This window comes from Erithacus rubecula, assembly GCF_903797595.1.
Source record: "Erithacus rubecula genome assembly, chromosome: 3".
In the NCBI taxonomy this organism is placed as follows: Eukaryota; Metazoa; Chordata; class Aves; order Passeriformes; family Muscicapidae; genus Erithacus; species Erithacus rubecula.
Genome location: NC_136689.1, coordinates 139,014,485 through 139,086,573, shown reverse-complemented (window position 1 = coordinate 139,086,573; position 72,089 = coordinate 139,014,485). Strand labels below are relative to the sequence as shown.

Genomic DNA, 72,089 nt, shown 5'->3' with positions numbered 1-72,089 from the left:
GTGATTTAAAAGATTGGCCTCTCACTGCAAATCATCTTGATGTACAAAGGCTCATCCCTGATAAGTGTCAGACAAGGCTTTGGAGCCATTGTAAGAATTAGTAAAAAAAAAAAAGGAAATGGAAAATGGATCACACATTTCAGCACAGATAGTTAAAGAGTCCTTGTCCTCAATATTTAATTATCTTCATTAAATAAAGCAGCTGATTTCCCTGAGATTAGATCTGTGATCAGAATATTTTGTCTATTTTCCACAAAACATCTCATTGTGTTAGTGGAGGAAATGGGAATTCATGTGCGTGGTGGATAAAAAAATAGTGCTGGAGAGGGGTCAAAAACTATGATAGGAGTAGGACACAAGTCAATACAAATGTTCCTCTGTTAAGCTGAAGATTTATTTGATATTTCTACTTTTTTTTTTGAAGCCTTGGAATTAAAAAAAAAAACCAAAAAACAACAAAAAAAAAGTTGCCAATAAAAGATTTGGATGCAAAACTTTGAAGGACGTTGTCAGTGCAGGGAAGGATTGAGACATCATCCAAGGAGAAGCAGATTCCTGGTGAGAGCAGGGAGTGGAACAGAGCAGCATTCCATAGAACCATGGAGCTGCTGCTGCAGCCTGGGAGGCTCAACAGATGGGAGGGACAAGGGAGAGAGGCTTGGATGCATCCAGGGCAATTCCCAACCATGGAAAAATAAAATGTCAAGCTTGGGATGTTCCAGGAAAGGCCTTTCCAGGAGCAGCAAAGGAGAGGAGATGATATTTTGCAAGAACATAATGAAATTTGTTTGGAATACTGAGTGTGTCCAGGAACTGAAAGAACCTGGGGTTACCTAAAGTCCTGATGTCTGTTTGATGGTGAGACCAGCACAACCATGGACAGAGAAGAGAGATTCCAGCTGGGAAGGAATATTTGGAACTGAGACCCCATGGTCAGGTTTAGAGAGTCTGGGCTCCTTTAGTAATTTTAAAGCACATCAAGAGGTTGATGGCTGAATCCTTTAACCTGAAGGATGCTGATGGTGAAAGAGCCACTGATTATAAAGATAGAAATGAAAAAAATCAAGATTGTGAGTTAGGATTGATTTCCAACTGGAAGTGTGGTAATCCTGACCTGAGGGAGAGCTGGGGAGACAAAAACTGGAGAAAATCTGGAGAATTTGTTGGTTCAACAAAAGGATGGTAGAGACAGTCACACTCAGTGAGCTGGTGGTGTTGCTCCTGTCCCAGATCCATGTTCCCAAGTCTGGAAATCAGTGAGGAGGGACCATGTATTCCCAGCAGGAATATGCAGACATGGACAAGCACCCCATCAACACACACAGCACTCTCACATGGACAGCATGGGTGGCTCCATTCTCTTCTTCACAGCCAGAATTGAAACAATAGAATATTCACACCCAAAATGTGTCTCTGCAGCAGCTGGGATTGGTCTATCCAGCCCCCAATTTGGCATCAGAGCCCTTGAGCTCCTGAGGCTGGTGGCCCCAGATCTCTCTCCCTGCTCCCAGCTGCCTGATTTGCAGCAGACTGCATTAACACAGGCTCAAGATAGAAATAATAATGCAAATCAGCATTGAGAATCATTAGGAATGACTTCCCATAAAGGGACAGGACACTGTGGGATCAGGGCATGGCAACCCTGACCTGCAGCCTGGGAGATGTGAATGTCTTTTGGTATTGGTATCCATTGCTGTTGATGCAGGATTTATTAAAGTTTCTGTGTTCAAGAGAGGAAAATTCATCCAAAAAACATCTTTAAAACCAGTGGGTCCAGCCTAGACTCAGCAGTGTGTTTCTCCTGTCTGTAGCTCATACTGGGGAATCCTTTGAGTGCCATAAACCACAAAAGCTGGCAGCAAGAAAGAATCCTGGGCAAAAATTTATGGAAATAAAATCTTCCCCAGAGATGGGGCTGCCTTTAAAGGTGGAAGTTCATGACTGCTCTGTAACTTCCCCTTTTTTGGTATTGATTGTTGAGGGCTGGTGTTAATTACTCCAAATAACAACCTGTGCATACCAAACTGAGCTGTTTTCACTGGCCTGTGGAAAGCCAGTGATTGTCAATGGTTTTTTGGCAAGGGAGGAACTTTCTGTTCAAATCACTGAGCCTGTGTGTCCTCTGCAGAAAATCCAGAGGAGAAGACCCAAATTCATGTTCCTTTCTGCTTATCTGAATTCATAATCCTGGGCCAGCACTGTGTAGTGAAAACTTCCAATTTCAGTCCCCAGGTTGGAACTATCACTCTGCCACTCAGAAACCACATCTTCCACCTGAATTTTTTATAATCGAGGACTTTTACACCATCAGCATCCTCCAGGTTATGAATTCTTGTTTTCTTTTGCTGTTCCCTCCCTCCCTTCAAAATCTGTCACTGGGAACAGAAGAGATCAAAATAACTTATTTTAACCTGGAAGTGAATTAAGCACAATTCTAATTCTGCTGTGAAAACAGACTTATTGCTCTTTTAAAGCTTTCAGAGATATCTTTCCTTTGGGAGATCAGGATTTTTTTTAATTTTATTTGGTCCCTCAGGAGTCTTTCAATAGGGAATAACCCAGCACCTTCATCATTCCATTTGACTCCCATCCTGGATTTGAGCACACTCGTAGCAGACATGCCCTGTTCAGGTACTCACAGACTCTTCCAAAAGGGAAAATAGGATGTAAGTGGTGCCATGTCCTTGTCTTTCTAAGAAGAGCTCTGAAGAAGGAAATCAGGGAACTCCAGAGAGGAAAAGAAAGAGGGAACTTTCTTTTTTCTCTCCCAGGCTTGACTAAATATAAAACTTCTTAGAAAGGCTCCTACTGAGCAGGTGAGGGGCTGAACTGAAACAACAACTTAATCCATGGGGATGAACTCCATCGATGATCCAATTATTTAGGATTTTATGTCTTTTGTGCCTCCGAGTCGGGCAATTCCCAGCCCTGTGGAGATGGACAGCATTTCGCACCAGTGAATTCGGGGTGGGGGGAGGCACTGCCCAAGCCTGCCTTGATTTACAAACGAGATCCATTAGCATATAAATTGGTGCTGGAGGTTTCTGCAGCCTCCCCAGCTCGGGTGAAGCAGCGGGGCTGAGACTGTGGGCAGGAGGAAAATTAAAATCTGCTCCTACGGCTCACTTTGGAGTGTCAGCAAGAGAAAATGAAAGTCGTTTTTTTGTGTCGGCTTTATTTATCTTTGATTATTTTTCGCTTGCTGCTGCTTTAATTTCTCCCTCCTTCTCTCTTTTTCCATCCCCCTTTCTCTCCCTTGCTCTCAGATGGGTTTTTGCACATCCAGCCAGCACTGCAGATCTTGGCAATTTCTCATTTAGCAAAACCAATCCACATCCTTCTTTTTTCCTGGATGTTTTCTCTTTGTGTCTCCTTTTATCCTTTTTTTCTTGACCCTTATTCTTTTCCACCATGTCTTTTATTTGTTTTCCCTCTGCACTCTCACTTCTTCTTTCTTTCCTCTTTCTCATCAGAAAACAAGAAAACCTCCAGTAACAAGCAACAGGTTGTTGGTTGTCCTGTGCTGTTCCAGTCACATTCTTCTGTCTGTGCTTGGAATTTCTCTAAAAACACACATCCCATGCTAAATCTCCCCTGAAACAAACTATTCTAATGGTGTTTCCTTGATTCTGCAGAGTAGGATGAGAAAAATCCTCCTCAGCAGCAATTTTTTGAGCAGAAAAACAGATTCCTGAATAAGGGGAAGACTAGCCAAACCTACCTGCCTTTTTGCCATTGCACACCTCTGTCCCACTTTATCTCCATCATCTCCAGGATTCTGTGCAGCAGATCTCTCTCTCTGTTTTCCAGATATTTGGGCCCAAATGTGGGAAGAGGATCATTTTCTCAGCTGTTTTCATCCTTCCAGGGGTCTTTATCTCAGCCTCCCCTAAGTACTTCCCACCCTAATGTCCAGTTCCCTGAATTAACTGCTGATACCACCATCCTCTGCAACACCTGATTTAAACCCACCCTTTCCACACTGGCAATACTGTTGGCAAAGATACTTTTCCCTTGCTTTATCAAATGGGTCCAACTCCCTATATCTAGTCCTGGATTCACACAAGTGTTGCCTGCTTGGGTTTTATGAACAAAAGGATCAGTCCCTTTTTTTTTTTTTTTTTTTTTTAGGAACCAGATTAACAGAGAAAGCACAAAGAAGCTGTGACCCAAAATCTACTAAAAATCTCTTTTTTAATTCACTAAAGGGTACAGACAATAAAAATATCTCAGGCCTTGCTCAAATCTCTGGTCTGGTTCAATCAAAAGGATGTAATTTAGATTGTCCTTTAAGAATTCCAGATACAGAGGTTAAAAACCAGGCAGGCTTGGTTTTTCCAAGAGGACTTTGGCTGTTGCCCTCCATCCACTGCTCTGGAAGCTGTGCCTGGCTCCAGGAGTTTTATTTCCCTGCACACTGATCTAAGATTAATTTTCACACATTTATATTTGGTCACTGTGGGCAACAGAGCAGGGAAGGTGTCTCCAAGCTGGCTCATGGGCCATGAGAACATCTTCCTTCTCTCCCCATTCCCTTTGGAGGATTTAAAAAGAAAAATGGTTTTAATAAAGAGCTGGGTGATATCTCAGCCCTGGGGTAGTGTACGTTTGTCTGCACACATTATGGGTTTAATTTGATCCATCCAAAACCCAGAGGAAAAAAATTTTAAAAGTTGTAGAATGGTTTGGGTTGGAAGGGACCTTAAAGAGCTTCTTACTCCAGCACCTTCCACTAGACTAGATTGCTCCAAGCGCTGTCCAACCTGACCTTGTATTCTTCCAGGGATGAGATTTTGGATGAGAATGGGTGAATTAAAGAGGGTGGAATGGGAAGGTGCTGCAGGGAACCAAGGAATAAAATTGCCCCTACAATGCTCAATTACAGCTGCCCTTAGTGAAGGTATCACCTTCCCAACAGCTTTAAACAGGTTTTTTGCCTTATCAGGCAGAGTTTCTTTCTGTATTTTCACGTGTAGATTCGACAAATGAATCAGTTTCTCCTTTCATTAATTTTTCATGTATGAAGTCCCTGATATAATTACTCATGCTGCAATAAACCACTCCACCCCCATCAGCCAAGCTGGAAACACTGATGTGACAGGAAAACAGACAGAAACATTTCCTTTGAGCATTGCAAGGCAAGTGAGTTGTAAATACAAATAACATTCTCCAGAGCAAGGGAAAACCTCTTGCATGATTTTATTTAAAGTCCAGGTGGTGGGACAGGATTTTGGGCTGGCACAAAGATTGGTTGAACAGGACTTTAGGAAAACTTTCACTTTTGTGATGGTTCTGTAATCTCAGACTCAAGATTTTAAGCAGAACAATTTATTGGATTGGACACATACATCTCAGCTGGTGACTCCAAACTCCTGTGGTAGTTTGGAGTCCATGGAGAGCAAGAAAACCTCAGCAATGGAGTTTGGAACATCTTAACACAGACACCCAAAATAAATAATTTGAATAATTTAATCCTATGCTCCATTTTCTCTTTATGCACTCAACAAGGGGTGGCCAGGTTGTAGGAAGACAAACTGCAATTCCATAAATTTGAATTAATTTAGTCCAATCGTCCTTTCTAATTTCCTTCTGATCAGCTCTCTTCGTGGTTTTCATTAAGTGGGTATTGATCAGATTGATTCAGAAGACTGCAAATCATTGAAGAATCACAGAATGGGTTGAGTTGGGTTGGGTTGGGTTGGGTTGGGTTGGGGTGAGTTGGGTTGGGTTGGGTTGAGTTGGGTTGGGTTGGGTTGGGTTGGGTTGAGTTGGGTTGGGTTGGGTTAGGTTGGGTTGGGTTGGGCTGGGCTGGGCTGGGCTGGGCTGGGCTGGGCTGGGTTGAGTTGGGTTGGGTTGGGTTGGATTGGCTGGGTTGGGTTGGGTTGGGTTGGGTTGGGTTGGGTTGGGTTGGGTTGGGTTGGGTTGGGTTGGGTTGGGTTGGGTTGGGCTGTGTTGGGTTGGGTTGGGTTGGGTTGGGTCGGGATGGGCTGGGTTGGGTTGGGAGGGACCTTAAAGATCATCACATTCCCAATTCCTCCCAAGGGACACCTCCCACTAGACCAGATTGCTCAAGGCCCCTAAATATGTTCCTTAACATTCCATAATTCTATGAAACACATATTTTCCAGGGATTCTTTCCAGCAAAACAAGGTCATTTCAGCTGGCTCTGACACTTCCAGAGGAATCAGCCAGGACTGTGCATTCCCACTTAAAACTGATGCCAGGGAGCAATCCACTGATGAGGTTCTGGTATTTCTGTAGTAAAAAGTGTGACCTGTGCTTGGTTTGGTCTCCCCTTTGGTAGATCCAAGCTCTGGATTTTTGGATGTGTAATTCCAGGCTGCCCTGGGTGGAGTTCCAGAAAAATGATGGAGTCACCATCCCTGGAAGTGCTGGAAAAGCAAGTATTTGTGGCACTTTGTGATATGGGTTAGTGGGTAGGGGAATATTCAAGCAAAGACTGGACTTGATGTACCTGGGGCTCTTTCCAACCTAAATGTTCCTAAGATTCCATGTTTCTGTTGCAGATGTGTTGCTCCATATCTTTTCCATGATACTTGTGGAAATCTAACTGGGAATTTCGTCTTTCAGGTCACAAACACAAAACATATACAAAAGTGTTGCATTTTATACCATGTTCTGGGACAAATGGTACCTTAAATCAGCAGAAATTTATTCTGTCAGCTCTTGATCCCCATTTCAAGGCATGAAGATGTGTCCTTCCAGCACTGCAGGTTAAGGTTAGGTCAGGCAAAAGGAATAAGTTGTTTATTCATCCTGCAGGTCCCACTCCAGTGCACCAGGATAGGATTTCTTCCTGAGCTGTGCTTTGAAATCATGTTGAGCCCCATGTGGCATTGGAGTGAATCTTCTGGATGAGGAGACATGAAGAAATGTTTCAGCTGCCAGTACAGATGGTGGTTAAACATCATCTCCTCCTGTTCCCTGTCAATTGTCACCTTAGCAAAATGCTCCTTTGGCTTCCCTGTAACTTAGCACTCCCTTGCTGATCCCCTTTTCCCAGCTGCCCATCATCCCCAGAAGAAATTACAGTAGTGTGGTAGCACATCAAGATTCAGGAAAAAATATACTCATTTTCTAAATTCCAGTGTAGGCATTCTTAATAAAAATCCATCTGACAAAATATTTTAGTCTTTTTCTCCCTCTTATTCTCTTTTTTTTTTTTTGTTAGTTTTGTTTATAGGGTTTTTTCATCTCTTTGTTCTACAAGGCCATGTCTTTTTTCTGGATGCATTAAGATTTATCAGCTTATTCTCCAGCATTTTGTTGCAGGGTTACACAAGGGAGAAGATTATTTTAATGTGTGCTTACCAGCAAAGAGCTCTGCAAGAAAGAGCATTAAAAGAAGCTCCCTTAAATACAGAAAAAGTTTAATGAATGTATAATTTAAATAAAAATGTTGTTTAAAATATATTGTATAGTGTAAGGGGGGAGAGCATAAAATACAACAAGCTCTGGTGGGTTTTATGTTGCAAAAACTGATTTTATTATCTGTTTTGGGTTGGGTTTTGTTGGTTGTTTTTTTGTTTTGTTTTGTTTTGTTTTTTCTTTGTTTGGCTGTTTTGGTTTGGGGTTTTTCTTGTGGGTTTTTGGTGGATTTTTAAATCAAAAACATTTTCATGCAGGATTCCTGGTGATTCATGGATTCATGGTGATTCCTGGCAAGAGTAGGAAGGAAGTTCATACACCTAAGGAGAAGATCAAATGAGTATTTTTCCTTTTTTATCAAACCTTTTGCCTCATCAAGCTAAAACTTAATTTGGTGCTGTGTAAGAGATCCATAAGATTTACAAATGACCAATGTTAGTGGGTTTAAAAATGTTTTGAGGGTGGTCTGGAGAGTCTGGATTATTTTTACTGAGGCTTTCTTTGGCCAATAAAAGATGACCAGGCAGTCTTAGCTTTCAACATACCAAGAAATTCTTCCAGGATATATCTGAATGGACTTATAGTGTTTTTTGGTTTGGGGTTGTTTGGTGATTTGTTTGGTTGGGCTTTTTCCTATTTATATAATTTTTTAAAAAAGGGGAGGTAGAAGAGAGAAGAGAGAGAAGAGAGAAGAGAAGAGAAGAGAAGAGAAGAGAAGAGAAGAGAAGAGAAGAGAAGAGAAGAGAAGAGAAGAGAAGAGAAGAGAAGAGAAGAGAAGAGAAGAGAAGAGAAGAGAAGAGAAGAGAAGAGAAGAGAAGAGAAGAGAAGAGGAAGAGAAGAGAAGAGAAGAGAAGAGAAGAGAAGAGAAGAGAAGAGAAGAGAAGAGAAGAGAAGAGAAGAGAGGAGATGAACTTCCAAAAGCATCAAAATTATCCTTTTTCTATTTCAAAAAAATTTACCATTTTTTAATTGTGTTCAGTTGGTCATTCCCTTCAATCAGTAAATACATTAAGTTCCGCCCTCTTTGGTATTAATTTTCTATTGAAACATTTTAAAAATAACTGATAAATCCTGTGGAAGAAAAACGCTTTGACTTCAAAAAATAGAAGGCATTCTGTTTCCAGCCTCTAGCTGGAAAAGACTTTTCTGAAATTCTTTAATAACCTGAAAGTGAAGCAAAACATTCAATTACAAGTGAAGAAAACACAAAAGTAAATCCCCAAACTGAATCACCTTGACTTTCAGTTTTGTACCCATTAAGTTGAAGTCCACCCACTTATTTTTCTCTTTTTGAATTCAGACACTGACTGTGCATAATTCCAAGTTTCTGCTTCCTAGAAAACTGACCACTGGGAGACAGTGGATGTTTGGTAAACATCAGCATTGAGGCACATCCATTTAGGATCTATATTTAGGAATCTTGGATTGCAACAATCTTGAAAGTGCCCTGGGTGCAGCAGAAAAGGGTCTGACACAAACACCTGAGGCACAAGTCTGTGAAAACCTTGGCCCCTGGATAACTCCCAGAAAAATAAAGTCTTGTTCAGACTCAGTGTTTGGACAGTGCTTTATCATGAATTGTGGCAAGAAGGGGCACTTCAGATTTTAATGACCACCACAAGGGACACCTTCCACCAGACCAGGTTGATTCAAGCCCCATCCAACCTGGCCTTGGACACTTCCAGGGATGAGGCAGCCACACCTTCTCTGGGCACCCTGTGCCAGTTCCTCCCCACCCTCCCAGGGAAGAATTTCTTCCCAATACCCAACCTATCCTGCTGGCATTTTAAAGTCATTTCCCCTTGTCCTGCCATTAAATGTCCTTGTGATTGAGTCAGAGTTCCCTCTCCAGCACCTTTGGAGACCCTTTAAGCACTGGAAGGGCTCTGAGCTCTCCCTGGGACTTTCTCTTCTCCAGGCTGGACATTCTCAGCTCTCCCAGCCTGGCTCCAGATCAGAGGTTCTCCATCTCTTGGAGCATTTTCTTGGACGCCCCTGGACTAATTCCACAAGTTTTTCTTTGTTCTGCCCAGGGAAGCCTACTTTTCAATCATGAAATCATGGAATTCTAGGTTGTAAGGAGTCTCAAGGATCTGGTCCAACCTATTTTGGACAAGACATGGTCCAGGACCTTGTCCAGCTGAATACTAAAATTGTCCAACACTGGGGAATCCACCATTTCCTTGGGGAGACCCTTCCATGCCTCATTTTTTTCTCATGGTGAACAACTTTCCTCCTGTGTCCCATCAGAATCTCCCCTGGAGTAACTTCTACCCAATTCCCTTTTTCTTTTCCATGCAACTGCTCAAAAAAAAAAAAAAAAGGGAATCACCACCATCCTTTCAGCCACCCTTTAAATAATGGAATGGACTTGTAAGGTTTCCCCTGAGCCTTCTTTTCTCCATGATGAACAAGCACAGTTTGTTTATCTCAGTCTTTCCTCATGTCAGGTTTTCCAGACTTTTGATCTTTTTTTTTTTGATCCCCTCCTGTTTCTCCACAACTTTTTGTATGTCAGGGACTAAAACTGGACAAGGTATTCCAGGTATGGCCTTGCAGTCTCTGAGTTGAGTGGGATAATGACATTTATCTCTGCTAGTAATGACTTTGTTGATGCCACCCAGCATCCTGTTGGCTTTTTTTTGTCCATGGCAGGACTCTGCTCATTCACATTGAGATCAATATCCACCAGCATCTGCAGGTCCCTTTTCACAGAGCTGATGCCCAGCTGGGTAGATCCCAGCTCATGCTTCATTCTTGGTTTATGTTTTCCCATGTGCAAGACCTTCTAAATTCCCATTCCCAAAGCCAGTTTGGATGAGTCTTGGAGCACCTGGTCTGGAGGAAAGTGTCCCTTCCCATGGCAGGGAGGTTGGAATGAGATTGTCTTTAATGTCCCTTCCAACACAAACCATTCCATTATTCAGTGATTTTATGATTGGTAACAATTGCAAGCCACACAAATCAAGCTAAACTCATAAAAATCTGCCCAGCTGATCTCACCATAAGCAACATTTCAGTGTTCAGTGTTGCTACTTTTTTGTATTGAGCCGAGCAATTAAGATGCAGCTCAGGTATTGACTTGACTTGTCTATTCTTATCCTTCCTCCATTATTTACAACTCTGTAGCATTTGCAGAAAATTCTGCTCCATTAAGATTCCCATCCCGTCAGAATGGCAGGTTTTTCACCCCATCCTTTGTAAATCAGGCTCGGTGTGAAATGTATTATATATCACACTCATTAACACAGCCCAGGAACACATGGCTGCAAAGATAAGACTCTTCAAGAAGAGGGAAAATGCTGATCTCAGCCTGCCTTCCCTGCAAAGGAAATGTCAGGAAAACTCAAGCACAATGGGATTCTTCAATCATCTTCCCAAATAACCCATTCCCCTCTCTAACTACCCCTCCAAGTCTTTCTCCTGCTCACTTTGTGTTTGGCATTTTGAAAAGCAGCAGCAAATTATAAATTCAGGTTATTTATAATGGAGGTTATTGAGCCATTCAGCATTCAGGAGACCTGGAAAATTTTCTTTTATTCATCTTGTGTTAAGTATGATCTCTACAAACATCACCAACAGGGCAAGACTCTGAATTCACAAATCAGGGAATTATTCCATCTCCTTCACCACACAATGTCTCCAAGTTTTTGGAAGAGGGAATACTGAAATCCTTCATACAAAAATTAATGCTGGCATTTCTTCCACAGGTTCAGAAATCTTAAAAAGTTGCACTTTTCATTTTAGCAAAGTGATAAGACCTTTATCTTCTGCCAGGGCATTTCAGGCACAAACCCAGAAGTTCTGACTTTTCAGATTTGTGCTGCATCCACATCCTTTGAGCTGATTGATTATTTTTTTTTCTGCCTGCAATTTCCTGGCACACGTTGTGCTGCATCTTTATAACTAATATTTGTTGCTGAATGCTTGTTATCACTGGGAGCTGAGCTACTGGAGCAGAGTTTAATGTGCCACTTATCATTTTCCAAGTGCCATTATTGCCTTTCTATCAGTGCCTTCACACGAGACTGCAGGATCAGGATGACAGAGGTACTTTGCAGTAGTCAGCACTAATTCCCAGAGAATTTGTGTTTCCATCCCATGCCAGCTTGGGCAGCTTCCAAATAATTTTGACTAAATCTCCTGTGTCAGGTTGGTGATGCCCCAGTGATATTGGTGAATGAGAACAGTCCATGGGTAGATGAGAACAGATTCTGTGCTACTGATCCTGAGTTTTCAAATATCCTTGTGTTTTCTTGACAAGTTTCCTTCTTAACCTAGTGACAATTTCCTGGGGTTTATAAAAGAACAAAGAGTCTGGAGGGCATTTAGGTTTCAGTGCTGGGGAATAGTGGAGGGAACTGAAAACACAGGATAATAATTCTCTCATTTCCCCCTGTATGAAACACAGATATTTAGTATTTGAAGCAGACTCTCATTTCAAAATTGTCTTCATTTTACACAAAGGAAAAAAGCTCAATTGAAACATTTCCCCAGTTCAAAGAACTGAGTGACTTGAAACATTTCCTTTGGATCTGTCAGTTTTTTGGTTTCTTTCCAAACAGCAACAAAATCATTCCTTTCAAGAAAGCATCAGAGAAGCCACAGACAATTTTTCCTGCTGTGGGGTAGCAGCCACATGCTCACACTGCCTCCCAGCTGTGTCCCTGCTGAGACAGTCCCTTCTCACTTGCAATAAAACCCATCTCAACACCAAAGAGACACCTCTCACCCTTCAGGTCTCTCCAGATGGGATTTGTTCCCTCCAGGAGTTACCTGTTCTTTAGGGGAAGGTGTTGAACATGTCCAGAGCAGCAAAATCCTGAATTTGGAGTATTTTGCACACTGCAGTGTCCATTCATTCGTTGGCAAAGGGGAAAATGCATGGTCAGTCCCTCTCTCAGAGCACAGAATTTTCATCCCCAGGTTCCTGCCCCACTCTGTGAGTGAAACCCAAAATATCAGAGCATCTCCTGTACCTCTGTTCATCCCTGCCCTGATCTGAGCAGGCAGCAGAGATCAGCAGGTGAGCACAGGTTTGGAATTGTGAAAACAGTGGACTCTTTTAAAATCAACAAATCATTAGGAATGGAAAAGATCTCCAAGACATCTGGTCCATCCATTAACCCAATATTCCCATGCCCACTAAACCATATCACCAAGAGCCACATCCACTCATTTTTGAGCACTTCCAGGGATGGTAACTCCATCCCTTCCCTGGGCAGCCTGTTCTGGTGTTTAACCACTCTTCCAGTGAAGAAATTTCTCCTAACATCTCCTAATATCCTCCCCCACAGTGCAGCTTGAGCCATTTCCCCCTGTCCTGTCCATTTGAGTGGGAAGAAGGAAGTTTTCTGATCACAACCCAAAGTTGTGTGTGCAAACTCAGGGGGAAACTAGCAGCACAATCCCTGCTGATGTCAGGGGGTCAGCTTTCCCCACTACAATCTGTCCTCAGCTCTGGAATGGTTTAGGATGAAATGCCAAATGTATTGGTCAGAGATTCTTCACCTCTTTCTTTTCACCTTCCTTTTGCAGCTGGAAATGAAAATTGTTCTCTCTTATTGTCCTAACGTGACAACCTGTCCCTGAGTATCTTCTATAAGGGAAGGGAAAAAAGAAAAAAGTGAGAGAGTTAATCAGCAGTTTGGCTAAAAGGTGCTACAGATTTGCATTAAATTATCCTTTAAAATGTGTAATCTTTACATATCACACCCAGACACAAACAGCACTCCTGAAAATGAGAGGGAATGTGGATGCCCCATCCCTGGAAGCATTCAAGACCAGGTTGGGTGAGTCTTGGAGAAACATGGGATAGTGGAAGGTGTTCCTGCCTGAGTCAGGGAGTGGAACTGGATCTTTAAAGTCCCTTCCAACCCAAACCATCTCATGATTCTCATTGTGGATTAATTGATTAGCTCAGACATCAATACAGGGAAAGCTGACTAGTTTTTACATTTTATGGACAACATTTCCCACTCCTTATGGATGAGGAACATATTTAGTCAAGTAATTTCATGAACACTTCCTATTAAATATGGGATATGTGGAGTTCCCTCATCCATCACTGACTCTAAGATCTCCTGTGCTCATGTGAGTTATCTCAGCAACTCTTCAGGAGTGAAAAGGAGGATTCATAAGGAAAATGTCAGAGCCTGAACATCTCCTTGGATGGCCAGGTGAGCTCTGTAGGAGCAAAGGGCATCACCATGTGACTGTAGATAAGGAAAGAAAGCAAGAAAGCTCATTTTCTTCTCCAAGAATGACCCCAGGGAATGTTTGCCTTGGCCAAAATCCCTTTTTGGGTCAAGAAAAGACTTCAAGTTTGCCTGGAGCAGCTTCTCCACTTTCCAAGCAAAGAGAAGGAGTTTGTTTCTTCTCACTCAAAAGCAACGAAATGCACAGAAATCACTGGAAAGGACAGGAAGATTTGGAGTCAGGCTATTGATGTGCTTCACACCATGGACAAAAACATTTTTAATTCAATAGTAATTGAGAGTTACTCTTAAGTAATTTTGCTCCTCGACATCCATGTGCTTTTACAGCAGCCACCTCCAGGCTAAAATGAACACAAAACTGTGGAAAAATAACAGGAATTGGGAGCTGCAGGACAAAAACAACCAACAACAACAAAAAAGGCAAACTGTGGCTGCACCCTTGGTCTTATATTTCCACGAAAACACAGCAAAATGTGATTTCATTGTGACTGAACAAGGGAGGGGCTCTGCCTCTAAATCATCTTTACTACAAAACCCTTTGGGAGGAAATTGTACATGGAAATACAAACTGCTTCTCTGACAAACAATGAGCAGACTTTAGTGCACCCAGTTATGGCTAAAATTTCAACAGATGAGCTGTTGCATTGCATTTATTTTCCTCCTGCAGTGCTCAAAACTGTTTATTCCTCAGCTCTGCCTCTCACAGTTGTGATGATACAGCACAGTGAGAAAGCTGGAGCAGAAATGAAAAGAAAGATTTTGGGGGCACAGGGGAAAGGGAAGTAATCTCCAAAGGCATTATAATAATGTAAATAATAAATGTCATTTAAAACATCCTATTGGGCTGAGTCATTTGCACAAAGAGAAGCTGGGTCATGCAAGAAGCTGTTGGAATAATCCTCTGGGAACTATGAATTGGAGTCAGTGGCATTGCTGCCACCATTCTTGGCTCTAATTCCTGCTATTTATGGATGGCTGTTCCCATGTCCCTCCATTATTTTGCTGACTGCTGAAACAGGGTGAGAAGAGAAAGCTGTCAGTGGCCTTTTTACCTGCAGGACAGGAGCAGCTTAAAAAGCAGAGGAAATTTTGGATTCAATTGGCCTCTAAATTAAATTCTTCCCTACAAGCTGCATCTGTCACCCACCCCAATTCTCACACAGTCTTTTAGTTTTTACATAGAACTTAAGACAGGAGAGATTTCTTAATGTATTAAATCCCATTACAAAGGCAAAGATAATTCCATTTTCCCTCCAGCTCTGCAGCATGAAACAACATTGGGATTCTTGGGATGTAGCTGCTCCAGGTCTCACAGTTCACACCTCACACACAGTTCACAGCCTGGTTCAGTGAACTCCTGTCCATAAAGAAAGTGATTTTCTCCCTCTCCATCATAGCAGAGGATGCTGTGCATCCACAGATATCTCTGTCTGCCTCCAAAAACCTTACATAGTTAATTTTTCTCCCAGAAAAAGCTCTGTGAAGACCTTAGAGGCCCTTCCAGTGCCTAAAGAGGCTCCAAGAGAGCAGGAGAGGAACTTTGGACAAGGACATGGAGTGACAGGACAAGGGGGAATGGTTTTAAGCTTAAGACCTGATTTAGATTGAATATTTGGAATAAATTCTTCCCTGTGAGAGTGGGGAGGCCCTGGCACAGGTTTTCCAGAGAAGCTGTGGCTGCTCCATCATCCCTGGAAGTGTCCAAGGCCAGGCTGGATGGGGCTCAGAGTAACCTGGGATAGTGGGAGGTGTCCTTGCCCATAGCAGAAGGGTGGGATGAGATAGTTTTTAAGGTTCCTTCCAACCCAAACCACTCCATGATTCTGTGATTTTTGGTTCTGTATCCTCTGCTCCTGGATCTCCGCAATTCCAGGCTTCAGCAATGAGTTTAATGAGCTCAGCAACTCCTCATTTAAAGAGCTCCAGGTTTTGGACCTGTAGCATTGACTTTGATGTTTATAATTGAAATTTTAGATGCAGTTTCAAAGACAGGTTTGCAATATCCAGGACAGGAATTCTCCTCCCCCTCCCTTCATTCCTTAAGATCCTACAATGCTTTGGGTTGGGTTGGAAAGGATCTTAAAGCACATCTATTTCCTATTTCCAACACCACCTAGCTCAGGTTTCCATCCAACCTAGCCTGGAACAGGGCATCCTCTCCACCCTTTTCTACAGGGGAAAAAAGAAGAGGAGGCTCCAGCCCTGTGAGATGTGGCTCAGCCACGGCCTCCATCTGCAGCTCTTGGCTGTAAAGAAGAAAAGAGCTTTAAAATGAGGTGGTGGAGGGATGATGAGGTTGCTTTAGTGAAGATTTGCAATGGGACAGTTAATCCTGAGCTCTGCTTGGAAATGTGATTTGAGAACACCAAGAGTTTGGGTTGGAATTTTTTTCTCAACATGAGAAGTGACACATTTCCCATTTTATCTTTGTTCTGTTGTTTGATTTATCTCCTCCAACAGGCAGAGCAAACAGCTCCATGCCAATGTTTTTCCTGGTGTCTGTTTGTCTGGAAAACAAGTTGTTCTCCATGGCCACATTTCCTTACAAATGTTTTCCTCAGCCTTTCCAGAGGGCTCAGGCTGCAGCCAGAGAAGTTTGTTGAATATCTTCATGATTCCCTTTGGTGTCTTCATGATTTCCCTTATTTTATATAAGATAAATGTGGTTATAAGATATGTTCTAGAGAGTTTCTAGGTCAAGGAAATGTCTGAGACCTTCAGGAATGTCATTTCAGCTTCCTGTAGTCAACAGCTTTAAATGGGAAATGGGGAACTTCTGTGTTCCATCAACTCTTTGACACCCCTAATGAGAAATATCAAATTATTTGTCTATGATGAAGCCTGAATTTAAACCTGGCCTAAGTCAGCTGCAAGCCATGACCACACACATTTGGGCCAGGCTGTAGATGAGGATATATCAGCAATAACTGCTGGTGGAACAGACTGTAAAACATTTCTGGATTTTAAAGTTCCTGCTGCATGAACCAGACTTTGACTGCTGAAAAGGATCCTGTTCTGTACCTCCAACAGCTCCAGTTTCACACTCCCAATTTCTGGGCCTCGTAGAAACTCTTTAAAGGGTTGAGGTTTGGATGACAGACAGGTCTGGATTTTGGGGTAGACTCACAGCTTTAATTTGCATCCTCTCTGTAAAACTCCTGCTGCTTCTGTGAATCTTCTGTGAAGATTTAATTCTCAGCCTTAGCAAGGAATTGCTCCCAGATCTTTAAGTCTGCCCTAATTATAGCTCTTCCCATATGGATAATTCTGCTGTCCCTCACCTCCTTGTGGTGCTGAGCTTGGTCTGTTATCACAGAAATGTCATCTTTTTAGGAACCCCAAAAACTGAGACACTTCTCTTGCACTGGAGAACTTCCAACAGCCAAAAGGCTGAGGCAGAATATTCTCCCTGGGCATAAAGTTTTATTACTCCTTGTGTCTTTAAAGGACAAAATCCCAAGGGATCACAATTATTATTCACAGCTAAATGGGGACAAAGAGAGAGGTCAATGACAGCAGCTCATTTATTTGATTACTTACCTTAGGTGTGATTATATGAAACACAGTTATGATTTTTTTTTTTATGTTTGCAGGTTGGATGGACAGGTGAAAGTGCAGATACTGCTATAGCCTGAGCTCTGGAGCTTTATTGAGGAAGAGAGATGTCAGAATTACAGGGGGGAAAAAGAGGAATAAAAACTGTAAACACCATTTCTGAAAGTTAAGACCAGCAATCTGTTATAATCCTTGTATCACTAGAGCAGGATCAAAACTCTGGAGCTGGTCTGGGGAAGGAGCCAGTGGAGGTGTTTTCCTGACACATTTCTGATTTGCACTGGCAGGGTCTGTGTTATTTAACCTAAATATTTATTTTTGTGAAAATTTGTTATTTATTTCTTGAAACTTTGTCTACACTCACATATACGCATACACACATTTCATTTTATTTAACTGCTTGTTCAAATATTTATTTAGTCCATGTTATCTTTTTTATTTTATTTGATTAGATATGATTATTAAAAAAACAAAACACAGCTGTATACTAAGGATTGATCCTTACACTTAAATCCAACTCTGACTCTATCTTTTCATGTTGCCAGGCCCACCCTCGTGTGCTTGAGTTGCTACAAAAGGTCAGAGCTGTCAGGAACCAGCACTGGGAGGACGGGTTGAAAAGGGTAAAATGACAGACAGGTATGGGAAGAATGATAATTAAAAATGCTCTCTCTTAGCAGGACAGAAAATCAAATTGTTTCCTATATAAGCCTGCATTTCTTGTCATCTCCATGCTGCTGTCCAGGGCATCTTCATGAGCTGCTTGCTGAGATATTCTTCACCACAGGGATTTAGAACGTGGGCTCTTTATTCCTCACTCTTGATTCAAAACATTTTTTATTTTTCAGTCCTAGACCTAAAAGGAATCTCTTACCTTTGCACCACCAACAAACCTTCCTTGGGTATTTTAGCCCTGATTGTGCTATAAACCCACAGTACCTTTTGTGTTGGATAAAGATCATGTAGAGTTTGAATATTTGGACCCTGGTTTCTTGCAGAAAAAAAAAAATAAAATATAATAATAATTTAATATTATATATATATATATCTATATATATATAATATGCTCTCTTCTGCAGGCAAAGAGGATGCCAAGAGGATGGTGCCAAACTCTTGTCAGCAGAAGCCTGAGACAGGACAAGGAGCCATAAACTAAAGCACAAGTTCCACCTCAATCTGAAAAACCTCTTTCCAAGCAGGGTGGCAGAGCCCTGGAACAGCTGCACAGGGAGGGTGTGGATTCTCCCTCTCTGGAAACACTCCAAACCCGCCTGGATGTGTTCCTGTGTCACCTGCTCCAGGTGACCCTGCCTTGGGCAGCTGGGTTGGACTGGATTATCTCCAGAGGCCTTTTCCAACCCTAATTCTGTGATTCTCTAAAAAATGTAAGAGGAACTGGCCTCGTTATAACAGGGGAGGTTTAGATTGGATATTAGGAAAAATTTCTTCGTGGAGGGAGGTGTCAAGCTGCCCAGGGAGGTGGGGGAGTCACCACCCCTGGAAGTGTGGATGTGGCACTTGAGGACAAGGTCTAGTGGTCAAAGCAGTGTGCTGGGTTGACAGCTGGGCTTGATGAACTCAGAGGACTTTTCTGACCTTAAGAACTCTGTGATTCCATTATTCCATGATTCTGTTGAACTGAAAGCTTTCATTCTGCTGGAGCAATCTTTCTAGGCTGTTCCATAGAAGAATGAGAACAGAGTGAGTGCCTTTTGGAAAAGGCACCTTTTGTTTTCCATCACCTGCCCTGCCCTCTCTGCAGCACTCCACGCCTGTGACTGCCACTTGCCCAGTCCCTGCCTACAACCAGGTTCTAAACCTGAGCTGGCTCCTCCTCCTGCATTGAGGATTTATGGATTTAAGGATCACAGCTGCCTGCTGCCAGCACAGCAGCACATCCCATGCACGTTCCCCACTTATCCCACTATTGTTTCCCAGGAGCTGCCTGAGGGTTTCTAGGATTGCTAGATCCAATTAAGATTGGGGTCAGCCTGCTTTACCCATGGCATGATAAATGTCCTGCTGTGTTTACAGCACAGTGTCCCTGGAGATGGTCAGGATGTGCATTCCTGAGGGGACTTTATTTACACCTGATCAGTTGTTCATCGCTGGGCTTTGCTCCTCCAGTTATCACTCTTTTGGGAACTGTCTTCATTAGAAGAAACTGGGAAGGTTTGAATGGCAATGGAAAGTGAGTGCTGGCTTATGAATTATTTAGATTATGAATTATGACTATGATTAGCTATCAGGAGTAAATTCTTCCCTGTGTGGATGGTGAGACCCTGGGATAGATTGCCAAGAGAAATTGTGGATACCTCATCCCTGAAAGTGTTCAAGGCCAGGTTGGATGGGACTTGGAGCAACCTGGGATAGTGGGATGTGTCCCTGTCCATGGTAGTGGTTGGAAAGAGATGATCTTTAAGATGCCTTCCAACCAAAATCATTCCATGATTCCATGTAACTCATTTAGCTTCTGTATCTACCATCTTTCCTCTGATGGTACTCCAGGTCAGAATGTCACAGGGGTTTGTTCTGATACATATATCCAAACTAAAATTATCCTTTTCTTAACCTAAAGCCATTCCCCCCAAGTCTCTCAATAGCAAAGTCATCCTCCAAAAGAGAATATTGAGGGAAATACAATTCTGTAAGTCCCCTAGGTGTTTGCTCTGTAATCAGAGGCAGGTTATGTCACCAGATGTTCTTTCAGCCTGTTCCAGGATAACCATTCCTGAAGGTATCAACAAGCACAAGAGCTTTCTGCTCCCCAAGGGATATTTCCCAATTCTTTACAATTATGGAGCAAATTCTCTTTGATCCCCCATTCTCCAGCCACCCCACACAGTCTCAGCCTGAATCAACACCCCAGCTATTCAGATTCCTCCAGCTGTACCCTGGCAGAATTCCTAACATGCAAATACATTTGTTAGTCTTAAATGACAATTTGGAACAGAGATCATTGGAGTCTTGTTTTTAGCCAATTATCCAGCATTTGCTTTACCCAATTTGCATGGAGAACAACCTATTATTGCTTTCAATCTTGGGGGAATTGTTTGCCTTTTGCAGCCTCATGAGCTGCAGATGGAGCCTAATTCTGGGCTGGATATTTTTTGTAGATATGGGAAACAATAAAGCTTGGAGGAAATGGTCTGTCTGTGGATGTTAAGTGGGGAGAGAGCAGAGAGCACCTCACCACTGAAAACTGTGGCCTTGATTATTGCTCATTAACTATGGAAAAGACAGAGCCAGTGTCATCAAATCTCCTGCACTACTTCATTGCAATGCAGTACTTTTAATAATCATGTGTCCATATTCTAAAGAATATCTAAATTAGTGATTTCTTAGGGGATTCAAAGGCTCCAGACACTGCTGGTAAATTTTGACAACAAATGATGTTCTCTTTTAAGTAACTTTTCCTTCTCAAAACATTTGAACATCTACTCTCACCCTGGTCAGATATAGTAAAGTTTTGAGTTCCTTTTTTTATCTTCCTCACTTGAGATATTCCAGAATTGTCTGGACACAATCCTGTGCCTGTGTTCTGGGATGGCCCTGCTTGAGCAGGGAGGGGGGACCAGATGACCCAACTGTGGTGCCTTCAAACTTCACCCATCTGTAATTTTGTGCTCATTCTTGTGGCAGTTCTCAGCTTTAATAAACCTTAAAAGAGCTTTCAAAAATGGGAGCAAATGCCTTTTAAAACGACTTCTCAAAGTGTGCAGACCAGAGCCATTTAGCAATTTATACCCATGAAGTAATTTAAATGCTCCATTCCCATTTATTTCAGAAGAAATGAAAACATCTCTGTGGGTCTGGTCCCTCTTTGATTTCTAAAACCTTTGTCCATTTTGAATCTTTGTTTCCAAATGTAGCAGACAAGGAGCAATTTTTCTTTGATTAGATCTCTAAAACCTAGAGACAGGCCAGCTTCTGAATGCTGGTTTCTTTCCTCCAAGTGTGATTTCCAGGAAGATCCTCTTCCAGTCTTATCAATTGTATTTTTGCAGCCAAACCATAATGATGGCAATGGTTTAAAGCATTCAGGATCCAAATTTCCAGGGCACAATGGTTTAAAGCATTCAGGATCCCAATTTCCAGGGCACATGGAGGGTGAGGATGTATTAGGAGTAGTTTCTTAATGGAAATAATTCTTGGACTGTGTGACACACAGTCCTGTTCCTGGGGAATCCATAAAATAAATGTAATGTGTGCATCTCATTATCCCAAAGCAAAGAAAGAAAAAAATATAAACATGAGGATAAGAAAAATGTGATTGAAGGTCTCACAGGGAATTAAAAGGTCAGATCTTGAAGAAGAAACAAAAACATCAGACCTGTCTTAGATCACTAGAATGAGGTGATCACAGAGAGGAGCACCAGGAGCATTGGATATAGAGGAAGAAGAGCCACTTCATTAGGAAGCTAATAGAGGCAGAGAAAAAAAGAGATTTATTTAGGCCAGAAAAAAAATTTGACTGAAAATGGGAGGATGATTCCTGGTTGTCAGAGGAGAGACATGCTGGAATAGGATTTCAACTGAACTAAAATCTTGAGTCCTTGGAAGGCAAAACACTACAGGACGAGAGGCAATGGCCTCAGGTTGTGTCAGGGGAATTTTAGATTGGATACTTGGAAAATGTTGTTCTTCCAAAGGGTGGCCAAGCACTGGAAGAGGCTGTCCAGGGAAGTGGTTGTGTCACCACCTCTGGAGGGATTTAGAGGATGTGTGGATGTGGCACTTGGGAAGTGATTTAGTGGTGGATCTGTCACTGCTGGGCTAATGGTCGAGTTTGATGATCTTTGAGGATTTTTCCGGCCCAAACAATTCTGTTATTTTATTATCACTTTAAAAAACCTGATTCATAAAACATGGAGCCCCAGGGGACTGGAGATATTGGAGGGTGGTCCCTTCATGTGACACTCCCAGCCTGGGGTTCAGGTGGGCAGCAGGAAAAGGAACAACCCAGCAGAGAAACATCTTTCAGAAGGAGATGCTGGGAAGTGCAGACTCAGCCCTCTGGGTACTGTGAGCATCTGCTTTTCTTTGCCTCTCTGCACATTTGCTCTGTACCTGGCAGAGACCACAACACTGCTAATTTATGGCTCTTCTTTTTCTTCCCTCCCTGTGACAGAAGGAAAATTTGTGGCCCCCAAGAGAGGCAAAACATAAAAACCCTGGGCAAGAAGTACAAAATTATTTGTTGGTGTTGTTGGTTTGTTTGGGTTGTTTTTTTTTTTTTTTTTTTTCTTCTGTCTCCAATGCACATGTCACTTATTTTGATGGTTTGTTACTATGGGCAACATGTGTTTAAACAACACAGAAATAATCAAAATCCCTATCCCTGCAGGTCTTATTACTGAGGAAAGCTCTTGCCACAGCTTCCTTTCTTGGAAGGAAGGCTGGTTTGAAAAATCAGCAGAAATCTGCCAGTGGGAAGTTGGAAGGGGGAGCAGGGTCCAGAGGTCCCAACAGGAATCAAGAGCATTTTGTGTTTGGACCTGAGGAGAATTTAACTGCATTCCTGGAATTCACAATGTATTTTTTCCTGGTAATTTAATTTGTATTCCAGCAAGGTCAAAGAGCCTTCAACATCTTTTCACCTGCTGGTGGAAATTGTCCCTGCCCAAGGCAGAGAGGTTGGAATTAGGTGATTTTAATGTCCAAACCATCCTCTGATTCTGTGATAATACAGAGTTGGAAGCAAGAGAGGTTTGTTAAATCTCACTCTTTAGAAAGGAAATAACTCCTCATGCTTTGAACTACAAACCAAGGGATAGCCAGGAAGCAGCAGGAAAGAAATTCTAGTTCTTTACAAGTTAGATCCTTTATCATTGCCCACAGGGGCAACACTTGGTGGATTTCTCTGCATTAGAGAAGACCAGAGGTTGGTGTCACACAGATATTTTGCAGAAATGAGAACACTTCTTCATGGCCATCAGCACTTTGGCAATGACTCAGGTGTGGGACTTTAGGAGCTGTGAACTATGCAGAGTGAGTTCCTGGAGTCAGCAGCTGCAGCAGAGAATCCTTCGTGGATCAGCTGAGCCCTGCAAGGAGCTGGGAGTCTGACAAAATGATCTGTTCTGCTAAAATATTCTCTCAGAAGAGTCCTGGCATTCTCCACTGACAGCCACCCCAAACCACCACCTGACAAAATCCAAGAGGGATGATTTCATTCGCAGAGGTAAAACAGGTGGAGATCCATGTGTGTGAATTTCTGATATCCAGACAGAGCAGCCAGGATTCATTCAACTGCATCAAGCACCAGGGCATTTCCAGGAGCTGTTTTATTCTTCTAAGGGCCAGAAAAAGCCCCAAAAATGTTCTCCAGACACCAGCAGAGCCATGAGATGTCACCTTCTCTTTGTCTCATGACACACATCTGCTGTATCATGTAACACTCTCCATATCCACCTCAGAGAGATTTCAAAGATGGGCAAGAATCACTGATTTATCACAGGAGTTCTTCTTGATTTTAGGTCAGAATTACCAAAATTAGAGATTATGGAAGGGTTACAACCACTACACACCAAGCAGTATCCAAAGATCTTGAACTTATTTAGACCATAGGCTCCACTTTTACACTATAAATATCTTCCTTAAGAGAAGCTCCAACCTGACATTAGTGACTTATAACTGTTAAATAAGCCATCTATAATACACTCAGTGAGGTTACAAATGACACAAACAGCTCTTTAATAAGTCAAGGATAATGGGAAACAAAATGCATTAGCAGGGAAGGGCAGTGATTTAGGAATTTTTGAGGGTAGTAGTAGATCTTGCAGGTCTTTGGAGTGCATCCTTACAAATATATTAATTCCTAAAGGCTGCCAGCCTTAATTCAGTTTAATTAAAAAAAAAAAAAGATAATTAAAATGTTTCATTCCACATTTTTGCGTTTTTAAATAGTAATAAACCTTGCTTATATGCTCATTTTCAAAGCATTATACAACCTGCCAAGGAGAGGCAAAATAAAATCTAGAAGTTTAATACATCAGTCATGAGTGTTGGTTGAAAAGACACAAAAAGTGTTTCTAATTAGGGGAGGGTGATACTTTGTGATGTTCAAGTTTTTTAGTGAAAAGGTTTTGTGCTATGCTTCACTTCTGTTTATGGGATATGCTTCTATTTTAAAAATGCATACTTGATTTCATCCTCCCTTTTCCTTCTTTATGGCTTTCATTTACTTATGCAGTATATTTCTTCCTGCTATATGGGGAGATAAACATTCATAATTTTTATAAAACCAAAATTTATTGGGCATAAAGCAATTAATGGACTTTTGTCTGGGAAGATTCTCTCCACTTTTTCTCCTATAGTGTTTGATACATCATGAATGACCAGGCATTGCTGTGGTGAGAGTCACCATGGAGCCCACAGATCCTTTCCACCTTTTTATCAGCAGAATTTCATGAGCAAACCTGATTTGCACTTGTTTTGTGCTGACCTCTGCTCACAGTGGTACAAAATGAGACACAATGTCTTTGTTTTTTGTGCTCAAGAGTCACCAATTTCAATTTTCTGGCAATGACGGGCACATAAAAGTACTACATCTTAAAAAAGGAGGTATAAGGATTCTCCAAAATTTCTTGGATGAGGGAAGAACACAGTGAAAAAAGATGAGAAAAAGATGAGTATCATATAGTATGCCAGGTATCAAGGACATGATGAAAGGAAAAAACAGAAAGGTGCTACTCTACAATAGAGATGCCTCTGGAGTTGGAGAAGAAACCACAGCATTCATGTGAATTGCTTTATTTGAATTATTTCTCTAATTAATTACTAAAAATGAGTAAATATTTATCAACTAGATAAATCCTGTCCTCTTATACCAATTTTTTCTAATGATGAGTGAATTTCTTTGCTCATTCAGAGACTGCTACCTACTATTTCAGTGTTGGAACACCCTGAAATAAGGGAAGAAAGGAAAAATAGACTCAGAAGAGGAGATGCGAAAAAATGAAACGGTGAGAAAAATCAAGAGAAAATTCCAAATCCAAGAGAAAACACAACAATGAATGGGATAATAAGAGCAGGGATATGGACCAAAGCTTGCTGAAATGATGCTCAATGAAATTAAGGAACGGGAATGAAATCCTGAAATCGCAGGACAAAATCTGACGAAGGAAAGCAGATATGATGAAATCATGAAAAGAAGATTAAAAAAAATCATAATAAGAAAACACGATGATATGATGAAATGAAATGAAATACAATTGAAAAAATCCAGGAAATAGAGAAATAGGGTGACCAAGATGAAATGGCCGTGGAGGACGACAAGTGAAGGGAAATGGACCAAACTTGCAAGATTTTCTCTGAAAATCTTCCTGAATTCAAGCAAGAAATGGAAAAACACGGGCTGTATAGAGGTTGCTATAAAAATGAAATGTTGACAGAAACTGAGGGAAAATTCTGAAACAGAGAAAAAACACAAAAAGTGAATGGGATGACAAGTAGTGCAGCGAAATGGACCAAAACTTGCTAGACTTACCACTAAAAACATCCTGAAATCATGGAATAAAGGACAAAAAAGAGCCTATAGAGAGCTTGCTATGAAGAGAATAAGACAAAAAAATCATGGGAAAATTCCAAAACCCAGTCAAAACACTAAAAGTAAATGGGATGGCAAGAAGTGCAGAGATATGGACCAAAGCTTGCCCAAATGCTGCTCATTGAAATCACAGGATTTCATTCCCTTTCCTGAAAGGAAGGCTTTGCTTTCAGGAAAGGGAATGAAATCCTGAAATCAAAGGACAAAGTCTGACCAAGCCACTGGAAAGGAGATATGATGAAATGAAATGCAATGGAAAAAATCCCGGAAATTCGGAAATGGGGTGACCACGCTGAAATGGCCTCAGATGACCCAAATAGCAGGGAAATGGAGCAAAACTTGCTAAAATTTCTCTGAAAAGCATCCTGAATTCAAGAAAGAAATGGAAAAACCGAGCCTGTAGAGAGGTTGGTATAAAAATGAAATTTTGAGAGAAACCGAGGGATATTAACGAAACCGAGTGAAAATTTCGAAACAGAGAGAAAACACTAAAAGTGAATGGGATGACAAATAGTGCAGGGAAATGGACCAAAACTTGGTAGAATTACCTCTAAAAAAATCCTGAAATGATGGAAGAAAGGACAAAAAAGTGCCTGTAAAGAGCTTGCTATAATGAGAATAAGATAAAAAAAACATGGGAAAATTGCAAAACCTAGTGAAAACATTAAAAGTGTATGGGATGACAAGAAGTGAGTTATCACTCTGAAATGGCCTCAGATAACTGGAATAGCAGGGAAATGGATTAAAACTTGCTAAACTTTCTCTGAAAAGCTTGGTGAATTCAAGGAAGAAATGGAAAAAACAAAGCATGTAGAGAGGCTGCTCTTGCAATGAAATGCTGTGAGAAACAGAGGGAAATTTCTGAAAATCAAGGGGAAATTCCGAAACACAATGAAACCACTAAAAATGAATGGGACAACAAGTAATGCAGGGAAATGGGCCAAAACTTGCTACAATTATCCCTTAAAACATCCTGAAATCATAGAAGAAAGGAAAATTAGGAGCCTTTTGAGAGATTGCTGAAAAGTAAAATGCCTTAAAAAATCATGGGAAAATTCTGAAAGTTAGTGAAAACACAAAAAGTGTATGGGATGACAAGAAGTGCAGGAATATGGACCAAAGCTTGCCCAAATGATGCTCATTGAAATCGCAGGATTTCATTCCTGCGGGAATGAAAGGGAATGAAATCCTGAAATCACAGGACAAAGTCTGACAATGCCGCTGGAAAGGAGATATGATGAAATGAAACGCGATGGAAAAAATCCCGGAAATTGGGAAGTGAGTTGATCACTCTGAAATGGCCTCAGATGACCAGAAAAGCAGGGAAATGGACCAAAAGTTGCTAAAATTTCTCTGAAAACATCCTGAATGGAAGGAAGAAATGGAGAAACAGAGCCTGTAGAGAGATTAGTATATAAATGAAATGGCGAGAGCAGCCGAGGGAAAATTCCGAAACTGAGTGAAAGTTCTGAAGTAGAAACAAAACACTAAAAGTGAATGGGATGACAAGTAGAGCAGGGAAATGGACCAAAACTTGCTAGAATTGCTACTAAAAACATCCTGAAATCATGGAAGAAAGGAAAAGAAAGAGCCTGTAGAGAGCTTGCTATAAGGAGAATAAGATAAAGAAATCATGGGAAAATTCCGAAATCCAGTGAAAACACTAAAAGTGTATGGGATGACAAGAAGTGCAGGGATATGGACCAAAGCTTGCCCAAATGATGCTCATTGAAATCCTGAAATAACAGGACAAAGTCTGACCAAGCCGCTGGAAAGGAGATATGATGAAATAAAATGCGATGGAAAAAATCCTGGAAATTTGGACATGGGGTGACCACACTGAAATGGCCTCAGATGACAAGAAGTGCAGGGAAATGGTCCAAAACTTGCAGGAATTACCACTAAAAACCTCCTGAAATCCTGTAAGAAAGGAGAAAAAAGAGCCTCTAGAGAGCTTGCTATAAAGAGAATAAGATAAATAAATCATGGGAAAATTCCAAAACCCAGTAAAAACACTAAAAGTAAATGGGATGACAAGAAGTGCAGGAATATGAACCAAAGCTTGCCCAATTGATGCTCATTGAAATTGCAGGATGAAGTCAGACCAAGCCACTGGAAAGGAGATATGATGAAATGAAATGTGATGGAAAAAATCCCGGAAATTCGGAAATTGGGTGACCACACTGAAATGGTCTCAGATGAGAAGAAATGCAGGGAAATGGACCAAAACTTGTGGGAATTTCTTCGAAAAGCTTCCTGAATTCAAGGAAGAAATGGAAAAACAGAGCCTGTAGTGCAATTATTATATGAATAAAATGGTGAGAGCAGCTGAGGGAAAATTCTGAAACCAAGGGAAAATTCCGAAACAGAAAGAAAACAGTTAAAGTGAATGGGATGACAAGTAGTGCAGTGAAATGGATCAAAACTTGCTAGAATTACCCCTAAAAATATCCTGAAATCATGGAAGAAAGGAGAAAAACGAGCCTGTAGAGAGTTTGCTATAAAGTGAATAATATAAAAAAATCATGGGATAATTCCAAATCCCAGTGAAAACAATAAAAGTGAATGGGATGACAAGAAGTGCAGGGACATGGACCAATGGAAATCGCAGGACTTCATTCCCTTTACGGAAAAGGAATGAAATCCTGAAATCGCCGTATGAAGTCTGACAAATCCGCTGGAAAGGAGATATGATGAAATGAAATGCCATGGAAATAATCCCAGAAATTCGGAAATAGGGTTACCACTTTGAAATGGCTTAAGATGACAAGAAATGCTGGGAAATGGGCCTAAATGTGCTAGAATTACCCCTAAAACCATCCTGAATTCATGGAATTAAAGAAAAAAACATAGCCTGTAAGTAGGTTGCTATAGTAATTAAATGGTAAAAAAAGCATGGAAAAATTTCGAAAATTTATGGGAAATTTTTTGATTTTAAACACTAGTATTAGTAGGTTGACATGATGATCTGGGATTGAATTTTCCTAGAATTACTTTTTTCTTGAATGATTTTTTATGGAGGAGACCTTCAAACTCATCTTGTATCATTGGCTGGGATGTCTTCCACCATCCTAATTTGCAGCATGCCTCATCCAGCCTGGCCTTAGACACTTCCAGAATGTGGACTGCCGCTGGGAATCTGTGCTAGCACCTCAACAACCTTACAGTGATGTATTTCTTCCCAATATCCTAAGTTTATCACATGAATTCTTTCATCTTTTCCTATCTCTACACATCCTTGTGGAAAGTCCCTCTTAATCCTTCCTGTGGGTCCCTTTTAGGCACTTGAAGGGGTTCTGAATTCTCCTTGGAGCCTTCTCTTCTCCAGGCTGCAGAATCCCATATCTCTGACCCCATTTTTGAAGGACAGCCTAACTTAGTGACTTCCTCTGGGCTTGTTCCATCAGAGCAACGTATTTATTGTCTTAGGGGACTGGAAATGTGCATTCCAGCATTTCAGTGATACTCCTTCAGTGATCATCTCTTTTGAAGGAAAATGAGTGACCAGGTTGGAAATTTTTTGCATCTGGAAATCAGCAGAAGTCACTGGCAGTGAGTGAAGTTAATGATCTCCATGTACAGATCACTCTCCAGTGCTTAAGAATCCTCATAAAAAGTAACTTTCTACTCCTTCTTCAGGCAATACCCCTTTGAAGAAATCCTGTGAACAGCTGGATTCAAAACCTGCGTGGCAGATTCTGCTCTCCCTCATTCTACCATCAAAAGGCTGAAAGGCAAACTGCAAACATGGCTCATTTTCATTTAGTATTCCAAATTATGCTAACAGACAAATTGATCTCTTTCACTTTGGTCTTGCTCCTGTACGTTTAGCCCGTCAGGACGGAGAGTGGAGAGAAATGTCTTCCTTGATGTGATATTTAAGCAGTATTAAAATATATTTTGGAAGAATTAAAATGCAGTGAGAATAAGGAAGCATTTTGGCCCTCATGAGTGGAGTTCAAGCAGCTGCCAACATTTCTGAGGAGGAGAAAATACAGAATTAAAATGAATCTGCTGTACTCTCCTGAACGGTTATTTTTAAAAACCTGCTTTTAAAAAGTTTCCAAGAACACAGCTCACACTCAGATTTCTCCATAGCAAAATGAAGCTCTAAGATATTCAGTGGAAGCTGGCCAGTGTAAAAGAAATGGCAAAATGGGAAGAGAACAGCAAGGAAGTGTCACAGCAGAATTGAAGCTGGACAAATGCAATTGTGCCAGTCAACATCTTGACCAACAGGTAACTGATGACTCTACCAGGATATGACTAAAATTTCAGAAAAAAACCCACCAAAATATAAATTTGGGCAATTATTCTTAGTTTATTTCAGGCACTCATGAGTTAGTGGAGGTAGGACTGGTTGCAACATAGATCTGGAATTTTTTTGACCAGTTTGGAAGTGTGAAGGACACTATGATTTATCTGCCTTGATGAAAAGATGATATTTTGTTTCTTACTTCAGATCCATCTGAATGAAATCAAGCTTCTTTGCAGACTTGTTCTAAAGGTGACAATTCTCTTTCTCTGAATGAGGAACTAAAAATGGGTAGATATTTACCATTGCAAATTGAGCAGAAAATGTCACTTTCACCCCTATAAAGACAAGGAGCCTCCTGGTCAGCAGATGGATTTTGGGGCTGTTTGTTGTAGAGTATGGTAGAATTTTCTTTCCTATCTGTAAAGAGGAAAGACCAGTTCTACAAAGCAGCTTCTGGCCCCAGTTTTTCTAGGGAACAAAATGGAAATCTTGGAGGAAAGGGAAGAGAGATCACTTATTTGAGAGCTTAATTCCAGGTAAAAGTTCTTCCTGGTTTTCCTCAGGGATAGTGCTTCACTCTGTCCATCAAATCCTGGCTTGCCTATTACACAGCAATTAAAATGATCTGGCTGAAGATGGAAACTGCTGCCAGGTAGAACCTGGAAAGGAAATAAGGCTGCCTTTAAAGAGGAACGTTTAAATCTTGGTGTGCTGCCTGAAAACCTGCTCAGTTGTACAACCTGAAAAAAAAGAGGCAGTCTGGATGTGCATGAAAGGCTGTGGTCGTCACTCAGAAATTTATTTCACTTATTGTTCATACAGGGGCCCCAAGAGATCTGGAAAGGGACTTGGGTCAAGGGATGGAGGGACAGGGCAAGGGGGGATGGCTTTAAACTGCCAGAGGGCAGGGATAGATGGGATATTTGGAAGAAATTCTTCCCTGTGAGGGTGGGGAGGTCCTGGCACAGGTTGTCCAGAGCAGCTGTGGCTGCCCCTGGATTCCTGGAAATGTCCAAGGCCAGGTTGGATGGAGCTTGGAGCAACCTGGGACAGTAGAATGTGACAATTTTTAAGGTTCTTTCTACCCCAACCATTCTCTGATTCTGTGAAAAAAAAAGCATCAGTGTTTCTCTGCTGCAGCCTTTGAAAGGTTATAGAGAAATATTGAAGGCACACCTTTATTCATGTCGCTCAGCATTTCTTGGATACTAAAGTATGGACACTTTTACAAGGACAAGCACTTCCAGTCTACCCTTCATAAAATCCAAGTTAGGTCTAGGAGAGAGCAATACCAACATCATCCTGATTTTTTGGGGTTATTTTGTTTTTTATTTTTTTTTTGTTTTTTTTTTTTTTTTGTGGTATGTTAATGACTGGAAGTGAACAGAGTACTGTCAGATACTGAGAATTGGGATTTCTGGATTTAGCTCCCAGCAACAGCACAAATGCCCTGGGTGGATTTTGACAAGTCCTGTAACTTCTTTGTCCCTTAAATATTAACAGATAAAATGGAGGTTATTTTTCCTAAGGCAGTTGAGCTCAGGCACTAATGACTGTGAGATGTTGCAGTAATGGAGACATTTGACAAATGTAAGGAATGATGCTGCTGTTATTACTGTGATGGATCAAAACTTTACTTCAGGTTCATTAACTTCATCATTTTCCTTCTCAGTGTATAAACACACTATTTTTGGCAGCACAGATTCCAAAGAATTCATCATTAGTAATACACTAATAAGGTTAGCCTGAAGTTCAAAGTAGAGTGGTGCAGGTGAGTGAGCGATTTTTTTCCTTCTTTCTTTAAAATCTGATAGTGAAAATTATCTCTCTTGGCACCACTGGATAAAGCAAAGAGATAAGTTCCCCTTGGTGACAAGGGAGGGGATGGGCTGGTAATAGGTGCAGCAGAATTTGAAAATAAATTCTAACACCTCTTTCAAAACATCGTCAGCAGAATTGGATTTTGGGTGAGATTTGGCTGGTGCTGAACAAAAACTGATAGACTTGGGCAAGCCAAGATGGTCATGTTGAGGAATTTGGGTTGTCTTAAGCTGCATCAGGGGGAATAAAGGTTGGATATTAGGAAAAATATTTTTACAGATAGGGTGAAAAAGTATTGGAATGGTTTTCCCAGGGAGGTGGTGGAGTCATCATCCCTGGATGTGTTTAAAAAAAAACACTGAATGTGGCACTCAATGCCATGGTCTAGTTGAGGTGTTGGGCTGGGTTTGTTGATGGTCTTGGAGGTCTCTTCCAACCCAGAGATTCTGTGAATTCTGTGATTCTGTCTCTGCACCAAAGACCAGGTTCAGAAGCTCATTTACTCCTGCAGGAGGTCGGAATTCTTGTGCCATTATCCCTGAATTCCAACAAAACTTTCCATGACTGTAGATACTCACCAGAGCAGGATACAGGAGCCTTCTGCCCTCACCAATCCTGTGCTGACTGTCCACTAAAAGGTGGAGTGAAGCAGAACTGGTCTGGCACTGGACACAAACTCTGTCCTTATTACCTGAGCTGTCTGTTCCATACTAAACTTGGATTTCTGGGACTTCACTTGATTTTGTTGAATTTCAAAATATCACTTATTTTTTCAAGGACTCCAAATTCAAGGAATCTGGAGGACAGAAAACCTCCTGGGCAAATTTTTAGCAGAGATGACAAAAACCATGAAGTGTGACCCACAGTCATTGGTGAGAGTGATGATGGATCAAGGTACTTGAGGAGAGGCTCTTTGGTAACTTCAGCAACCCTGAATTTGGCTGTGCTTAAAGAAGAGTCCTGGCCTTTTTGGGGGAGATACAAAGCAATTTGTAACATTTATGGAAAAATTACATCTTGGAAAAACCTTTGGACAATTGGATCATTGAATCCAACCATTGATCCAGCAAAGCCAAATCCATCAATCCTCTGGTGCAACTCTTTTGCTCTTGTCCCATCAAGATGATCCCTTCCCTTTGCTCCTTTTGTCAGTGTCCTGACAGAGGTAAAAATGCTCACCACACACCAAAGGGGTCCCATATTACTGTGCTGACAAAAAGAAATCATAAATGGGGTGAATATTCACTTTCCTGATGACAGTGACCTTGCAGAGATTTGGATGATCACAATCCAGTGTCAAGACCTGTTATTTTACTAAAACTCTCTGTGTTGTAGTGAGAAACATTGCCTAAGGTGGTTCTCTCCAGAAGCACTGTAGGGCAAATCTCCCATTGGACTAATTAGCTAATTATCTAATAAGTTGTGGTACTGTCACTATCTTTCCACAAATTTTCCTGACAATGAGGAAGGTGAGTGCAGATTCCAAACCCTGGGCTCCAGCAGGTTCCATGAGGATAAACCCATCAAGGCATGGTGGAACTCACAATTACAGAGCTGCTGTGGAAGCAGCATGTCATTAAAACACTCCCCTGGAGAGGATATCATTTAATCCTCTTCACCTCAGACAGAAAACACAAGAAAAGGAAATATCTGAATCACAGGGAGAACAATGTCGTGGTTTTGTTGTTGTGTGATTTGCTGGAATTCGTTTTATTAATTTGAATCTCAATATTGAATTGAAGGTCAATCAATATTGAATTGCAGGTCAGTCACTGTGGCTTGCAGGTGTAAATTGTGGGGTTTATTTCAGCAAACATGACTTTTCTGTGGTGTACATGAACATCTTGGACTTGTGTTTTCCAATGTGCTCAGCAGTCTCAAAAGCACAGCTTGGTCTCAGAGAAACAACAGGGGAGTAAAAATGTGATGTTTTATTGAGGAACACAGGATTTATCAGATTCAATTAGACTGTGGTCCATTTGTTCACATTTCTTGCCTCAAGCAATGAGTGAATTCCAGCATTTCAAAGGCAAGGGGAATTATAGTGAAGGAGGAGATGTGAAATTTGAAGGGTTTTTTTCACTGACCTAAAACTCAGCTCTTGTTAAATGGAACTCTAGAGTGAGCTGTGAGCCCTACAATGAAATTTGGGTCAACATTTTACTGATGTCAGGATAAAAATTTGAGCAATATTTGGGCTAAAATGAAAGGACAACTCTCTCTGCCTTTTAGGGATGTGAGAGCAACATTTATTAAACACATGATAGCAATGTCTGAGGCACAAGCTTTGGCCAAAGCCTCCTCACTCCACACTGTCTGAAATAAACAATTTTCCCTTCTGGGTCTCCTTGTTCAGCAAAGAAGAGGAAGAGAGTTAACAAAAAGAAATGCCGCTTTCATCCAATCTTAGTTTCTTCTTGTCCCATGTTCCCTTTAAAAATGGATAATTTTAAGGGGCGAATTATTTTAAAGTTAATTTTTTAGTCGCCATATTTATGCTGCAGACTGGAGAGGACTGTGATGCAAAATTGGAAATCCCACAATGGGGATAGTTGCAAGAGCTATCCTAAGCAGTCATAATATGGAATAATGGAATGTTTTGAGTAGGAAGGGATCTTAAAATCATGGGCAGGGACACCTTCCACTATCCCAGGTTGCTCCAAGCCCCATCAAACCTGGCCTTGGACACTGCCAGGGATGAGGCAGCCACAGCTTCTCTGGGAATCTGTGCCAGTGCTCCCCCACCTTCAGAGGGAAGAATTTCTTCCTAAGATCCCATCTAAACCTGTCTCACAGGAACCCGTGGCAGTTCTGAAAATCCCACAGCTCTCCAGAAGAAGTTGATGCTGCACAAGTGCTCCCTATTTTTAATTTTGCAGCCCTGCCTGCCCTGATACCTCAAATTAAAATGGAGGCTGATCTGAAAAGTCACCTGTGGCACCTGAATTGCTGCTGCAATAGGGCTCATTAGGACTCTCAATTTAGGAGAAAGTTTTGAAAGCCAAAGTAAAGGCTCCCCAGAAAAACTCCCTCAGATCAGCCCTTGGTAAAGTGAGTCTCTTTCCCTTCTCAGGGGAAATTCTGATTTGTGTCTCTTCTGCCCTTAGTGTCAGAGAGGGCTGGAGTTGAGTTTTGGGGTCTATTGGCCATGTATGAATGGTGCTGGAGCACTTGATCAAGATATACCATCACCATAAATGGTGTATTCTGCATTTCAGGTGATTTGCTTGGAAGGGAATGCTGTGATTAACCTGCTCTGGCCTTCTGCCCGTTGAAATAGGAAATGGGATTTTTCAGTCCTAATTTGTGCTTCAAATCTATTACTCATGCTAATGCTAAAGCTTAACATCTAAAGAAGAAAAATCCACTATAAGTTTAAAAAGTTCTTGATTTAATAGTTGCAAGGACGGAGAATCCATCACACCATTAGTTAAGCAGATTAAATAGTTAAGAGCAGAGTCTTGCAAATGTATTCCTTAATTTCTTCTCTAAATTAGAGCTCTGCAAATAATTGATATTTTGGTTCACTGGGCAAATTAAAAATAAAAAAGGAAGAAATTGATAAGGAAAGAAAACATTTTGGCATGAACGAACTCCTCAATTTGTGAAGTAGAGCACTGCTACAAAGGTCTGAAAAAATGTGAAGTCTAATTATAGCAGCCCAGAACTGGAGTAATGAGGGACTAGAGAGCGTGACTGATAAGCAGAAGATAATGCTCTGATAGGCATGATGTGCACAGCCCTTCAAAGAGCTGCAAAAACCTACATGAGGCATCTCTGGGGTTGTGAAAAGGACAAGAAATGTTTGCAAATGGGATTTAAAGGTGAAGAAGAGCTGGTGAACGTGTGGCTCTGCTGGTGATGGAGTTTTTTGTGTCTGCTCAGATCATGGACAAGGTAATTACCTGCCTGAAGAGCACACATCAAATAGTTGCCAGCAGGAGGAGAAATCCTGGTTTTAAAGTGGAGTTTAATCCTCTGGATTGCTGGGCAGCTGGGCCCTGCTTGTGCTGGTTGATTATGTGGATTTTAGCTCGTTGCCTACAGAGTGAGAAAAGAGCAGGACACTTCCAACCTGGAGTCCAGGGCTGCAGTTAGAAGAGATTTAAGGTTAGGATGTGAAAGGGGAATAGATAGAGATGCTGGAAAAGCAATTTTTTCCAGTGGGTGAACCAGATCTTGAGCAGAACAGCTGGCTTTATTTATTTATTTATTTATTTATTTATTTATTTATTATTATTATCATTATTTTAAAAAGGAGATTAAGAATGTTCAGTCTTCAGAACAGAAAAGATGTGGAGCTGTTGGAGCAAGTCCAGGGGAATCCATCAAGAGGATCATAGGGATGGAGCAGCTCTGTTGTGAGGACAGGCTGGGAGATTTGGGATTGTTCATCCTGGAGAAGTCTTGGGGTGACCAAATTGTGGCTTTCCAATACCTGGAGGAAACCTGCAAATAAAATGGAGAGAAATTTTTTACAAGGGCAGGTAGTGACAGGACAAAGGAGGATGGATTTAGATGGGTTTAGATGGGATATTGGGAAGAAATTGGAATGCTGTGATTTTTTTTGTGATGCTTATTCTATGATCTTAACATTTTTCCAATCTCAGGGAGGATAGGGTTTCCAGAGAGACTGGTGGAAGCTGTTAGTCCTTCACCCCCTTTTACTGCTGTTCACCCTGTGTGTGTTGCCCCTTGGCTGGCAGAAAACATGAGTTTTATCTCTTTTCTTTTCTTTTTCCTCCACCAAGTGCCTTTTTGGCTGCTCACATATATTAAAAAGAAGTCAATTTTCTTGGACAAAAGTTACTTTTCCAGTAATACTTCAAAAGCATTTCAAAAACATCACCCTTTTGAAGGTTTTTAACTGATTCATTGCTTATTCCAGCCAAAAGAGGAAAAAAAGGTTTCTTCTATTTCCTTCTCCTGTTCTGGGTCCTTTTGATTTCTGTTTCTGAACCTGTTATTCCTGTCCTTCCATCATGTGAAGGAGCCTTCAGATTCCTTGCAGGTCAATGATGGTTATGCTGCTTTTTCTGCATGTTTCACTCCTTCTTTTTAAAATACATCCCTTTAGACTAGTTTATCTTGTTGGAAGCAGGTCAAGAAAAAACAATAAGTGCAATGAATGGAAAATCTCCCACAAACTCACATAATAACTTTTCAAGTGGTCAAACTCTGCCATGACCAGCAACTTTGTTATTCTCAGAAATGACAACTTTAAACCAAGCTCTGAAACATTTCCTTCCTCCCCCAGACATTTCTCTGCCTCTGTTGTAGGTATGTAAGAAATATCCTTTGGGCCAACAGGCCATGATTGAATGAAATAGCAATAAAGCAAATGGAATCAAAATTTATCACTTCTGAGGGGCTAAAGATCCCCAGAAAAAAAGGATAAATATTCTCTGTGAGGAGAGAAAACTTAAGCAGCACACATTCACCAAAAGCTGGCTGAGTTTTTCAGGTGTGTCCAGCTGTGTAAAGTTTTGTGCTGCAACAAAAATTAAGATTTACATTATAATTAGCAGATCACTAGCAATCCTCTTAATGACATCTCAGCTCTTCCAGCCCCAGTAATATATTCATATATTCTAAAATAATTTTAAATTATATTCACATGCAGCAGATGTAGGATCTGTGGGATGACATTGCATTGCTCTACCTGATTGGGGGCACACCTGGTTCTGAACAAGGGAGGAAGAAAGGAAAGAACTAATTAGACATAACCAAAAATAATGATGAACGCTGATGTTCACAGCATTCCCATCTGATGGGATGAGGAATGAAGGAAAATTGATATCAACAGGTCAAGAATTTATTTGTTTTATTAGGTTACCTCTTATTCCAAGAGCTCATTATCCAGTGTGGTCCTTCCAGGCAAGAGAGTGCAGAAAGCAGAGGATGAATCAATGAATGGGGCACATGAAAATAATCCTTCCTCCTCAAGTGACTGAGTAGGCACATGCTGTGTCCTCTTTCTACTTGGTTATTAATATTTTTCTAATGAAACAAATAATAACCCAGAGAAAAACTGACAGAGTCCAATAACCTGATGAAACATGCCAGATGCTTTGGATTTTTCACACTCCTGATGTTTGCCTGACCATGGATTGGGCCAAATGTTGTTAATTATGACAAGAACATTTTCTTTATTAGCAGCATGCAGTGAATTACAAGAGGAAGTGGCTGAGAAATAGCACAGCCCTGTGGATGTGATGCTTTCACAGCCCAAAACCTGTGGAGCTGGGTTGAGTTTGGACATCCTCCAAGCAATTCCTTGGTCAAGACTGAGAGGTGCTTGGATAAAAACTTGATACCAAGTTATTTCCAGGACTGCATTTCTTCATGGCTCCCAACTGAGGTCTGAAAAGACAAATTTGTTGCTCCATCTGTATGATGTGGGGTGGGCTGCTGAGCTGAATGACTGGATTTTTGTAGTTTGGAGAGAAAGGGGCTTAGGAGGGAACCTGAGGAGAAAATTGGAGAGGTTCAGGAAGAATTTCATTGTGGAAAGGGTTGTTGAACACTGGAAGGGGCTGCCCAGGGAGGTGGTGGAGTCCCCATCCCTGGAGAGGTCCAAGGAATGACTGGATGTGGGTCTCAGTGCCCTGGGTTGGGTGACAAGGTGGGGATTGGTCAAATGCTGGACTTGATAATCCTGAAGATCTTTTCCAGCCTAAATGGTTCCATGATTCTGTGATTGATGCCTCATGTCCACCAGAGTTTAAGACTCATTTGGAAAATGCACTTTAAATCTCAGTGAGGCCTGAATTGGTCAAGCAGCTGCACTGGATGGTTGTTGTAGGTGCCTGAAGCCAGAAGAGTGGGGGGGAAACCATGGTTGAAGAATAAACCAATGAATTATGACCCATCTAAAATGAGATTTGCATAGAGGTGTCTCAAGACATCAAACCTACAGCTGAGCAGAAGGAAAAAAAAAACAGTGCAAGAGACTGAATTTTTGGAAAGGATTAAAAAAAACTAATTGCACCTTGAGCTGTTGGCAAAATGGATCTGGAGGTTTTCCAGTTCTGCTGTTGCCACTTCTCACCACACAGAACCAGGAGCCTGGGCCAGTGAAATCCCAGGATAGAGGCTGATCCCTGGAACAACCTGCAAGGAGGTGATGTCCCATAGGAAACAGAGAGGAAAATTGTGGAAGTCAGAATACTCACTTGGTGGGAGGTTTTACTCAGAGAATACATAAAAGCATCAAAAGCCTCTGCTTATCTCATCCAGACCAGTAAACAGGAAACACTAGGGGAGTTCCAAGCAGTCTTCCAGGAATTATTGATTACAGTAAACTGCATCTCCTGGCAGGCTTGCTCAGAGCCAAGTCAGTCATGGATGAGTTGATGAAGCTGCCTGCTCCTTTTAGGCTGCCCAAAATACTCCTGCAGAGTTTCTCTGGAAGGAATGAGAGAGCAGGCCCTGCTGCAAGACCTAAAGCATCTCTCTGACAGGGAAGGAATTAAATGTAGCTCTGGATTTACTATGACAATTCCACTGAAAGCAAGGACCAAGTGTGAAACTGCTTGGAAGATTCCAGGGAAGGCAACCTAGTGTATTCCATCCATGGGCTGAGATAATAATCTTCCTTATGAAAAGGACATTCCCAACTCTGCTTTCTCTGCTGGATGAGATATTGGTGGCTTAGAAGACAAAAATCAGGTGTTTGTGGGAATACCTGAGAGCATCCACTGCCACCAAACTGGTGGCTCCCTGTAAAAGCCAAAATGAGGGATGCAGAGCCCCAGGAGCCTCTTTAAAATGCTGTTTATTGTATCCAAATGATGCAGCAGTTCCTGAATTGTGGGTGACAAGAGCCCAGCCCATAGCCTGACAGACACAGCTGTGGGTTCATCTGAAACCAACTTCAGTTCTGGTTACAGTTCATTATATACTTTTTATTGCAGAGCATCTTAAAACATGATATAAATACTTTTACTATTGCCCATAGTCTATTAAAACTACTAACATTACCATATTCATGTTACTATTTTCCAATTACAAAAGGTTAGGAAGTTACAGTATAAGCTGAAAGTTTTTTACAGTTTTCTTCCAGTGGCAAATTATGAGATTTTTCTTTCTACTTGCAACATGGCATTTTTGTTTGCTCTTTTGGCTTGGTAAAAACATCTTTTGTTTGAGGTGGATTGCTCCTTTTCTCTGAGCTATAAACCCCTTCCAACTCACATACTAACATACCTTTGGCCTCTTAGTTATCTAGTAAGACTGGCTTAGCAATTCTTTTCTTCTATATCAAAACTTGCTATAATTTCTATTCTTTTTTGAGCTGCTACATTCAAAGATCTTTCTGTTACACATGTATATCTGTAAGACCTTCCTGCCAAATATTTATTTTTTCCAACAATTCCCTCTACCATGAGGCACACCCTCATGTCCTGCAGCCCAAAAATACCAGTGGTGCAGCAGCTGAGCTCATCCCCCGCCAAGGGAAGATTTAAGGAACAATGAGGAAATTAAGTGCCAGCCTCTCCTTGATTTATTTGCTGATTGTTGGTCTCTTTGAGACAAAGGCTCAATTTTATGATCAGGATTGGTCCATTCTAGCTAAATGCAATCTCAATAGCATTGTTCTCTCCCCCCAAAAAGCCCATCCCAAAAGAAAACAAAACAAAAACTCACTTGAATTGTATTTTGAGGGCAGTTATTTCCTTTATTTCCTATGTCCAAGGTCTTTAATTTCTTTCCATTCATCAGCTCACTTCAACTTCATTTTATTTTAATATTCCAGAGCAGGATCAGGCAAATGGAATCACTGTTATTGGAAAACTCTTTGGCAGCTGTCATTATGACTGTTAGAGAAAGGCACAAAAATCCATGGAGATAGTTCAGCCATAAAATAGCCAATTCCCAAAGGATGAAAGGAATTGGATGTGGGGACTGGGGACTTGTAACTATTATAATTTAACCTGAAAGTATAGAAGTGAAAGCCTTATTTATTTCCCCTAATTATGAAAAGAACCTGGGGAAAGTTGCCCTAAACTCCTGGTGTGGTGGCCAAGTTTTGTGGTTGCCCCTTTGTGAGTTAGTCTGAACCATTTCCCCACCTCAAGAAAGCATGGAAACATGAAATTCAGAGATCAATTCCCAAACAAAATCTGGATAATAATCCTTTAGCCTGCATTTTCATCCTACAATGGCCATCTGATGTCCTGTGCAAGAGGGTGACGTTTCACACAGGTCTCTTCAAAGTCCCACCCATCCTACACCAGTTGGGGTCATGTTTGAAAGTAAATATTCACTTGAGAAATAAGTTTTGGGAAATTTTTTGACTGTCATGGCTGTGAAGTGACCTTCAGGTTTGCTCAACATCACAGGTCAGGAAAAAGAGCTGCTACACCCATATATTTATCTATTAATTTCTATATCAACAGGATTAATTCTTCCCTTTTCCTTCTTCAACTAATGCCTCCTTCTCCCATCAAAATATCTCTCTGTTCCTCATATGCCAGTTGAGTTAATATAAAAATCAATGCCTGTTTTAAGCTGGTTGTGTTTGGTGCTCATCTGCTTGAACACTTCTCCTGTCAACCCTGGCAACTCCTTGACTATTTTTTGTTCTCTCTTCAGATCAGAGCAAGTCATTTGCATTTTCATGATGAGCAGCTTCCACGCTCTGTGAATCTTTACAAGGTGCAATAATGATCTTAAGGGTCTTTTCCAACCTAAATTATTCCATAATTATTCATGTTCTACCTGCTTTATGTGCCTCCCTTTCCCTTTTTGTCTTCCCTGCCAAACCTTTCCATTCTCCCTCCCCTTGAAGGCACAAACCCCACAATATATTTGTAGTGTCTCTATCAAGGCTGGTAAAGTTTGTTTTATGGCCTCTGGATTTACAAAATGGTCTCACAGTTGCAATTAAATCCTTGAAATTCACATGATTGCTCGAAGGAACTGAGGGAAGTGGGAGATGTTGGGAGTATTTCAACTAGCAGAGGAAAGAATTGGAAAATGGGTTTTTGCTCTTGCTTTATTGCAGAGTAATTATGAGAAGTGGGATCTACACCACTGCCTTTAAACATGACAACAGTGACAATTCATGTACAGGACCTCAGAGTGCCATTGAAGGGAGTCTCACCTCAGTGATTTTTCTGCTCTATCCCTGAGCCATTGCTCCTCCAACCAAGCAGCAAGAGCTCATCTGTATTTTATTTGGTAAATATTAAACTAAACTGAACTTTTTTTTTTTTTTTTTTTTTTTTTTTTTAATTTTTCCAATCAAAGACTTTCAAACTCACAAGACAGGGAAACCTCATTCTGCCATTATTGCCTTTGGATTCTGTTTTCCCCTCACTGTGAATGAAAATGTGCTTCCCTCAGCTGCCATTCCAAAGCTCCTGGTGTGGACCAGGCAGAATGGGATGATTCAGGGATAAACAACCTTCCCTGAGTGACATGGCAGCTGATTTTTCCTTCATGAATTAAAGAGGATGAGATATGAGATAAAAAACATGCAGCAGATGCCAAGGAGTTCAAATTGATCAAAATGTCAATCTGAGGGTGGTTAGGACTAGGGGTTTTTTTGCAAAAACAATGATTTCTGTTGAGTTTGAAGGTCTCAGGTGCTGCTGTAGAGAATCTTTAGATGCTGTGGCTGCCCAACCTTCCTTGTGCCATAGGTTTTATGTATTTTATGCACCTCTCCAGGCTGTGCTCATTGTTCCCCAGAAAAAATTTTGTGGCCTTTTTAGTTGTGGACATCCCACCCCTGGAAGCTTCCAAGGCTGGACAGGGCTTGGAGAAACCTGGGATATTGGAAAACATCCTTGTCGTGGCAGGGAGTGGAATGAGATGATCTTCAAGGTCCTTTCCAACCCAAACCATTCAGTGATTTTGCAACTCACACACCCATGGCCTCTAGCTTGAATTCTGGAGTCAGATGTTCCCTTTTCCATGGTTGGACTTCCTCAGCCAGGGAAATATTGGCTTTTCTCCAACTGTGAAAATCTGGCGGGGGAGAAAAGGAACAAGCAAGGATACCCAAAGTGTTGTCTATTTTCTAGATCTCCACTCTGGATGTAGTTTTCCCTCTGATCTCTCTAAAACTAAATTCTATATCATTCCCTAAGGTTGTTATTCTAATCCAGGGACAGGAAGAACACAGGTCTGATTCACTATGGCAAAACATAACTTGGTTTGAGGGTTGGTTGTTTCCCTGGTTTTATTTTCTCCCTGGAGGAGAGCAGGCTGCACTTACTCAGTTCCTGCATGATGGAATTTTACAGGAATTCTATAATTGGAAACCAGTGATCCTGGTGTGGTCAACAGGTACAAAAGTGCTGAAAAATTGACTGCCTGAAAATGGATTTTGCCAATAGACTGAGCTGCAAAAATACCAGATTCCTACATCCACGTTATTCCTGCTCTCTGAAATTTGGAAGTGTAAAGATCAGCTTTCAAATATCAAAAGACAATCCCATTGAGCAAAAACTGAAAATTATCAAAGAATGAGATAATGAAATAATTGTAACCATACACTAAAAACAAATTAAAACAACCAGAAAGAGAACTTTGTGGGTTCTTTCCTTGTTGAGACTCGTTGCAAGCAGTTTATTTTTCCAATTCTTGTGACTGGATTTGAGCAGCAGAGACTGAAAGAAGAATGTAGGTTGATTTTGGAAAAGGATTAGCATAGTGAATCAATTATTGAGGAATCTTTCATAACAGCACTGAGTGCTTTTTCCGTCTTTAGATATCAAAAGTGTTCTGTGCATGTAAGAAAAACCCAGCATTTTAAGAAGCTCACAATGGGATTTTCAACCATGGTGCCCTGGATCTATCACTTGATCTTGCAGTTCACATCCCTATTGCACATCTCCATCAAATCCTTGAATAACTTCTGGTAATAAGAGAGTATTTTTCTGCTCTACTCTGTGATTCACTTTTCACCCATGAAAATGAGCATCAGGGAGCCACATTTCTTCTTGTTCTTAAGTGGTTTTAACCACACTTCAAAGTCAGGTCAGGTAGAGCCATCCTATTACCTTTGCCTGGCTCCAGAATAATTGCATCTCATGCTTCAATCTGAGTGTAACAGCAGCTCACAGATGAACTTGGGAATGTAAAACAGGATGGCCTTTTCTGCAGGAACATTTCTCTTGGCATTGATGTGTGGGGGCATTCAAGATGCTAAACTGGCAAGAAGAGCCAATATAGATCTTGATAATAAACTGCAGAAATTTAAAGCTACTTCTCTCTCATAGTTCCATCTCTACAGCAGATACAGAAATTAGGGCAATGACATCTACACTACAAACTAAAAAAGCAGAGATTTAGATTGGATAGTAGGAAGAAATTCCTGCCTGTGAGGGTGGTGAGGCCCTTGCACAGGTTATCCAGAGAAGCTGTGGCTGCCCCATCCCTGGAAGTGTCCAAGGCCAGTGGATGGGGTTTGGAGCAGCCTGGGATAGTGGAAGGTGTCCCTGCTCATGGCAGAGGGGTTGGAACCATATGGGCTTCAAAATCCCTTTCCACCTAAGCCTTCCTGTGGTGATTGTATGATACAATTACAGAAAATCCATGTCAACACCAGGAAATGCAGTCTTCAGCAGTATGCTAATGAATTATCTAAAAATCTCAGCTATGCTAGGCTATAATGGCAAAAGAGTGGCAATAAACACTTTGCAGAGAAATAATCAAACAAAAGTGATTTATAAAATAGTGCTAATACTATTTATTTGTGATAGAGATGAGAGCTTCTACTATACCCATTCCAGAACCAGGAGGACAACAAAGATGTCTGATATTTTCCAGGAAGTTTTTCTTTTAACCCCATAGAATTTTCATAGAATCATAGAAACATAAAAGTTGGAAAAGACCTCCAAGATCCAAGTCCAGCCTGTGAACAACCCCCACAACCACTCCTCACATGAATTATTCCCTAGACCCTTTCCCAGCTCCATTCCCTTCTCTGGACACACCCCTAAATATTTTAATTTTTAGCCCAGACCTAGACATAGCACTTGAGGTGTGGCCCCACCAGTGCCCAGCACAGAGGGACAACCCCTGCCCTGGTCCTGCTGGCCATGCTATTTTGGACACAGTATATTTTTTTAATTTTATTGCCTTGGATGTGTTCCTGGATATTTACTTGGTCTGCATCTGTATAAATCAATGTTCTTCATGGCAATTTTCTTGTGAGTCTTTCAAACTGCTTTACATTCCTTTTCTTCCCCCATAATTTCCTTTAAAGAAGGAGATTTCATGCCAACCCTCTGTTTGCTACTATTCATTCTGAAAAGAAACACATATTTTGGGAAAAAAAAAAATCGGCGTGAGAGTTGACAAGAAGATTTCTCAGAGTTGATCCTGGGCACAGCTGGCAGTCATCTTGCAATGGTTTTTTGTCTGTTCTAACAAACAGAATTAAAATACATTTTTCTAGTATAAACAGCATCTCTCCATCGATTCTAACATCTCTCTGGTAATTTTAGAACTCATTAAGGGAGATTTCAATGGAGCTTGAAAGGACAGTAACACCATGCACAGAAAGTGCTTTGACATGGTGAGATCTCATCCAGTACCAGCAAAACCAAATTATCTTTTTATTCATGAGCTTTGGCTGCTTTTGTCAGCTACTGGTGAGATATTATTGTTTCTGCTTTCCATTCAGATCACAAAATGACTTATTTTCAAGACAAATCAATAAAATAAAAAGCAATAGGATATTGAGAATTAGGATGGGGAGATGTCTGAAGCATCACGGTGTCTGGACTATTAAATCTGTGGAGCTTGGTCTTCTGGCACAATTCTTGGAATTCCTGGTTTCACATCACTACAGAGAAGCTTCTCAGGCATAGAAATTTGCATGAGTAAACAGGAAATGCCTCTGCAGAGACATCAACCAAGACACTGCCAATGTCTATTGGCAGGAACATCCCCAAATCACTGAATTGAAGATTTCCTCTAATAATTGAAGATATTTATTGCCAGCTCCAGTTTCATACTTGGTAGAAGTGCAATACAAGAGTGTGCAGGACACTGCTTTGGCCTTGATAGATCACTCCAGATGTGAACTCTACTTTACACTGAGAGTCTGGATGCAGATCCCACTGAAATCCAGGGAGATCTTTCCATCCAATTAATTACACTTTGTGGCAGACTCAGAGGCCTTTGTTACAGACAGGTCAGCACTTGGCACGAGTGTTAATTTACCTGGGATAGAAGCCACGGATTTTTGCTGATGTTACAAAACATCAGTTTGGTAAAAGATTGGAACTGATGGTCTTGGAGGTCTTTTTTAACCTTAATAATTCCCCAATCCCAGGTCTATTTTGGTCTATTTCAAAATCTGTTTAAGCTTCAAGCACACCTCATACCTTCATTTTCCTCGTTTTTCTTGACCAAGTGGCTTCTTCTAGGATTTAGATCCCATCCAAAATGCAAATCTCTTTAGCCTTGCTCACATCTGGTTGAAGGTGGTCTCTGAGAAGGGGAATATTGGATGCTGTACAACCCCTTCCAGTGCTCCAAAGGGCCTTATTAGGAAAACAGGGCCAAGTTGTTGCAGGGACTGATAATATAGGACAAACAGTGATGGTTTTAAACTTAAAAATGAAAGGAAATTTGGACTAGAAAAAAGGAACAAAACTTTTGCAATGAAGATGGTGAAACCCTGGAAAAGGTAGCACAGAAAGGTGGTTGATGTCCCCATCCCTTGAAGTGTTCAAGGCCAGATTGGATGGGCTTTGAACAGCCTGGTCTAGTTGAAGATGTCTCTGCTCACTGGAGGAAGGTTGGTCTGGATGATCTTTAAATGTCCTTTCCAACCCAAGCTATTCTGTGATTCTCTCATTCTGCATTCTTGTAAAACAACTTTCCTCCCATGGTGTTTTATGACGATGATTTTCACATGTGTTCAAAAATATCTTTGCTATTCTTAAAACTCAGGATAAACTTTTCTCCTTGGAAAACTCTCAGTGTTCTTGGGACCTTGCTCCACTGCTGAGACTTCTCAAACTCAGTGCATCCCACCCTTATCTGAGACTGAGCAGGACCCCTATAAAGAGAAGACACAGATAAAACAATCAAGTGACAAAATAATCTTTGTTTGGGGTTGGCAGCAATGACTTGGCTGGGGTGGGTTGTTTGCTGGCACATCCTGATCTACCTGAACAGTTCCCTTTGACTCACCTTGGACTTTGGCACTTGAAGCACTCCTCTATATTAAGTAGCAAGACTCTGCAGCTATTTCTTTCTAAGTATAAGTTCGACTGAATGACCTTAATAGAAAACTGCCAACAAAAGCACAAAAAAAGTTTAATTGAATTAAGTCTAAATAAAATGATCTTGAAGTTTTAATACACACTTATCTATTGACATTGTCTCGCAGCTGGAATGAAAGAACAAAGTCCTTGTTCTGCTCTTCTGCAGAGCAGGCAAATTTATAATGTACAGCAAAAGGAATCTGAAAGGCAAAGTCTACATGTAATGTTTAATCCAATATTGGAAAGTGAACATCAAAGGTTCTCCTAGCAAAGTGTGGGGACAGTCACAGAAAGGGGAATTTGGCTCCAAAGAGGAAACACCCAGGACACATGGTCCTTATTTCATATATGACAGAGGTAAATATATTTCATATATGACAGAGGTAACAATGTCCTGTGAGTTCATTTTGTTGGTCCCAGGTCTGACATATATTTAGGATTATCTTCCTTGAGAGAGGAGGGAGAAGTATTTGGAAGGGGATTTTGGCAGTTTTGAAGGCTGAGGACCCCTTTGAATATTGTAGCAACACCAAATGTGCCCTTGTTCTGATAGAATATTATGGGATGTGTGTGTGGTTAACTGCCTGGACCATTTGAGTATTGCACATGTAAATATAAACATTGAAACTTTAAATATACTCTTCAGCTCCATTCATCTCATCTTTCCAGTCTTTTCCATGAGAGATCTCTGTCCCCTTTTTTTGCTGCTGGCAGATCAGAAGCCTTGAGAGAAATTGAGTGAGGGTTGGCCATTTACCACCTCTTCTGCTAGAATTTAGTGAATAAATGACTGGAAGACAGATACAAAACAAACCAAAGAATGTGATTTTTAAAAGATTTCGTTCTGATTTAGCCCCAACAACTCAGCCCCATTCAGGAATTCACTCTCACCTCCTTAGGAGGGAGAAAAGAACCAAAAGGCAAAAACTGTGACAATTTCAAGTTGAAATAAAGACAATTTAATAGACAGAGCAAAAGCTGCAAGATGGCAATTTGCTAAACTAAAATATGCTGGAAAATGGAATAAAATTGAGGATGCATAATCCCTGTCTGCTCTGTTCCTACTCTTCCCCAAACATTCAAGTTTAACTTATTTTGGAGCCAGACTGTGCTTGTTCTGCTCCTCTGCACTTCTGTCCTCATGGCTCCAACCCATACCTGTGCTCTGATGCAATGATTGAAATTTAATCCTTTTTTTATGATTAATTTCTGCAGGAATTGTGAGGAATTGCTATTTGTTAATACACACATTTCCCCATGCTGCTCCTTCCGAGCTAAGGCAGTAGGAAATCAAATATTAAAAGTTAACATGAAGGGATTATTACAGCCCTTATAAGGACTTGGGGGAAATTATCATCCAAACAGATGGTGGTCTGAAAAAGTGTTAAAAATACTGCAGAATAATTTGTCTGGTTGACAAAAAGAATCGATATTAAAGAAATAGAGAGATAAAATTATGTTAGAGATGAGCAAATTTTCTTAAATCCCTCATGAAGCTGCAGCATTCCTAACTTTTTCTGAGTTTTTTCTCTGCTCTCTTCTTCATTTATGATTTTTTCATTTATGATTTTTTCATTTATGATCTCAGACTCCACTAATAATGGAAAAATTGCTGAAGTTTTATTAGGCAGTTGGGATCTTGGTTATCAGAACAGGAATTTCTTACTCACTGTCTGGAATTTTGCTCTTAGGTTTTACCCTCTGTGCTGTTCCACAATCACCTTTCCATTTTTTTTTGTTCATGGCTCAGTGATTTATCTGTAACAATCCTTGACTTCCAGGCTAAAATCCATTTGGACAGCTCTTGGGTGTGATGTCAAATGACAGAGCAATCCTTGGTTTCAACTGAAATCCAAGAATTCCACTGGCAGGGAAATGGATGAGGAGGACAGAGCTCTCCTTCATTTGTTGATAGGACAACAGGGAAATTTTCTGGCTGGAGAGATTCCCCTCTACTGACCATCTGGTGGTGTAAGATAAGAAGGAAAATCATAGAATCCTCAAATGGTTTGGGGTGGAAGGGACCTTAAAGATCATCTCATTCCAACCCCCTTCCATAGGCAGGGACCACTTCCACTAGGTTGTTAAGATCTCCTTCCAGACTGGCTGGAAAAATAAATAACTAAATAAATACCTGTTCTCATTCAAGTTATTACAGGAGGAACCACAAGATGAGTTTGACATGTTCCCTGGACAGTCTTACTTGCAGAAACTGGAGGAGGAATGAAGGCCAGAGTCAAAATTCTAATTACAGGAAATATTAACGCCCAGAAATTATATCCAAATATTCAAGTGTGAGTAGATTTTCACTGAGTTGGCTCAGTCAGGCATAATTCTTTAGATTTATGGAATTAGGGTAAAGACAAGGGTTTTTACTGAAAAAAGGTGGAATTAAGTCAGACATTAGGAAAAAATTCTGTCATGTGAAGGGACACTTGAAGAAATTTCCCAAGGAGCTCTGACTGCCCTATCCCTGGAAGAGTTAAAGTCCTGAGCAACCTGGTTTAATGGAAGGTGTCTCTGCCCAAGAAAGTTGGAGCTGGACAGTCTTGAAGTTCCCTTCCAACTCAAACCATTCTCTGATCCTGTGATTCTGTGTTAATTCTCTCTCTTGCTGAGTTCTGCTGCTGAACTCACTTTCCTTCCATGTAACCTTCATTTTATTTCTCTTCCTTCCCATGTTTTCTGGCTGAGGTCACCCCCTTGAATCACTTCCTAACACTTAGATTAACGTGCACCTTCCTGCATCTCTGTGTGCACATCTTTCCCATCACCAGGTGCCAGAGACAATTACCTTCCTGGGCAAACAATGTCCACCTTTAATCAATTTCCACCAAATTAATTTCTACAAGTGTTACATTATTACCAAGGAGGGAGATGAACAGAAGGAATGAAGACAGGCAGAAAATCCCAGGACACCAGTGCCCTGCTCCAAGAAGCAAACATAATTAATTGCAGTGGTTTGATTTCTGCACTTTCTCCTTGCCCCTGTGTTAAAACTCAGGTGCTTTAACTGGCACGTTAATTAGTTCTGTGTTTGTAAATGGAGGCATCACGATTGTTGAAGGCATAAAATTGCAACAGCAAAATGCAGCTGCTCTGGGGCAGCTGACAATTACCCAATTTAACAGATCTGTCTGTAATGAAGAGATCTGAGGAGAATAAACCTCCTGGGGTTCAGGGCTGGCTTGGTCCTTTGAGTTTCCATCATAATTCCTGAGTCATGACCTGATGTTATCTCAGAACAACACTAGGGGGGCTTTCCCATCACTGACCTGTCTTGATTTAACTTGTGGCTGTTTCCTAAATCCACGTGGAGTGGGAGCATGACCAATGTGTGGGTATCAGGAGATTTGCATGTTTATTAATTAGACTCCACAGCTGATGGATTCACCAAAGTCCCATTTGAATCCTGTTCAGTGTGTGGCACACAGGGCAAAGCACCCCAGGGATAAGGGGGAATGGTTTGAAGAGGAAGAAGGGTGGAATTAAATGGGGAAACAGGAAGAAATCCATCCCTGTGAGGGGAGTGAGGCCCTGGCACAGTTTGTGCAGGAATTCTGTGGCTGCTTCATCCCTGGAAGTGTTCAAAGCCAGGATGGACAGGGCTTGGAGCAACCTGGAATAATGGAAGGGTTGGAATGAAATGTTCTTCAAGGTCCTTTGCAATCCAAAATATTCTGTGATTCTATAAAACAGGAAAAGAATTCCTGCAATTATCTTTATCCTCACCATAACCTCACAAGTTGAAGAAATCCCTTTTATGAACATCTGGGGAGCTGGGACAGCAAACCTTTCATTTTGTTTTGACCCTGTTCCTACAAAGTCTCTCTGTCTCTCTGAATTTGTGTCCTATTTAATCTTGTTACCGCTGATATACAAATCCATTGTTTCTCCCACCATGAAGGAGATGCTCACATCAGCATCCTCTCTAAGCACAGGCAAATTAAAGTAAAAATTATTTGGGATGAAGATGACCAATTGAATTTTAGTTTTAATTCAAGAGGACTCTGTGCTGACAGAGACAAGAACATCTGCTACAATGTTAAAATGTTTTCCTAAAGTGTAGGTTTAATTAGTGAAGCTGAGAATCTCATTCACAATTTTTAATATCTGTGCTTTTCCTGCAACCCACTGCTCATTCTTCAAATAAAAATATAATTGAAAAGGAGCAATGTCTTTCTATTTTCACTGTGATGATGCAGTGAAAACCATAGGATTTTTAAGGCACCCTATGCAGAGATCCTACAGCGTTTTTCTGGTGAACTCTCCCATCAGTATGGAAATGAAAACTTTAAATTCATTTTGTTTTCACACTGGGAAAAAATCAGTCTTGTGGCATTGAGGTTTTATGAAGTATACAAAGATTTACTTGCTAAGAGCCAAACTAGAGTGATGTTATATATTAACTAAGGATAAAACATCCCCTTGGATATGAGCAATTCCATCCTTTGAAAATCCAAGTGAGGGCAGGAGGTATCATAAGGAAATCTAATATTGTAGTGAAAAATTGAGAAAATACTAGTGCCATCTATTGACATGAAAATATAAAGGTGGAAAAGAAGCTCGTCTGCCTGGATCCAAACAAGCAGAGAGGAGGCTGCTTGTTTTAATCACATCAAGTTAGGTTATTTGTAAATATGCAGGTTTATGTTTAGTCTTTTTAATGATGTTATATTTTGGGTAAATATGTTGACTTTCAAATTAATCACCGTTGTAATCAAGCTGCAGTGAGAGAAGGGGATTTGCCTGTAATGGGAATTAGGAGTCATTGCTGAGTGGATAAATGCTGGCATTCTGACTAATGCTCTTAAGCAGGTCTGCAGTGTCATCACAGGCTGGATCCAGGCTAGGAACAGGTTTAAATCTCCCATGGAATAAAAGGTGGAAGATTTTTTAGCTCCTAAATCTTCCCTGGCTTTCCACTGGAAAGCATTTTCATGCCTGTGTCAGGAGTGAAGCAAAGAGGGATTTCCACACCTGAAATCCAAATATCTCATTTCAGCATCGGGGAGTCTGGATTAGCACCAAATGATCCTCTTCTTTTCAAATTCAGATTAATTCCTCTCCCTGCATTCCAGCTTTGCCAACAGAGCAAATCATTCTCCACGTGCTGGGGTCATCCTTTGGCAAACCAGGATTTTCCCAATTCAGGACCAATTCAGGGTGTGGGAATGTTTGGGTCTCTGCCTTTGGAGCACCAACTCCTGGAGATCCACTCAGAACCCACCTGGGAATGATAACAGGAAGGGAATTTTGGATGTCACACTGTAATGTGCACCCATGGAGGGATGTTCCTGAAATCACTAATTTCAGGAATTGTTGTGTCTGTAAATAATTCCTTCCTGCAGAAAAATGCCATGTTTGATAGCAAAATCCTTTGGTTTTGGGATGAATCCTAATCTCAGTTATTGTGCTCTTTATAAATAGAAAATTACAGCTTGGAAGGACTTTGGGCCATGACATGGAGGCACTGAAGTCATCCCTGATTTCATATGGAGCCACTACATTCCAATAGAGGCTGCATTTATTTTTTATCAAGAAAAAATTAAGAATTATGAGCAATGCTGAACATCTTTTCCTTACATAGCCATTCTCCACGCTAGAGGGACTTTGAGAATGTTCAGAGCAAAGTGGTTATCAGGAAAAAATGTGCTACAAAAGACTGATACCTGGAACTGAGCAGATACAGGAAAATATTTGAGACAAATCTGTATCTCTTTTAATTGTGGGATAAAAGATGAAGTCCTGACTCCAGTGTAGTTGACTTGTAAGTTTCCATACTTTCCTCCTAAAGGCAAAAAGTCATAAATTTGAGATTTTTTTTTCACTCTCTTTACTTCAGTTAAAAAAAAAAAATCAAAACAAAGCAAAACCAAAAAAGCCAACCAAACAAAAACAACCAAAACCCAAATGTTCCACTGCATTATTTTAATAAACTGAATGAGCCTTTTTCAAGAGAGAAAAGGAGAGAGGGGGAAAAAAAGCCTGAGAGAAAACCTGGCAGAAAAACCTGGAAGTTATTTTCATATTGACATTATTTAAAATCTTACATGAAGGGAGGTTAAAAGCTCTTTGTCAGGACTTTAGGAAGGAAGAATCAGGTTTTGTCAAACTCATCCTGGTTACTGAAATGATCTTTAAGCTCCTCATTCTGAACAAGTCCAAACTTCCACTTCCCAGCCCAAAAGTTGCAACCATGACTCATTTCAGTGATGTGGGATTTCAGTCCTTTGTGCTGTGCTTTGCCAGAGGGCCTGATGAAAAACAAAGATTTGCATCCCCCAAAATGCTGTGACATTTTCACACTGTTCAAACACACTCTCTTACGCACTTCAAGTTCAAGACCTGCTTACAGAAAACCTTAAAATGAATCTTGCAGAGTTATTTTAAATTATTTTTGCAGAGATATTTGAGTCTGTGTATCAGCACCTTCCACCCATCTTGATTCTTGTGGCCCAGGACCATCACTCAGAGGTTTGTATCTCTTTGTGCATTGATCCCTGCAAATTCAGGAGGAATTATTTCCACTTCCCCAGCTTGCAGAAACACAGAGAAGAGGATCTAACACCGACCACATGCACACAGAAACCCACTTAATTTTACCTTCTCCAAGCCAAAATTCTGCAGCCAGCTAAAGAAGGCTAAGGTCTTTCCTCTCTTTTGGGCTCTTCTTTTTGTCATCTCAAACCTCTTCAATCTGCTTCAGAAGGGCTGATGGCAGTTGATGACAAATAAACAGCCTTAAAGATAAACGATGAATAACATAAAGAAGTGCATGAGTCGTTGCCTAAGTAGGAAATGTAAATCAGAGTCAATGTAGAAAATAAAATGTGTCAGCTGAAAGAAACCTGGCAAAGCAAAGCACTTTTAAAATAAACCAGGCACAGGATGTAGAATGCAAAGCCTCCTCCTCCACAGGAAACCCTGAAAAAAGATCATACAATCATGGAAAGGTTTGGGTTGGAAAGGACCTTAAAGATCATCCATAGGTAAGGACACCTTTCACTATCCCAGGTTGCTTCAGACCCCATCCAACCCTGATTTCAACACTTCCAGGCTCTCCCTGCCCATGGCAGGGCTTGGAACTGGATGATCATGGAATCACAAAATGACAGAATATGCTGAGTTAGAATGGACCCATCAGGATCATTGAGTCCAACTTCTGGCCCTGCACAGGACACCCCAAAAATGCCTCTGTGTGCCTCTTGAAGGTCTCTTCCACCCAAACCATTCCATGATTCTTTGATTTTTCCAAGCGATGCCAAATGCCCTGGAACAGAATGACAGAGACATTTATAAATGAGTATTTTGGGAAATGCCTTTATCATAACTTCAGGCCACCAAATTCTGTGTCTGAAAAACTCTCCTTGCTGTGTCTCTTTCTCACCTTTCCTGTTTGGTGCCTTGGTCTCCTGTCCTCCATCTCCATCCCTCTGCCATCCCCATTACACACCTCACTTCCCTTGCTCTCCATGCCTGGTAAGCACCTAAACAGGAATTATTGCCAGAGGCAGCTGGGATGCAGATTGCTGGTGTTCAAACACCTGCCCAAGTGACCTTTTCAAATCTATGGACATGAATTTTTCTATCTCATTTCCCACAGGAAAATATTTACATATTGTTGAACAGGCTGAGCTTGCTGTTATCGTGTTGTGGCTGTGGCTTACAAAACATTGCCAGGAAATAATAATAATAATAGTAATAATAATAATAATAATAATAATAATAATAATAATAATAATAATAATAATAATAAAGCAAATCCCAGCTTTTGTTGGAATGGAAGCCTAAGAGATGAGCTGTGGGGCACCAACATCAGAGCACAGCATGAGAGGGTGCTTGTAGCATTCACCTCCCACTCACAGGTCCCTGTGTGCTGCCTGCTCTACCTCAGTTGTGGTAATTTATTCACACACCTTTAGAAAATAAGATGAAATCTCATGGTGGTTTGTGAATATCCAGTTTTAAACACAGCAGCTGAAAAAATTTCTGAAGGAAGGAGGTTACTGGTAAGCAACACTCCTCAATTTATACATGAGGCAGAGATTTATAATGTAAATGGAGGTGGGAGAGGGGAAAGGAATGTGACCTTTGTCTCTCCAGCACCATAAAATTTCATATTCACAGCACCAAAGAGCCCTGAACACCATCGTGTTTTCCTGTCCTCTTTTTAACACTGGTCTCTGTCAAATTTTAGAAGAGGGAAAGATAACACCAAAAAATGGGGAAAGAAAAGATTGCAAACGTAGCACATTTGGTGACCCTTCATCTGCTGCTCTTGGCACAAATCTCTCAGCTCAGAGTGGCTTTGCTTGGTTGGACCAAGTGGTGAGAGGGAAAGAGTGGGAAGAGTTTTTCTGGATACACCAAGAGGGGATATGATTTTCATTATTAGGTGGAATTTGAGATTAAAATGTATAACAAAGGGCTTGAAGGCACAGAGATCTCAAAAAGACATGGATATAAAATCTGCCAGTGCCCAGGATTGTTTTGGGTTTTCCTTTGCTTTGTGAGTGGATTTGGGGTTCACATGTTTAGACCAGAAGCATTTTTATGTTCTACATTGTGAATACAAAGCATTGTGAATTCCTGGGACTGCCAAAGCTGCCATATTGCAGCTATCAAATATCTCTTTATTCACCAAAATTCACTATATTTCTACTATTTATTGTTTAGAGATACCATGAAACTGGAGTGATCTGGAGATTTTGAGACCCATTCAGAGGAGGGAAGCTGTGACATTCCGGCTATTCCAGCACTGAAATAGCTGCTGCAGCCAGGGAATATTCCTTGAGAGTGCTGCCTTGTTCACTCACTTTCCCTTCTCCATGCAAAATGTATATTTTAACATAACATAAATAAAGCAAGAAGAAATCAAAATACATCTTTCTAATTTAGACACTGAACACCAGGTTTGGAGCAAGAATAATCTACAAAGTCATTCAGACAATTGGAACATTGGAACAGGGTCCCAGGGAAGTGGTGTGGTCACCATCCTTCAAAATTCCTTCTTGGAGGGATCCCCATCATGCTCAGATGAGTGGAACAACCCCAAGGAGTCTGGAAAAAATCCTGCTTTTTTCAGGGATATGGGCAGGGTTTTTTAAAAGGCAATGTCCACATCTCTCACATGAAGGAAACAAAGAAGGAAGTAATGGACTTTTGGAATGTGGTGAAGAGATGTCAGGAAAAAAGTTGTTTTCCTTCTTAAAAGGGATAATAGGACCAGGCAGAATGGCTTTAAATTGAGAGATAGCAGGGTTAGATTGAATTTTGGGAATGAATTCTTCCATCTGTGGGTGGTGAGGCCTTGGAAGAAGTTTCCCAGAAAACCTGTGACTGCCACATCCTTGGAAATGTTCAAAGACAGGTTGGATAGAGCTTGGAACAACCCTTGGAACAACCCTGGAAATGTTTAAAGACAAGTTGGACAGAACTTGGAACAACCTGCTCTGGTTGTCCCTGCCCATGACAGGGTATTTGGATCTATGCAACCTTGAAGGTCCCTTCCAACCCCAAATATTCCCTGATTCCTCTTATTCTGAAATAGATAAGGGCCCTTGGGTTGGCCAGAAGAAGCACAGGGTGAATTCTCTGATTCTCTTGACTGCACATTCTTTGCCCATGATGGGAACATGATCAGCTAGAGATCATCACATGGAGAAATATCTGTTGTAGACACCTGAAATTTAGGGTCTACATGGGGATCTCACCCTAAAAGGTCTCAGGACTTCCTGGAAGACCTCAGGACTTAGACAAGTTGAGGTGCCATCTATCCAGGAGAAGGTGTGGGACCTACAAGGGAGAAGAACAAACTGGGGATGTCTGGGGATGTGGGCAGAGACTGTCTGAATTCAGGGCAGAGCTCTGGATGCACTCAGGAATTCTTGTCCCAGAAAAGCTGAAGTGGTGAAGATGGAAAGTTCACCAAGTATGTGTTTGTACCAGATATTCTGCTTAAATTATAGAGACTCCTCAGGCACTCCAAAAATTGAAAACAGAACCAGAAGCCTTTGGAGCTTGCCCAATTTGAGACCTTAAATATGATGAAGACCTATCCTATCACACTCAGAGGGTGACATTGGGGGAACAAACAAAATGATCAAAAAAGAAAACAACGAATCCCATCCTTTACTTGTCAGTGCCTTCAAATTTAATGCTTAGATTTGGGGCTTGACTTCTTCCTATTCAGCAAGGAAACTAAAACCCTTTTCATTTCCCATTGAAAGCAATGCAATTCAGGCACCTACTTACAGTTAAAAATAAGATTAAATGGGTGTGAGGCACTTTCAACCTCTCCAGAGGAAATAAGTGGGGCAATCTCCATTCCTGTTCAAAAACACAACCATGCATCTTGCATGAACTCAATGTCCCTGTCTCTTTCTTTCCAACTTTGCAAGTTATTGTGGAAGTACTAAAATAGGGCACAGAAGAATCTAAATAAGGCACAGGAAAAAGTTTTGCCTGGTAAAGGTGTGGATGAATGTGACCCTTTGTAGTTTCCTGGCACAGCCAAATCCTCTAGAAGGTGAAGAGCACCTGAAGATCTGTGACTAAGAAAGGTCAGAACTGGGAGAAAATCCTGCCTGAAGCTTTGCCTCAAGGTCCAGACAGAGCAGAGCACTTCAAAATTCCCATTTGGCTTTGGAGCCTTCCCTGGGGGCATCTACAAGGATTTTTCTTTTTGAAGCTGGAACAGTTCTGTTACCCTGAGGTTTAACTGTACCCAGCAACAAACTGAGCTCCAGAAAGGCCATATATGAATTATCACTGTTTAGAAGCCTTTGGAAAGAGGGTTCTTTGTTTTCCTTTGAGGAAAATGAGCCAGTGGTAAACAATGTGGGAGCAGGTAATTAATTTGCACAGAAACCATCCATTTTGAAAAAATATTATGCTCAAGGATAATGACTTCCAGTAGCAGAAATCTCAAAAATTGGACTTAATGCCCATTTTAATTCCACTGGCAATAGCACAGCAGGTTTCCTGGATATGGTGAGCCAGGTATTAAACAGTACTAGCAATTTCCTCATAGTTATTTTTTAATTTTTTTTCCTAAAGTGACTTTCCCAAAGGACTTGTAGGATGAAGGAAAAAACAGAGGCAAAACTCCTAGAGAAAAATGAATTTTATTTCTATATATATATGGCATTCCATGAAATGCAACTGCCTTTTTTTCTTGGAGTGGCCAAATGCTTGTATTTAAAAAAAAAAATACAGTCTGTCTGGGGACCCTCAGAAAATTCTTTCCTAAAACAACTGGAAAATTCTCTGACTTCAGAGATTTCCCCAAGGTGAATCAGACAATCCAAAGCACTCTAATGTTGTAACAAATCTAAAGCTTCCTCAATAATAATAATAATAATAATAATAATAATAATGACAATAATAGTAATAATAATAATAAAAACTAGTAGGTTTTCTTTTGGAATTAAGCTGGCTTCTCTGGGGATCCTGCCATTCATAGTGGATTTCTGGGATGCTCAGGTCTCTAAATGATTCACTTTGTGATATGGTTTATTGAGCACAGTCAAAGGTTGGACCTGAAGGTTTTTTCCAACTTTAACAACTACCTAATCCAATGATTCTGTAGCAGAAATCCCTTTTCTTTGTGGGTTTTGCAGTTCAGACCTCTCACCTAAACTCACAAAGGTCCTGCCTTCAACTGGGACCAAGGTATTGAATGCAGCAGTGCCAGTGGAATTATCCACAAAAATTCCATGAACTCCTCTTTCTGCTGATGGTTGACCACAAGCAGATCCATTTTGTGCCTCATTTTCTCTCTTTTAAAGAGAAGAATTCAGTCCAGACTGTCCTCATCAAACTCATCATAGAAATTCATCCAAGCTCTTAGTATAATTATTTTTAGGGGCTTCACTATTCCCTTCAGTCATTCCATTGCCTGCCTTCTCCTTCCTTCCTTCCTGGTTGATGTTTCTGGAAAGACAAATTGATTTTAGCTCTCCTTTTCAGGACTCAGGAGGAGGCAGCAGTTGACAAGGAGCTAATTAGCCCTTCCAAGGTGAGCCCAGTGAAGGCAGAGGAGGAGAAGTGAGATGAGGGATTATTCTGAATGACAACCTGAAGTGACAAGACAGTTGAAGAGGGAGAGGCTGCAGCACTTGTTGTCCACAAATTGTTCTCCTGTCTAATTCCTCAATATTGCAGCACTGGGTTCAGAGAGTTACTGTCAATTAAACAACGCCTTGGTGAGGTGTTAAATTGCAAATTCTTGCTGATGGCTGCTCCAACCCAACTTTATAGCAGGTAAAAAGAGTTACCTGGACTCAGCAATTATTAAATATCTCAGGGAACAACACATGCCCTCTCAAGGCTGAATTTTGGAGAGGGAAGCATCTGCAAAGCAGTCAGAATAAGAGTTATGGGGGGTTGTGGGATCTGAACTTGCAAGAAAATAATAAATGTTTCAATCCCTGTGCCAGTCATAACAAAAGACACGGAAATCTTGGAGAGATTTCTTCAGCAGAAACTGTCCTCATCTCTTCTGAACTTTTAGACAGCTGGGCAATAAAACTCAGGGAAAAAACTGAGAAGGCAAAAAATCTCCACTTTCTCCCAAGATGACTTGTGGAGAAACATTAAAATTATTTCCTGATTGTTGTTGGAACACAAACTGATTCATATTTGAAAGATTTTCACCAGAACTATCACCAAGAAACGAGGGGAAATGGCCTAAAATGGAAGCAGGGTGGGTTTACATTGGATATTGGGAAGGAATTCTTCCCTGGGAGGGTGGTGAGGCTCTGGAATGAAATTCCCAGAGAAGCTGTGGCTGCTCCATCCCTGGCAGTGCCCAAGGCCAGGGTGGATGGGACTTGGAGCAACCTGGGACAGTGGAAGGTGTCCCTGCCATGGCAGAGGGTTGGAACCAGATGGGCTTTATGGGCAACCTTTGATTCCACCAAGCCCTGAGCCTCAGGACAATTAAATCAAGTTTTCTAATGGATCATTAATGCATTACAAGTCCCAGGCAGTCACATTCTGGGCTGAGGTGGCCACCAACCAGCTCGTTTCTTGTCTGAGGTGGGTGGTATGAGAGACTTGATGGCATTTGCTGCAAAATAATTCCCTGTGATTTGTCCTGAGGATTCCTGAGGCTTCTGACCATCTCCTTCCTCTTTCACCTATTAGGTCTTATTTCTGAATTAGTTACTGCAGTGAAAAGTCCTGGAGATCTTCCCAGAGCTCTGCCTCCAGAACCTTCTAGATGCAGGATGTGTTTTTATTCATTTGTGGTGAAATAACTAAATAAAGATCATGACTGGATAATATCTTCTCATAACCAAGGCCATGAGTTCCCTGAATCATCCTTCTTGCCTTTACATGTGCTCTTGAGCAATCACCAGTGTTCTTCCCTTAATGATAATGGAAAACTTCCCTTTCCAGCATGGAAGCATTTGGGATCCTCAAAGAACACCTTTATTACTTCCAAAACATACCATAGCAAATGAACAAACCAGCCAGCTCAAGGGAGAGTTGAATGGAATATCATGATATGAGATGGTTCTAATGCCCAGTTTCTCTGTTGGTCTTCACTGTAGTTCTCCTGTGACATTGAAACACAGTTTTGAATTAAAGTTTGACCTCCAAAGTGTCATTTTCCCACAGGCAAGACTGTTGTTTGATCTATTTGAACTGTTTGATTAATTTCAATCTTCATCTGACTGTTGTATCCCTTCTTTACATTCCTGAAGCTTCATCTGCCAGATTGGATTTTCAGATTTGTTTCCCAGCACAGAAATTAGCTGGTCAAATATTCCTGAGCTTTTCTCTGTCTTCTGGTGGAGAAATGTGGGAGTGTTCAACAACTGGCACAGATCTGTGTCTGCAGGTTCTGTCCATCCATTCATCCTCATAATTTTATCTCTCTATTTCTTTAATATCGATTCTTTTTGTCAACCAGACAAATTATTCTGCCACCAGAGGGTTCTGGAATATCTCCAGGGAGGGAGACTCCCACTCTTTCTGGTATGTTCAGGGCTTGGTCACTGCACAGGGAAGAAGTTCTGCCTGTTCCTTCTGCCCATCCTTCCTGGGATCAGCTCCTGCCTGTTCCTCCTGTCCCCTTGCTGGGCCCCCAGAGCACAGCCTGGTCCCTCTCTGAGCCCTCCCTGCAGACAGGGACAGGCAGGGATGGGGTCCCCTCTCAGCTGTGTCTCCTCTCCATATGGATAAAAATTCAGGCTGTTTGTTCTGCAGGAGGTGAGGGTCACATCTCACCACCAGCCTCACAGGTGACCCAACCCTTTGGGTCCAGCAGAGCTGTTTAATCTTATTCCTGTTGTATCTGCCAAGGAAACACAAACCCAGGGATGCCTGGCTGACCTCCAGCCCTCTCCAGATGCCAGGACACATGTGGAAGTGAGGGTGACCATGTTGAATGTGGCAGCAGACCTGCTTTCCTTAATTGTACCATCTGTCCTTGCAGGGCTGAGTGCCCCTGCTCACTGAACAGGGTCAATTTTTAAGCTTGATCAACTCAGGTTAATTTGGTGCAGACACACCTGTGAGACTGACAAGACCACGAGGATTGAATGGGTGGAGAGCCTGGATTAGCACAGTTCATCTCCCAGGCTCCTATGGCCTCTTGTCTATTGTGAGGGGACAGAAGAGCTCCTTGTTTTAGTGGGAAAAACTGTTTGGAGAAGACAGGGAACTTCACCAGGCCATGATTGAGATGACCTGGAACCATCCAGGGCTCAGAGTACATGAGAGCTGCAGTCACAGAGTCACAGAATCACAGTCACAAAGGCATAGAATCATGGAATCATGGAATGTTTTGGGTTCCAAACCCCTGCCATGAGCAGGGAACCTTCCACTGTTCAGGCTGCCCAGACCTTCATCCACCCTGCTCTTAGTCAGACATAAAAAAAGCAAGGTGCTCCCAAATTTGCTGTATTCTTATTTCTGCTCCTTAAGATCTGAGATACAATTGGATTTCTCCCTGTTTTGGGTATCATTATCAATCCCCAGTCCTCACAGTGTGCTTCCTTCTTGAGTGCAATATTGCATGCAGTGGATATTTGCAGCTTCATTTCCAGCTTCTTCAGCAGTTTTCAATAAATGCCCTTTATCTGAATCTCTGGGTGCTCCATCCCTGGAAGGTTGGATGGGGTTTGGAGCAACCCTGCCCACAGCAGGGGGCTGTAATGAGATGGTTTTTAAGGTCCCTTCCAACCTAAATCATTGCATGAATTTATGATTCTATAAACTCATGTAGAATCACCCAAAAGCCTGTACCAAAAAAAAAAAAAAAAAAAAAAAAAAAAAAAAAAAAAAAAAAAAAAGAACCAAAAAACAACCTTTCAAAGCAGGACCATGACAGAAAAGATGATGGATTCTGGTAGATGGATGGAGAGCAAATACAAAACTCATGAACATTGATCAGTCTTGAACCACTCTTCCAAACATCAGCTGCAAGCACTGCTGGTAAATTCCCTTCCCCATGGGGCAGAATGAAGTCTCCTCTTCCATTTTCATACACTTAAAACAGCTCAGACAGCAGCTGAATTCAGCTGTATAATTCTCCTTGTTTCCAGCTCACTTTTTGTTCAAGGTCCCCTCAAAGCCAAGCAATTTTGGGGGAAATGTGTTTTTAAAGATGCTTTAATACCCTTCACTACAGACTGCCTTAGGCACACTGTGAATGGAACAACTGAAATGTTCATTTCAAGCTGAAGTCAGGGAATATTTCTTGTCTGTCCAAGCTGTTGATGCTAAGATGACACTTGTCTGTTTTGTTCCAACATGATCCTCCTTGACTTTCCTATGGTTCCACTCTCACACCCTGGATACTCCCTGAAAATGTCAGGTATTCTCTTTTGTTGAAGATATGTGAGTCAGAATTTGATCAAAGTGCTCATGTTGTTTACACCCAATGCTTTGCCAGATTTTAGTCCCAAAAATAAAAATTTCTTCTTATAGCTAATGATGAGTCTGCCTTGATCCAGACCTTAAAGAATGAACCTAAGATTTTTAGACATCCACATATTCAGGCAGCTCCCAGCCAGTTGGTGCTGCTAAAAACCAGACTGATAAATATTTAGATGGGAGATGGAAAAGCTGCTGTCCATTTTGCCAGGCAGTTCAGCTTGTTACAGTCATCACTTAACCCTAATAGATTTTTATTACAATTCAGTGTAAACACCTTGAGAAACCCTGATGAATTGCTTGGAGCTCAGCAGGAGAGCAGATTGCAGCTTGGATTGGATTGAGGAGGCATCAGGCTGTTCATTACCAAAGGGAGACTTTTAAAGAAGCTCCATAATTGGATGTTTTCATGAAGAATTTTAGTTCCATGAGAGCAAAGAATGAGCACAAGGCACCAGTGTCTCACACTCTGAGACAGCTCCATTTTTGATTTAATGTTAGAACTAAATTTCACCCTCACTTTCACTGAAGGCTGTTCCCTTCAGTGGTACCCACCTCCACAGCTCTTGTTTCCTGGGAGTTAGGGGTAAAAAAATAAAATTTATCCATTAATTATCAGTCTGCAGACTCAAAGTTGGCTTGTCAGAGCAAATTCCAGATGTTTGTAGCATATCTCCTTAAATCCACTCCTCTTAATAGAATCAAGGACTGATTGAGGTTGGAAAAGATCTCCAAGATCATCGAGTCCCATCTGCAACCAAAATTCCAACCTTTGAAGGTTTTACTACCTCCTCCTAACCTGGAAAGGTAAAATTTCCAAAAACACAGAAATCCAATCAGATTTTTTGAGAAGATTAAATGGATTTTGAGCACTTCAAGTCAGTAGGAGAAAGATAACAAATGACAAGACAGATTTGTCTAGAGAGGAATGATTGAGGCTTTCAAGACATACTACTGGTCCACTTTTTTTTTTTTTTTTTTTTTTTCCAGTACACAAAACAGATTTGGAAAGAGAAAAAGAGCAGGTTTTTAGTAGGTTTTGCTTAATTTCTTCACCTCCCGAATCTTATTTAGTCCATGGCTACCAAAATAACCTTCATGACTTAATTTTCAAATGTTGCTCTTACCCACATGATGAATTTGGCCAAGTGAATCAAATTTTTTCTCTCATTTAAGCCAAAGCTTCTTTGCCTCCATCTCTCCCTGCAACACTGGAGATTTGGAGGTGGAGGGAGGAGGAATCCATCACATTTGAATTTTGGAGGACAATGCAGCTCAGCCCAAGATGTTCCCCTCTCCTTATGTCCTCCCTTTCTCTGCAGCTTTGTGCCTTCTTGGGGAAAAAAAAATGGGGCTTTGGAGCAAGATAACCACTAAATAAACAAGTTTTAGCACATCTGCAAATGGAACAGCTCCAGCTATTGGCAACTGCAATTATTTAATGAAGCAAGGAGCTTCCATTGATTTTGTGACTCCAGATGGAAATTAAAAGGCCTGTTATAATTAGCCCTAAACTCTCCTATTTATAATGGGGCTGAGCTGTGTCTGTTTGAATCTTTGTGGTTGGAAATGATGCTGCACCTGCACCTTGTGCTCTGTGTGGAAAATTCAGGTTCAAACCTACACCAGGGTGGGGTGGAGGAATCATTTGTTTTTCCTTTGCCAAGTCTCTTATGTCAGAAGCACACAGCTCATGGAAGGAATTAGAGAATAAAAGATTTCAGAGATATCTGAAATGCCTAAAACAGCTCTGAATCACCCCAGGCATTGTTGTCTCTTGCCTTTAAGAGTGGGAGGGCTGTGGATCTCTTCATTATCCAGATAGGAGATTTTTTTCCCTTCACCAACTCTAGAGAGTGCTGGTAAAATGCCAGTGGGATTTAAAAAGCATTTGAGAGGGTGCAGGGTGGGTCTGAGTTTGTGTGAACCAAACCTGAACCTCAAGGAACAATCAAAAAGAAGAAAACATGGAAAAACATGGAGTGGGATTCATGGAGGGATAAACTGTGGCTTCAGGACACAGAAATGATTGGATATCCAAAGCCTTTACCTTGACTCTGCATTGTATTTAGAGCTCCCTATTCCAAAATTACAAGTTGTCTGGAAGTTCCTCTTCCAGCCTCCAAGCATTTGTTGAATCAAATCCTTAAGATCTCTGAGAAATGAGATTTCACAAGATCCCTGGTGGCCAGTTGCCCCACTGCCTTAGCCTGCTAAGCAAAACAATTCTTTCTCTCTGCACAAAAATCAAACTTGAATTTTTCTTTTCTGGAAATTGAGGTTTTTCATGCTCTCTGGAGTGGAAGAGATGATGTTTTAAAACCAGCTTTAGTCTGTATCTGATTCCCAAAGAGAAACATTGCAAAGCTCTGAGTGTTGTTAATATTTCTCATGCTGTTAAGGTCAAGTTTTATCAATCTATTGCCAGAGAGCTGCAAAGGTAGAAGCCAATCAAGCAGTGAGGATTTGTAAATTGAATTATGTGCTAGAAACAATAATTAAAAAGGGGAAAAAGGAGGGGAAAAAGCTCCTTCCCCACATGTGTGATGTCCCTGTGTCCACCACAGAGCAAGAAGAATCAGATGAGAAGAAGAATGAGGTGGAAGGGAATTGTGCCACCTTGACTTGAAAACCAGCACAGTTTGGTATCAAAATCATATTTGGTGATGAGAAGAGGAAGGTGCAGACCTAAGAAATTTTTAGGACACTCTTATAGGTCATGCAGGGCAATTACCCAGCCTCAAGAAGCAGCTGAGCTACTAGAGGTATCAAATAATCAATCAAATTTGAATTATTGATAAACATTTTTACTGCAACAATATCTTGGGGAAGAAAGTTGAAAATCATGGAGTGCATCATGGAACCAAACAGAAAGAAGAAAAAAGCAATTATGCAGATGCAATTTGTTACTGAACTCTATTTAATCACTGGGGGTTTGGTACATGCATTAAAACTGAAGAATTCTGGCATTATAATGGGAGATTAGGATATGATTAATGTGGGGAAAGAGTTATTTAGTTGGACTCCTGTGATTTACACATGAGAGTTTCCTCAGGGATCTGAACAGAGGGACTTTTCTGGACAGCATAGGAATCAATTCAGATATTTGGGAGGTCAAACAGTGAAAGGGTTTTTCATTAGGCCAGCCAGAAAAATCAGGATAAATCCTGCTCAGAAAAAAGTTGTGAATTGTGAAAAAATGTCCTCCTTCTCAAAGGATATCTCCCATCTCTTATTCCTTAGTACATTGTGTTTAGGCACCTTTATTTTAGGTCAAAGACTGCCATTGCTTAGCACTATTCCACCTTCCTGATCTCCTTTTTTCACCAAAGGTGTGTGATTTATTTTTATTCCTGCTTTTAAAAAACTATAATTCAGGACAACTTGTGAAATAGAAAACATGGCCAGAGAAAATATATATATAGGTAGATAACTCTTTTTTTTTCTTTTTTTTTTTCCTCAAATGGAAACAAGTGAAGCTGTTGGGAATAGTTTGGACACATGATGGGAGATTGATCTGAAATTGAAAGATGAGCCTTTCAGTGATAATCAGGAACATGATTTCTCCAGTGGAGTGAAACAGAGCTTAGCAGATGACTCGATTACAGTTTCTAATTACTTATCAGATGCTGCTCTTGAGTCAAGCAAAAAAAAAAAAAAAAAAAAAAAAAGAAAAAAAAAGGGGCATAACAAGTTCCAGTGGTTGGAAATTCAAGTCAGCGAAATTAGAACTGAATTCAAGGTGTATATCTTAAATCATGAGGTTAAATCAACCTTCAGAGCAGACAAGCAGTGGATGTGATAAATTCTCTCATCAAATAGTCCCTTTAGGGGGAGATTATGTATGCCTCTATTAAAAAAAAAAGGAAAGAATAAAAAAGTTTTCTATGCAGTTTAAGAGAAATAAATGGGAGAGTTTGTGAACATTGCTGAGACAAAATTTTGTGCTCTGAACTGTGTAGGTCAGATGAGGTTCTCAGAAGGGCTTTGCAAGGTTTGAAACAAAATTTGGGTTGGTTTTCTCTCCCACTATTCAAAGGAAGCTCCTTTTTAATAACATCCAGCCTTTAGCAGTAGCCCTTAATTTGTTAATTTGTTAATTAATTTATTGAAGCTGCTGAAAAGACAGCAGCTTATGGATGTTCACTTGGATTTTAGGACTGATCCAGGGTGGTTTCCATGTGCACATCGATGGGAAAAGAGGATTGCAAGGGAAATATTCTGGAAGCTGCCAACCCCCAGACCCCAGAGCAAGGATGAAGGATGTGCTCATGGATGAGGAGCACACCTGGAGCCTCCTACAGGAGGGTCTGCTCAGGGTTTTACCTCTTAGAACCAAGAAAAAGAACATTAGGGCAGAAGAAGGAAGGAATGGATGTGGATGAATCTCTGCCAGGAAGTTCCATACAGAAACAAAACAAAAAAAAAAAAAAACCAACAAAGGAGCAGCTGTCTCCTTGATTCACCAGCCTCTGCTGTCTTCATAAATCACTTTGTGCTGCCTTATCTGAGTCTCAGAAATCCAGAGAAGTATTTGAACACTTAATTCCTGTTTAAGGACCTAAATCCCTTTTGAAATCCTTGGTCTTGTATACATAAATACTTTGGTGGATCTGAGCCTTGTGGGTCTAATCTAAGAGGGGCTAAAGTGAGAAATGCACAATCCTTGCTCTTCTGTAAGGACACATGATAAAAGGTGAGAGTAAAGGGAAATACTGAAAGGGATTTTGGAAAAGTCACCATGGGACCTTCATTGAAAATGGACCCTCATAAAATCAGGAATAATCTGCTCTAGTGGAAGGTGTCCCTGCCCATGGAAGAGGAATTGGAATTGGATCACCTTTAAAATCCCTTTTAACCCAAACCATGCAGTGATTCCATGATTCCATGAATCTATAATTTCCAGCATTTTGGCACAGAAGATTTAGGATTGTTTATTCTGACAGGGGTGGCAGAAGCTGGGAAGGGGGATTAGATTATTCAATGTCCATTTTTTCCCCTCCCATCTCCCATAGCATGACAGATTCAAGAAAGTGAATTTTACTTTGTTTTTTACTCTGTGCCCATCCAAACCTCTTCAAAGACAAGAACTGAACCTGGATGAGTAGGGAAACCCCACAAATCCCTGAATCAAAGGGAATCTCTCACCCAACCAGGCTGCAATTCCTGATACAGTTCAGTTTTCCCAACCTGTCCTTCTTTCAGCTCTGTGGCTGGACCTCACTTCTGCTCCCATGTTTTTGCAGAATTTTGCATAACAGGAGTCTTGTCTGAGGTAGACCTGAGGCCAAACAGTAGGAAAGAATGAGTGTAAATCTGCCTTTTTACCATATTAATCATTCCTGTACCTATCACATCTCCCTCAGAACAGCACAGCTCATTATAGGGAGACAGATGCTGACAGAAAATGATAATGAGTGTCAAACCACCAGAAATGTGAGATTTTGGCCTGATTCACAAACTTGATCTGATCCCAGAAAGTGGGAGAACATTTCTGCCCAACTTCATGTCCTGTGGTGCTCAGTGATTTTACAGACCTTCAAAACCCTTTTAACTTGTGCAGTTTGTTTGGGGGAAATCTGAGCTTATCTGATTTTGCTAATATTTTGATACTTTCCATGAAAAATAGCACAAGAGAATCTAATTAAACCAACACATTTTAGCATTATTTCATTGGGACTGGTGTAATGTTGGGCTCACTAATTTGCAAAACTAATGAGTGCAGCCTGACCCAGAGTTGCTTTTTACAGTGTCAATTTACCCAGGAAGTCTGGAAAGCTGGCACTCTTTCATTCCTTTTTTTTTTTTTTTTTTCCAGTTTTTATTTTGGGTGTGTTGAGCTGAAGCCTCAATTAAAATCTTGCAATGCAACAAGATTCCAGAATTCTGTAAAAGCATAACAAAGTTTCAAAGCCTTTTTTTTTTTCCTCCTTTTCCTCAAAGATATTCTGTAGGGTCTGAGCCAAATCCTTGCTTTGTAAATTGTCAATCAAGAGTAGGAAGAAAGAGGAAGAAAGTGAACAAATCACTGCATGAAGGAAATAAAACTAAAGGGGACAAACTACAGACAAAATCTGTGATTTTCTTTTCCTTGTGAGTTGTGACAAAACCCATCTTCTACTAAACCAGAGCTGAATTCACTTTCATCTCTGGTCAAGATAACACTGAAATGTTTTCCAGGGGTGTTTTATTCACAATTATTTTTAATTAATTTTAAAGGAAGAATTTCAGGTGGATTTTTTTTTTTCCTTTGGTACATTCAGATGTTCCCTTTTCATATTAGTTGTACATTTTATTAATCACACCACAATGTACAGATTGTAAGGATGTAGTGTTTATTTCAGGTCTTTTATGTGTTTCTGAATTAAGTTTTCAAGGTCTGTTCCAGTTAGAGAAGAAAATAATGCATTTATATAAATTTTGGGAGGTAGAGACACTTTACCTTTCATCAAACAGTGCATGAGAGCAAAAAGAAAAATATTCTTTCAAATGCACTTAGTTTTGTGCAACTTAAATCTCAACCCGTCCTCTGAGTCAGAGGAGAGAAATCCACTTTCTAGGGTCATTTTCTCTATCTAATTTCATACAAATCATTCACAAGGAAACTCCAGTGTCATCCAAAGGAGATGAACCCCTTGTCAAAATCTGCTGATGAACAAATTCCAGGCAAACTTCTCTGGAGCTGCTCCAGCTGGGACCACAAGTGGTGGAAATAGACACCAGACCTGTTACCTTCCCTCACAAAGGCACAAGTTTGGGTTCTATAAATTAATTCCCATCCACGGGGAAAGATTTTTTCTGGCAATCTCAGGATGAGCTGCTAACAGGAGACTGGTATCATTTCCATAATTCCCTTTAATCCTTGTCTCTGCTCTTCAGGAGGAGGGAGCAGAGAGGTGACTCTGATATTTGGCAGCAGAATGGGAAGTGCCTGTGCTCTTCACAGACCTGAGCATTTGGGAATCACAGGATTTCATCCCATGGCAGCTCAGGGAAACAATCACAGGCTGTCAGGACAAAAAGAATCACAAAACACAGGAAAGTGGAGCTGGAAGGAGCCTCGTGGGTCAGTGTGTGAAAAATCACAGCAAAAACCTTCCATTAATGGCAGTGTTGTACACAAGGATATCAAGGGCTACTAATTTGTCCCAGGCATAAATATATTCAAGAAAGCTAAATAAAGCCTCTCTGGCAGTAATTAAACTTTGACCTGATTCTCAGGGATGAATTTTAATTGCAACACACTGCATAGCTTTGATTTAATTTCCTTCTGTTGGATGAAATCACATTTAAGCAAATCACATCCCATCGATTGGTGGTTGTTTGGAGCAAATACTATTTATTTCCTCTGCAGCAAATTATTTTTAATGGAATTCCTGGAATTGCATTTAAGTGTGTTGCAGTTAGTGGAAATAGATTGAATTAGGGCACGTTGAATGAAAAACCAGTGAAAACAGGCTGGAATTAAGTTGCATCAAATTCTGTTAAATTTAATGGGACAGTGAATTGCACTTCCACTGGAGCAAGGACAGGGAGGCAAGGAGAGCAAAATGAAGGTTGAAGAGAAGTCATCAAAGAAGGGAGGAAGCTGGAAGCAGCTGGAATAAGGAGCTGAAGACAACAGCAGTGCTGGAATATATTAGAGGTAACACAATATTGTACTAAACCCATCAAAATACTATTCAAGATCATCCAGTTCCTTCCTTCCTTCCTTCCTTCCTTCCTTCCTTCCTTCCTTCCTTCCTTCCTTCCTTCCTTCCTTCCTTCCTTCCTTCCTTCCTTCCTTCCTTCCTTCCTTCCTGGAATCCTGGAATCCTGGAATCCTGGAATCCTTCCTGGAATCCTTCCTGGAATCCTGGAATCCTGGAATCCTGGAATCCTGGAATCCTTCCTTCCTTCCTGAAATCCTTCCTTCCTGGAATCCTTCCTTCCTGGAATCCTTCCTTCCTTCCTGGAATCCTTCCTTCCTTCCTGGAATCCTTCCTTCCTGGAATCCTTCCTTCCTTCCTGGAATCCTGGAATCCTGGAATCCTGGAATCCTTCCTGAAATCCTTCCTTCCTGGAATCCTTCCTTCCTGGAATCCTTCCTTCCTTCCTGGAATCCTTCCTTCCTTCCTGGAATCCTTCCTTCCTGGAATCCTTCCTTCCTTCCTGAAATCCTGGAATCCTGGAATCCTTTCTTCCTGGAATCCTTCCTTCCTGGAATCCTTCCTTCCTTCCTGGAATCCTGGAATCCTGGAATCCTTCCTTCCTGGAATCCTTCCTGGAATCCTTCCTTCCTGGAATCCTTCCTGGAATCCTTCCTTTTGTTATACTTTCCCAGGGAACAACTGGAAGATGTGATCGATAAAAAACAGTCTGAAAAGTGTTAGAGAGCAGAAAGATCCTTACCATGGACTGCAGGAATCCTTGCTCTAGTACCTGCAGCACCTCCTTCCCTCCTTCTTCACACCTTGATATCTGTTTCTCTCTTTTCTCTCAGCCAACACTTCTGCAAGTCTTTTTTTTTTATTTTAAAATTTGTTATCCTGGAGGTGTTCCTGCTATTCCTTGGCCAGCTGCAGATCCATGTTGGAGCCAAGAGTCATTGCCCCTGTTGGACTGGGAAAGCTTCTCACAAAAACTATCCTTGAAGCCATTCACTACCAAAAATTTGCCATGCAAACCCAATTTCCCTGGTAAATCAGAAGGTATCAGCTACAGGGACACCATGAGCTACCCTCAATGCAAATTAGAATGCTTCAAAAGCTTCAGGAAGTTTTTAAAAAATTATTATTTGCTGCTTTAAACCTTTTCTCTGCTGCTTTCTTCCTGTTCATCCAATCAATTGCTTGGAAGGGAAACCCTGCTCTTATCCAGACCCATGGCAAGGGGCTGATAATAAATGATCCTGGAAACCCCTTACAACCCAAATTATTCCATAATTCTATGGAAAAAAAAAAAAATCTGCATTTATTCTAGCTCAGTCTGAGCTGTGTGATTCCTAAACTGGCATATTTAGCACTTGTCTATGGATTTATTCAGTATCAACTTTGGGTTTTTTAGTGTAAATGGCATCCCCTCCTTCTCTGCCCTTTTCTCTCACTTTTGCTTCAGCCCAGCTCTGCCAAGCTGCACATCACAAAGAGAGGAAAAAGTTCAGCTAGTCTCTGCTGTCAGCAAAGGCTGAT

General features: G+C 41.0%; 2 long non-coding RNA genes across 2 annotated transcripts; both read right to left on the bottom strand.

Annotated features, from left to right (window-relative positions):
* Positions 1 to 53,173: 53,173 nt before the first annotated feature.
* Positions 53,174 to 54,520, bottom strand: LOC306799714. Its single transcript, XR_013773671.1, has 3 exons — positions 54,419 to 54,520; positions 53,635 to 53,771; positions 53,174 to 53,285 (listed from the first exon to the last, which is right to left on the bottom strand). It is a non-coding gene; the product is annotated as an uncharacterized lncRNA (long non-coding RNA).
* Positions 54,521 to 57,528: 3,008 nt separating this feature from the next.
* Positions 57,529 to 61,667, bottom strand: LOC306800237. Its single transcript, XR_013773778.1, has 3 exons — positions 61,554 to 61,667; positions 59,151 to 59,385; positions 57,529 to 57,578 (listed from the first exon to the last, which is right to left on the bottom strand). It is a non-coding gene; the product is annotated as an uncharacterized lncRNA (long non-coding RNA).
* Positions 61,668 to 72,089: the final 10,422 nt, after the last annotated feature.